At 45.4% G+C, this 68,729-nt stretch overlaps 1 long non-coding RNA gene and 1 pseudogene across 1 annotated transcript; both read right to left on the bottom strand.

The window, feature by feature from the left end:
- Positions 1 to 8,004: 8,004 nt before the first annotated feature.
- On the bottom strand, positions 8,005 to 10,606 carry LOC124012969. The gene is made up of 3 exons (XR_006834799.1): positions 10,491 to 10,606; positions 8,236 to 8,383; positions 8,005 to 8,019 (listed from the first exon to the last, which is right to left on the bottom strand). It is a non-coding gene; the product is annotated as an uncharacterized LOC124012969 (long non-coding RNA).
- A 14,944-nt stretch (positions 10,607 to 25,550) lies between these two features.
- LOC124012256 lies at positions 25,551 to 35,881 on the bottom strand (annotated as a pseudogene).
- Positions 35,882 to 68,729: the final 32,848 nt, after the last annotated feature.

The raw sequence follows: 68,729 nt of genomic DNA, 5'->3' as shown, positions 1-68,729 counted from the left end.
ACTGAAAGATTAGTGGAATCTGTGTGGGTTGCTGGACAGGTAGGATGACTGACAGTGAAGGTGAACAGGTGGTCACGTGTCAGGTGACAGAGGAATGTATGAGACTGAGGCAGGAATTCCTTTAACCATAAAGTGGTATATTTACTGGTAGTCTGTGCTGCATCACAAAGGAAACAAATAACATGTATACAATCTAATTCATAATCAAAGATCAAATCATAGCAGTCATTATTAACAATTCACATTACACAATATGTTTGAAGCGTGCGCTCCAAGCCGCGCTCCGCGGTGATAACTATAAACAATAACTGAATGGCCCACTCTCCCGATCACCACAGATCATTCAGATGAAAGGTAAGAGTCGGTGGACTTACGTGGATTCATGGACGCACAGAACTTCTGGATCAGATGGATTTAGGGAAGAGAAAGCAGCGAGATCAGGCGATGGCAATTTCCTCCTTTTATAGAGTTGAGATCTGTAGGACATTTCCACCTGACCTAATTAAAGCGCCCCTGGCCCAGCTGAGTAAATGGCAATTAATTAAAGGAGTATTCCACCAACTCCATGGGCCTTTTCTACAGCCACCCCGGAAATTTGTTAATTTCCACATTCCTCAAAAAGGCTCATTGCTCCCCATCCTCTGTCATCTCAGGGAGAGGAATCAGTCGGGCAACTGGCCGGATATATGTCCGGTTCTTCACCTGGATTTCCACTGATCTAACACGACCATCGGTCCCAGGCATGGTCTTAGTTATACGGCCTACCGGCCAGGAGGCTCGAGGCAGCTGAGGGTCCACCATCATTACTACTTGGCCAGTTTCCAGGCTGGCCATTTCTCTCCGCCATTTCCCTCTGTGCTGTAGACTTGGTAGGTAATCCCGAATGAATCGGGCCCAAAAATGGTCAGCTAAGATTTGGCTGTGTCGCCACCAGCGTCTGCCTACGAGGTTGGTATCAGCATACATGGCTTGAGGAAGTGACGCATCTCGGCGTCCCATCAAGAGCATATTCGGTGTAACCGGATCGGGGTCAGCGATGTCTGCAGAGAGATATCCCAAGGGTTTGGAGTTCAGAATCCCTTCCACCTCTATCAGGACAGTCCTCAAGACCGTTTCAGTGACAGTTTGGTCCCCTAGTACGACTCGTAAGGCCGTCTTTACAGATTTGATCTCTCGCTCCCATGTTCCTCCAAAATGAGGAGCGCCTGGAGGGTTAAATTTGAATGAGATTTGTTGGTCCATCAGCTGATCCTGGAGGCTGGGTTCCATGGCTTGGAAGGCTTCCTCCAACCTGGCTTCTCCTGCCTTGAAGTTCGTACCTCGGTCAGCCAGGATCTCGTAGGGTTTCCCCCGTCGGGAGATAAACCGCCGTATGGCCATGAGGAAGGCTTCCGTATCCAAACTCTCCAGTAGGTCCAGGTAGACACATCTGGTTGTCAAAAATATAATAATAATATATGCCATTTAGCAGACGCTTTTATCCAAAGCGACTTACAGTCATGTGTGCATACATTCTACGTATGGGTGGTCCCGGGGATCGAACCCACTACCCTGGCGTTACAAGCGCCATGCTCTACCAACTGAGCTACAGAAGGACCACCACTTGAATAGAACACTTGAATAGAATGCCCCATCGCTTTTCCACACGACGACCTAACTTGATCATCAAGGGGCCAAAGCAATCTACTCCTGTTGACCAGAAGGGTGGTTTAAGGAGGCGCAAGCGAGCAGGGGGTAAATCTGCCATTTTGGGCACCGTAGCTCCGGCCCGCCATCTCTGACATTCTACGCAGGCATATTGGTGCTTACGAATGGCTCCTCGTCCTCCAATTATCCAGTACTTCCGCCTCATCTCCCCATAGACCCTCTCTGGCCCTGGGTGGAGAAGCCGCTCATCATAACTCTTGATGAGGAGCCTGGTAAGAGGGTGTCTGGAGTCAAGGATAATTGGGTGGATAGCATCTGGGTCCAAAACCTCCGCTTGGCGCAGCCTCCCTCAGACTCTGATCACTCCAAGGATTGGATCATATTCTGGGGCAAGAGAGAGAAGACTGCTGCCCTTAGCTTCCCTGAGCAGTTAAAAGCTCTGAAAGCCGGTAGGGAAGTGGCTAACTGCTTGTGCTTGCTGGAGGAGTAGTGTCTCTGCCGCGAGGGAGGTAGGTATAGAAGCCACCCCATCCGAGGTCTGGTTTGTGGCGGTGATCAGATCCGGCAGTGTTTGGGATTGTGTTAGGCCAGGGAGAGCCGTTGTTGGTTCCGTAGAAATGCTGTAGCATTGGGCGGACTTCCTTAACTCATGAGCTTCAGTTGGTTGCGGAGGGGCCGCATGCCTGGGGGCTGTCGGCCACTCTTTCTCTGGTTGGGACAAGAATGGTGGTCCCAAGCTCCAGCGATGGGGTTTAGCCAATTCCTTAAGGGTTTTACCTCTAGTAATGTCATCAGCAGGATTGTTTATGCTATCAACATACCTCCAGTCCTGGACTTCTGTTAGGTCTTGGATTTCCGCAATGAGAGTCCCGACAAACACCTTATACCTGCAGGACTCCGACTTGAGCCATGTCAATACAGTGGTCGAATCACTCCAGTAGATGACCCGTTGGATTGACAAGGTGAGCTCGGCTCGCAAGGTAGAGGCCAACTGGGCTCCGGAAAGGGCAGCACTGAGTTCCAGCCTAGACATTGACAACTGCTTCTTGGGTGTGACCCTGGACCTGGCCATGACAAAGGAGACATGGGTGTGGCCTGCCTCCATAAGGTTATGAATCTCTCGGTTATGAACTTCTGCAAGCTCAGGATTCTTCACCAGGCGTCGCTCTGTTCCACGCAGTAGTGGGAGTACAGCCCGTGTCGTGGTTGCCAGAGGAGGATGGTTGGGCACCTGTAGCAGTGGGGTTGCATACCTGCGAACGCCATCCATTTCAGTGGTGGTGGTCCTCTTCTCCAGGAGGTCTAATGCATAGGAGTCATGTTTCGAGCGAGTGACCTCCTGTAGCTTCTGGTTGGAGAAGGTGTCCATCTTCCATAGCATCTCAACATTCCGAAGGTCAGTGGCTTCATCTGGACTACTTCTGGTGAAGAGGACTTGATGTGACTGTACAGCTTGGGTGGAGAGAAGTAGATGGGATGGACCTTGCACAGCCCAACCCAAGGATGTATGGACAGCAATGGGTCCTCCTTCTGGTCCAGCTCGTATAGGCTCAGTCGGGGTGACGAGATGTGGGTGGTCTGACCCAATCAGGATAAGTGGTGCTACTCTGGCCAGGTTAGGAAGAGGCAATCCTCGTAGATGAGGATATGGTTTCTGTAGAACACTTACCGGGCAGGAGTGCTCTGCGAGATTCAAGCCATCTGCCGTGAAGGCATTGGTGATGTTATAGGCCACGCCCCTGTTTCCTGAAGGTGAAATGCTGAAGGTTACAGCAGAGCCTTTCATTTGGATAACATCATGTCGCACCGTTCTGAGATTAAGGGTCTCGGGGGTCCCTTCCAGGTTAAGCTGACGGGTGGCCGCTGCGAGAATGATTGTTCTTTCTGACCCATCTAGAACGGCGAATGTATCAATGCTTCTCCCTTCACTTTGCAGAGTGACCTTGACCACCTTCAACATGACCCTTGGAGATCGGTTCTGCTGGTCGAGATACAGCTCCTTTGCAGCTCCTACCATGAGCATACTCTGCTCCTTCTTTGCTTGGGGAAATAGATCATGCAACACGGTGAGATGGATTTCTTTACAGCGGTTGCAGGGTTTCCTCAATGTGCAGGTCTCCACCTTATGGCTACGGGCACACTTGTAGCATCGCTCGCCTGAAGTGATCCAGGCCTTCAATTGAGTTTGAGTGAGCTTTTTTACTCTGGGGCATGAGCCAAGGAAGTGCCCCTTACTATTGCAATATGGGCAGTAAGGCTGGAATTTGATGTTCTTGCTCTTGAGAGGGGTCTTCTTCCCGGGTTCCTCCCCGGCCTCATTATTTAAGTACATGGTAGTGGGATTTGGTCTTTTCTGTCCCTGCTGGCGTTCAAACTCCTTCCTTCCCCCTATGGCGGAGATTGTGGCCTGGTGAGCGATGCTCTTCGCCTTTGCCTTCACCTCCAACCATGTGGCCAGGTCTCTGAGAGCATAGGTGCTTCTCGAGCCCTCTTTCAGGATGCCCTTATTCAAACAATGTTCAATGAAACTGTCTCTGAGGTACACTGGAAGTTTGCTGAGAAGCCTGTCCACGTGGGAGCCACATTTAAGCTCGTTCCCGTCTTCTCCTTCAACGGATTGGAGCATCGAGGTCAGGGATTGGACAGCCAGGGAGAATTCTTGGAAGGCAGCATGGTCTCCCATTTTAATTGGAGACGTGTTCAGGATGTTGTTTAGTTCATTCTGGACTAGCTGACGTGGCTCACCATATCTCGCCTTCAGGGCCTGGAGAGCTGTCGTGTATGGTGTTGCGGAGTGCATAAAGGATTGGGCCAGCCTGTATGCACTTGGAAACCGCAAATGATCCATTAGTACTTGGTATGTGTAGCGTTCTGACAGATGACCGTGAATACCCAGTAGACTCTCCAATGCCATTTCCAAAAGGACAAATTCACTCTCCTTTCCGTTTTCAAAGTATGGCAGTTTGGGTCTGGGAATTCCATAGGCTGAGGCTACTAGAAGTTTCATAATGTTGGCTCCCTCTTCTGGTTGCGTGAAGGATAAACCCGGGGCTTCTGATGAGCCCACTGGCCTCATTGGGCCTGTCCCCTACTGTCCCAGACCCTCCATTTGTGGCAGCCGGAATAGGGCGAGAGCCCTCCGACCTGTTTGAGGACTGGCCTGGCCCTGGATGAAAGGAACGATTTGCCTTGGTTGGTAATTGGCGGAAAGGCGAAGGAGTGATGCTTTGTCCAGATGGGGGAATGCTAACTTGTGTCACTGCCATAGAGGGCGTTGGAAGAGCGGCCCGTCTCCCGTGCTCCGTGTTGGCTGTTGACCCCGGAGCCTCCGAAGACTGTGTGCCATGCTGTACTAGAGGGGCAGATTGGGAAAGAAAGGCAGACAGTTCAGGTCCATGTGGAAGGGTGGTCTGGTCAACTCCCTGTTCGTTCTTCTCCAGGATGGATGAGACCATCCGTGCCTCCTCTAATTCCCTTCTGGCTTGACGGTGCCGTCGCTGCTGTGCCAGGTCCTTGGCAATGAATTCCCTTTCCTGTAGAGCTCTACGGGCCTGCACATCCAATTGGTGACATCGTTCGTCAGCCTGTCGTTCCTCCTCAATCTGACGCTCAATTTCCTCCAAAGCTAATAGTTTCATCCTCTCTTGTAGGACAGCGGTCTGTGAATTGCTGAGGGCTAGTGAATGGCGGCTGCCATGGCCACTTCCAAAGGGGTATCCACTGGTCGAACTCCCACTCCGTCTAGAGTGCTTCGACGATTTCCCATTAGTTAAGGGGTGAGCGGAGCCTGCCTCTGGAAGCTGGTTGACCTGTGCAGTGGGAGTTACCTCATCCATAGGTTCCTCACGTAGACCACTTTCCTGCTCCAAAGCAGTTTCCGGTCCTTGGCTCAGAGGGGATGGTTGAAACATATAGTTGATCCATCAACTCTTTGAGCTCTGGTGGGCTTGCCCTTTGATGTCGGAACCTCGACCACATAGTCCTTAAGATAACCAGGTGCTTGCCTGGTTCTTCTGGTGCTCCTGGTAGTTGAGGATGAAGCCTTTGTTGCTTTAGGCTTAGCTCCTGGATATTTCCTTTGTTCCAAGACCTTTCCCTCAGCTGCTCTCTCCTCCTCTCTTCTTCCTTCCAGTGGAGACAATTCTTCCCTCTCCGCCTCCATTTCCTTTTCACCTGTCTTTGGTTCAGTCATCATCCGGCTCAAAGGACCATTGAAAGATTAGTGGAATCTGTGTGGGTTGCTGGACAGGTAGGATGACTGACAGTGAAGGTGAACAGGTGGTCACATGTCAGGTGACAGAGGAATGTATGAGACTGAGGCAGGAATTCCTTTAACCATAAAGTGGTATATTTACTGGTAGTCTGTGCTGCATCACAAAGGAAACAAATAACATGTATACAATCTAAGTCATAATCAAAGATCAAATCATAGCAGTCATTATTAACAATTCACATTACACAATATGTTTGAAGCGTGTGCTCCAAGCCGCGCTCCGCAGTGATAACTATAAACAATAACTGAATGGCCCACTCTCCCGATCACCACAGATCATTCAGATGAAAGGTAAGAGTCGGTGGACTTACGTGGATTCATGGACGCACAGAACTTCTGGATCAGATGGATTTAGGGAAGAGAAAGCAGCGAGATCAGGCGATGGCAATTTCCTCCTTTTATAGAGTTGAGATCTGTAGGACATTTCCACCTGACCTAATTAAAGCGCCCCTGGCCCAGCTGAGTAAATGGCAATTAATTAAAGGAGTATTCCACCAACTCCATGGGCCTTTTCTACACTAACAGTAAACACGTGATCACAATTTTCAAAATCAGCTTCCCTAGTATCAATGACTGACTGCAGTCAACTACTGGGTATAGTTTCACCGTGCACATGTCGAGTCAGTAGGTCAAACAATGAATCTGGCAGAGTCTATGGTTACAATTGGTTGAAGTCAGGGTGCATAAGTTACAACCAGTGTTGTCAGCGCTATGTAACAAACCTCAGCACAGGCAGAGGGGGTGGTAAAATGAAGCATATAAACCTTTATTGAACAGCTTTTTGAAAAAATATTTACAAAGTGAATATACAGCAAAAGACATGCTGTTCAAGGGATTCAAGTATGCAACATGGGGGAGATGGAAAAAAGAAACTAGCTGAATGTGAGGGAGAAGATGTCAAACTACATGGATTATACAAGATGTACATTTCCAACAGTAACTACATATCAGTTGAGGAACCAGTCCCTACCAGTACTGGATGAGGAATAGGTTCATTAAAAAGCGACAAATCACCCATCCATTTCTCCTCACCGGTCTTATTCCCAGTAAATATCATCCTATCACTAAAAACGCGTACAAAAGCACAGACTTTCACCTGACTGCTCTGCACTAATACTATGGCTAAACATGCTGTAAATGACAACAAAAAAGTGGAGACATGAACAGTCCTGAGAGGCAGGAACAGGGACGGGGTCGAAGGTCTGGGGGGGCACAAGGGACATCAGTTGGTTGAGGAACGGGTGCTATTGGGCCTCGTCCTCAGGACAGGAGTGCCAGGTCAGCCTCTCCTCGTAGAAGGAGATGACCACCTGAGGGCAACGGGTGTTGGCCTCGCGGGCCGGGACCAGGTCCGCCTCATCGGAGTCTTTCCTGTAGAGTGGCGGGACAGTGGTTGGTGGTTATTAGTAGCTATTGAATAGAATAATAAGACTCAACTATTTAGGAAGTAGCACTGTTCAGGATAATAAAGTTCAGGTGCACATCTAGAAAACTAAAATGTGGCGGTTACGAAGGCACACGTACAGTAATTTTAGGAGGTGAACAAAATACCAGGGGAGATAAATTATGAGGAATGGCTCTTGGGCTGTGCAACTCTGAAAAGGGGTGATATGAGAGCAACAGCACAGGTGATGTGTTAATTTCTAATTTGAGACTCACCACTTCATCAAGAACATAAGTTCTCCACTGCTGTCTGTAGCACCAATTATCCTCTCTGGATCCAGGCTCCTGGCAAAGCCCCGGCTTGTCACTCTGAAACACACGGTACAGTCAACACAGCTCCCATGCAATCAGTCTGGAAACCACAGCAAACTGATCAAATAACTATTGCACTTGCATACTAGCCTATAGAGAAAAAAGGACTACAAAAACAAAATCCTACAACACCGATTTGAAACAAAAATCCAGGTTAATTCGTACACTCACCACATCCTTCTTCTTCTTGGCTTTTTGTTTCCCTCTGTCTCTGGCTCATCTGTTGAAGACTTCCTCTTGTTGGAGTCAGGATTCTCCACCACGGTCTTCTGTGCTTCCAAGAAAAAGCCGAGATCAGCTCTGGACAATCCAGGTTATCCTCTGGCTCCCAAGTGTTATCCGCCCTGAAAGGAAAGATACAGAAGTCAGTGGCTATTTCTTCTCCTGCGTATTTCTAAAGACTATCAGCATACTGTTGAGTAAAACATGGCTCTAGAAATGCAGCAAATTAAAGACATTTCATTTCACAAGAGGTATATCTAACTAAATGTCAGTCTTCAAAATTAAATTCAAATGCAGACTTCAACTAGCTAGGTTCTCCAGAATAAGTGTGCACTCACTCTGTAAATCCCTTCCACTTGAGGAAGAATTCCACCTTCCGTTGACAATGCGTTGGTCCATCACCTTCTCCACAACATACTCCTCTGGCGGCTCTGCCTCCAATACTTCCTTCTTCCCTTTGCCATTCTGCTTTTTACCCATGTTTGGCTGCGAAACAAGAGGGGAGAGGTTTTCATCTTTTTAAAGAGACGAATTTGGGTTTTAATAACATGACAATGCTTACACAGACTAGCAATACAATATTAATATCAGATTGTTTTTCAAGTGATACTTTGACACCCAATGTGCCATTCCCTTAGGGGTTGACATCCTCCTGAGGAGGATGAGCTGGTCAATCAGCAGTCTACTTGCATACATATTTTTTGGCCCAGTATACAACCACACCATAGAGATCACAAGCTTGTAGTCCTAAAAAAAAACAGCAGTAAGTTAGCATTTCCTACCCCTAGTTCATTGGTCATTCCTATGGGGAAATGGATGAGTTTTTGGTCTATACCCCCAAATATGTTTTTATTTAACCAGGCATGTCAGTTAAGAACAAATTATTACTTACAATGACTGCCTACATGTGGACTGAGCGTCGGAAAAGACGTGAAAATGTGTACAGTCTTAATAAAATCATTTCAGCCACCATATAGGGCAGATCCAGCGCCCACTATAGGCTGCCTAGGCTGTATGGAGCTTGCGTTTTGCTCTTCATCAATCATGCCTATCCTCACACAGACAATGCTAACAAAATAACTTTTATAGCTAAATAAAACGGGAGCATAGGTTGTAATTTTAATTTCTGTAACAACGCTGGGCCAATTGTGCGCCCTATGGGACTCCCGATCACAGCTGGTTGTGATACAGCCGGGATCGAACCCAGGTCTGTAGTGACGCCTATCGAAGTAGTATATTGTATATTGTTTTGCTCCAGGCTGCAAACACCTCTTCAGTGGGAAGGTGCTTGTTTTATTGGTAACCAAACGATGTCTTGGAAACTTTGGTCCGTCTTATAATGTAAGCTAAGCCTGTTAGGTCGAAGCCAAAAGGTTTACACCCCAGGGTGGTTTTATTTTCCATATCAGGTAATATGATATGTATAGTGTTACCATCCTTCTGTAATTATGCTTAACTCTGCTAGCTAGCTGTCTATGATGAACATGTTTATTTGCTGATAGGTGTTTGTTGCCAAGCAACAGATTATGCTCACATGCTAAAAGTGGAGGGGAATCGCTTATGGAAATCGACTAGGCAGATCTAGCGCCCTCTATAGTCTAGGATTGATGTGCATTACCGGTAATACACTCGCATCCCCGGTGAACTGGCTCGTGCATAAAGAACCATCCATTCAAGCTGCAAGGCATTATTTCCCTCCTTAACCATTAAAAAGGCGAGCCGTCGGGGGGAAAAAAAGACCTGAAAATGTGTACAGTCTGAAATTATTTTCAGCCACCATATAGGCAGATCCAGCGCCCACTATAGGCTGCACGGAACTCGTGCGTTTTGCTCTTCATCAATCATGCCTATCCTCACACAGACAATGCTAACAAAATAACTTTTTAGCTAAATAAAACGGGCGCATAGGTTGTCATTTTATTTTCTGTATCGTTACTGTTAGCTATATTGGCTTCTAAACTTAACGTTAGATTCTGTAGATGTAACTAAATGTTTTAGTTACTGATTTCGCTAGGCCCTCGTTTCCCCATCTGTGAACCTATTTTTTCCAGGCCTAGGGGCTGGTCCAATGCTTGCATTTATTGTACATACAAGCGAAGTAGTTCCTCAAAACTAACTACTCAATTGAACACAACTAAACTGTGTGTTACCGTTAGTTAACTATACATTGTGTTAGTTTGCGAGCAAACTAGAATTTGCCATCTTAGTTAGCAAACTTCACGGCTTAGCTAGCTACCAGATATTAAAGGTTGGCACAATGGCCGGCTAAATTGTGATTGCAAGGCCCAAAAGCTGCAAATTGAAAGTATCCCATTAGCACTTGTTATTTGATTAGGCAGTGAGAAGCAGATATTCCTTTGATTAAAAGGGCAGCGAGCTGACTATCAAGCGAAGTTATAGTTAGGCGTGCTAGTTAACTAGCTAGCGCAATGATATCCCTTTGTCAGCGTAGCTTTGGTAACATTAGCTAGTAAAGCTGTAACGTTAGTAAATAAATTGGCTACCGTGGCTAGACACAAATATGCATAACATCAATTATCAGTCTACACTACACCTTGCATAATAATTCGAAGTTGGATCTTGAGGGACTCACCTTGCAAATCAATAAAAAGCTGATGTAGAATGAACGACGGAGAAAGCGAGCAAGCAACTTCGTTCTCTTCTCACCCGCGTGTGGTGCAGAATGTTGCTGCTGCGCGAGCGCCAAAACCTCTGCCTTTTTCTACGGGTGCCGCTAGGTAACTGTTAACTTACTTCGTACTCTGGATGTTTCCAAAGAAATCGTTGAATCCAGACCCAAACAAGGGACTTTAAATACACATTCTGTAAGATTTCCAGTAATGAGAATTAATGGCATAGGCTTAGCTACTACCCACTTAGCCGTTGAAGAAATATACGAAGTGGTGAAATGATCAGAATTCAGAATAAACTTTATTCGCCAAGTAGGCTACATTTGCACATACTCAGAATTTTCCTTTGTGGTAATATGGTGCTGCTAGTGATAGACAACATTTAGATACAGAAGACAGACAAAATAGTTTGCATACATTATGCAAAAATTGGTAGAGTGAGCATAGAACTATAATAGAATGAGCAGTTGATATACAAATATACAGTTGATATAGGGTGCATTTTGAAAAAGTGGGCCATTATATCAACTGGGGACAGTTTAATCCTGAAACGTTTATTTCATTGTCTGACAAGCACATATCGAAACTATTGTTACTAATGCCGCATTCAAATACAACTGGGAACTCGGAAATACGAGGTCAAATCATGACCTCTGTGATCTTCAGGTCTGATAATCAAAGCTCTAAAAAATAGTCCCATTTTCCGCGTTGAAATTTCGAGTTGGATGACTGTTCAAATCGATTTTTTTCCCAATAGGAGCTCGTTTCCCCCCCACGAGTACCCAGTTGTTTTGAACGCAGCATAAGCCCTTGCAGAGAAACCACATGATCAAAATAATTTAATTGGTGTGACATCATAGAGGGGGGAAGAGCAAGCTTCAAACAGGGAGCTCACACCGCCAGGCACTGTGCAAAATTGTGATGTAAAATGTGTGCTTCTATGTTCTGGTTCATCAAAATGCCAATATTATGTTACAATTTTGTAATTCAGTCAGTTGTTCCGCTTTACCAACCATAGCTAGCTAAAGTAGGACAGCATGGAGTAACAAGTGGGACAATCTTATAGGCTTTTCCAATGGAGGAAAGATATCCAGTTTACATTAGGGACCCTGTACTTAGGGAGGGCTCGGGTTCTTGTAATGCTGTTATTTTGCTCATTTTTGGCACCAAGTAGAACTACAGCAGGTTGAATTCAGGAAAAGTGAGAAACGTTTTGCATTTCCGTCTTCTGTAACCACTTATGTAAAGTTTGTCGGTCCTGTTGTTTTTTTATAAAGAGCACCTATCAACGCATGTGAAGCTTGGTTATGTACAATATGCTGTAAGAGCTTTCGTCTCCAAACCACTGCAGTGTAAACATTTTTAGGGATCTGGCCATGTTTCAAGTGTGTGCAAACAGAGTATACTGAAGAATGGTGTATAGTAAAAGGATGATGTGTTGCAATTGTGGTGGGGATCATGATCCCGAATTCCGGGAGTGCCCTGTGAGGGTGAAGGGGATGGAGGTGTCAAAAGTTAGAGGCCAATCGATACTCCTATGCAGAGGTAATTAAAATAGTTGAGAAACAGTGGAGGCTCCTCAGTGGAGGAAGGGGAGGACCATCCTACCCTGTGATAATAAAAAATAAAATTGTGAAACTTACATTTTCTTTTAGCCTTTTAGATAAAACTATACTAAATATATTAACATCACCAAATAATTGAATGTTTTGAAATGTTTTTGAAATGTGTTTTGAAATTAACGTCTACAGAAGCCTCAACAGCACTCTGTAGGGTAGCACAATGTTGTAGCCGGAGGACAGCTAGTTTCATCCTCCTCTGGGCACATTGACTTCAATACAAAACCTAGAAGGCTCATGGTTCTCACCCCCTTCCATAGACATTACTGCATGATTGTAGCAGGTTTACTAACGCGTTTGTTCTAGTACCTACACTACCGTTCAAAAGTTTGGGGTCACTAGGAAATGTCCTTGTTTTTGAAAGAAAAACCATTTTTTTGTCCATTGAAATAACAACAAACTGATCAGAAAGACAGTGTAGACATTGTTAATGTTGTAAATTACTATTGTAGCTGGAAACACATGTTTTGTTAGCTATTCCAAGTTTATCAATTTTAAAAGGCTAATTGATCATTAGAAAACCCTTTCGCAATTATGTTAGCACAGCTGAAAACAGTTGTTCTAATTAAAGAAGCAATACAACTGGCCTTCTTTAGACTAGTTGAGTATCTGGAGCATTAGCATTGGTGGGGTTGATTGGGGCGGCAGGGTAGCCTAGTGGTTAGCGTTGGACTAGTAACCGGAAGGTTGCAAGTTCAAACCCCCGAGCTGACAAGGTACAAATCTGTTGTTCTGCCCATGAACAGGCAGTTAACCCTCATTGAAAATAAGAATTTGTTCTTAACTGACTTTCCTTGTTAAATAAAGGTAAAATTCAAATTAAATAAAATTACAGCCTCAAAATGGCCAGAAACAAAGAACTTTCTTCTGAAACTCGTCAGTCTATTCTTGTTCTGAGAAATGAAGACTATTCCATGCGAGAAATTGCCAAGAAACAGAAGATCTCATATAACGCTGTGTACTACTCCTTCACAGAGCAGCGCAAACTGTCCCTAACCAGAATATAAAGAGGAGTGGGAGGCCTCGGTGCACAACTGAGCAAGAGGACAAGTACATTAGAGTGTCTAATTTGAGAAACAGACACCTCACAAGTCCTCTACTGGCAGCTTAATCCGCAAAACACCAGTCTCAACATCAACAGTGAAGATGCTGGCCTTCTAGGCAGAGTTGGAAAAAAGACATAAGACAAAGATTAAGATGGGCAAAAGAACACAGACACTGAACAAGTGTTATGGACAGACGAGTCTCAGTTTAAGGTGTTTGGATCACAAAGAATAACATTCGGGGTGAAATGTCTTCAGATTACCTCAACAAATTGACAACTAGAATGAAAGGTCTGCAAAGCTGTAATTGCTGCAAATGGAGGATTATTTGACGAGAGCAAAGATTGAAGGACACAATTATTATTTCAATTAAAAATCATTATTTATAACCTTGTCAAGGTCTTGACTATATTTTCTATTCATTTTGCAACTAATTTCATGTATGTTTTCATGGAAAACAAGGACATTTCTAAGTGACCCCACACTTTTGAACAGTAGTGTATGTTGACTATGATGTTACTAATGTCAATGGCTAATATGGTGACAACAATGTCAGCTGTGTGTAGAGGTTAGCAGTACTGATATGAAGGTTTGGCTGGGAAAGGTTTTTTTGCTTGGCCACAGAGAACTCATGTGTTGTGCACTGAAGTCCATAAGCGAAGGAAAAAGGTGAGAAAAGGACAGCGCATAGATGCGACAAGTAATAATACAACAAGCAAAATGTTCATGCTGTTGTTTGTATGTGGCTGCTATGAAAGTGAACCGTGTTTGCATGCGATCAGGGGTATATTAATTCCACGGATTCTGTTGAAAAACATTTCTTAAACAAAAGCAAGCTGATCGAAACGGGGATAAACATACCTGAATTTGTCCAAAAGAAACTCTCGTTTGCAACTGTTGGACTAATGAATACACCCTAGATCAGCTAGATGCAGGCAAGTGTGTTCATGGCGGTATTGAATGTGTCAAATTCTCTCGACCTGTGCACCTACGCGGTACATTTTCATTCATAGGCTAGGTTGTAGCAACCCCAGCTGAGTGAATGGAATATAAATGACAGTCATCCAATATGCTGTAAAAAATAAGGCCATGTTCATAATTGTTGTTATCTTAAACGTCACCGACTGCCTCTGGTATCAAGAATGGTCCACCACCTAAAGGACATCCAGCCAACTTGACACACCTTGTAGAGTCCATGCCCCGACGAATTGAGGCTGTTCTGAGGGCAAAAGGACGGGGTGCAATTCAATATTAGGGAAGGTGTTCCTAATGTTTGGTTTACTCAGTATAACTAAATGCTGAGAGATGATCAGAGAGCAAATGCAGGATAGTGCAATGATTTTTTTGTACAGTTCAAATGTCTTGATGTGGTGTGCAGCAGAGAGTGCATGGTCCTTTTGTCTCTATTGGCTAGATGGCTGCTAGGTGAGGGCCACAGCACAGGGAAAGAAACTGTTCAGTTGGTGGATGGTTTTGGCTATGATTTACCTGAACCGCATGCCACAGGAGAGTTTTTGTATAAGGGAGTGATTGGGGTAGGGTTTGGCGATAACTTTTCTGCACACTTCCTTGCTCTGGAGTCATGCAGGACCTCTGTGGATGGCAGATGGCAGCCGATGTCCCTCCCTGCAGACGGGACATGTAACGCTCAAAGAGAGAATGGGTGTGGAGTCAGGCGCAGAGAGCAGAGGATTCTGGAAAAACACGCTTTAATGTTCAACTGAAAATGTACAATGGGTAACGCCGAACACAGGCGCAATACACTCCACCCAAGTACACACTGGTATCTCACCGGACAGCGGAAAACCCACAATAATAAAGAACACCTCTTTACATAACAGTAACAAGCCCTCACAAACACAGGCGGGCTAACCGAACTTAAATAACCCCAACCCAAAACCCCAACAAGGAACAGGTGAAACTAATTAGACAAAACCAAACGAAAAGGGGAAAAAAAGGGATCGGTGGCAGCTAGTAGATCGGCAACGACGACCGCTGAGCGCCACCCGAACGGGAAGGTGATCCACCTTCGGTGATATTCGTATGTAGGCGATGGAACTCCCTCAGCATAGATGGATCCAATATGTCCCCACTGGGACCCAGCACCTCTCCTCCAGCCCGTACCGCTCCCAGTCAACAAGGTATTGCAGGCCCCTCACACGGCGTCACGAGTCCAGAATGGCCCGTAATCGTGTACGCCGGGGACCCCGAAGTCCAGAGGGGGGCGGAGGTACCTCCGGAACCTCACCTTCCAGCAGGGGACCAGCTACCACCGGCCTGAGGAGAGACACATGAAACGAGGGGTTAATATGATAATACGAAGGAAGTAGTAATCGATAATACACCTAGTTTATTCTCCTCATGACTTTGAATGGCCCCACACACCGCGGGCCCAGCGTCCGGCAGGGCAGGCAAAGGGGCAGGTTTCGGGTCGAGAGCCAGACCCTCACTGCGGTGACGGTCAGCGCTCCTCTTCTGCTGTCCACTCGCCTGACGTAGTGATTCCTGGACGGCCCTCCAGGTCTCCTTAGGGCGCTGCACCCACTCCTCCACCGCAGGAGCCTCGGTCTGGCTCTGATGCCATGGTGCCAGGACCGGCTGGTACCCCAACACGCACTGAAATGGTGACATGTTGGTAGAAGAGTGGCGTAGTGAGTTCTGGGCCATTTCAGCCCAGGGGACGTATCTCGCCCACTCCCCCGGCCGTTCCTGGCAATACGACTGCAGAAACCTACCCACCTCCTGGTTCACTCTCTCCACCTGCCCATTACTCTCCGGGTGATACCCCGAGGTCAGGCTGACCGAGACCCCCAGATGTTCCATAAACGCCTTCCACACTCGGGATGTGAACTGGGGACCCCGATCAGAAACGATGTCCTCGGGCACCCCGTAGTGCCAGGAGACGTGGGTGAACAGAGCCTCCGCAGTCTGTAGGGCCGTAGGGAGACCGGGAAATGGGATAAGACGGCAGGACTTAGAGAACCGATCCACAATGGCCAGGATCGTCGTGTTTCCCTGAGACGGGGGAAGATCAGTGAGAAAGTCCACCGATAGATGGGACCACAGACATTGTGGAACGGGGAGGGGTTGTAACTTCGTGGCAAGAGCCTTGCTTTGGGTGCACACCGAACAGGAGGAGACATAGAATCCCACATCCTTGACTAAGGTGGACCACCAGTACTTTCCCAGACCCCGCACTGTCCTCGAAATCCCTGGGTGACCCGACGAGGGTAGACTATGAGCCCACCAAAGAATGATGGGAGTAGGATCGATGGACCGCTCCTCGGTGTTGTAGAGACGGGACAGCGTGTCGGCCTTAGTGTTTAAGGAACCTGGTCTCTACGAGATCATGAATCTAAATCTGGTGAAATACATGGCCCACCTTGCCTGACGAGGATTCAGTCTCCTAGCTGCTCGGATATACTCCAGTTTATGGTGGTCAGTCCAGATGAGGAAAGGGTGCTTAGCCCCTCGAGCCAGTGTCTCCACACGTTCAGGGCCTTAACCACAGCCAACAACTCCCTGTCCCCCACATCATAGTTTTGCTCCGCCGGCCCGGAGCTTCTTCGAAAAAAAAGCACAGGGGCGGAGCTTCGGTGGTGTACCCGAGTGTTGTGAGAGCACGGCTCCAACCCAAGCCTCGGATGCGTCCACCTCCACTATGAACGCCAAAGAGGGGTCCGGATGCACCAACACTGGCGCGTCGGTGAACAGAGCCTTCAAACGACGGAAAGCTCCGTCCGCCTCTGCCGACCACTGCAAACACACAATCCCCCCCTTCAGCAGTGAGGTAATGGGATCCGCCACCTGACCAAAACCATGGATAAACCTCTGGTAGTAATTGGCAAACCTTAAGGACCGCTGCACCTTCTTTACCGTGGTCGTAGTCGGCCAATTACGCACGGCCTCACATTTCTCCACCTTCACGTACAGGTCATGCTCCAGCAGTCGCCCAAGAACCTTGCGCACCAGAGACACATGCGTGTGTGGTGGAGTAGATCAAGATATCGTCAATATACACCACCACACCCAGTCCGTGCAGGTCCCTGAGAATCTCGTCAACGAAGGATTGAAAGATGGCTGGAGCATTGTTTAACCGGTACGGCATGACAAGGTACTCATAATGGCCAGATGTGGTACTAAACGCGGTTTTCCACTCATCTCCCTCCCAAATACGCACCAGATTATACGCGCTCCAGAGGTCCAGTTTAGTGAAGAACCGCACCTTGTGAAATGATTCCACCACCGTAGCGATGAGAGGTAGTGGGTAACTAAAACCCACCATGATGGAATTGAGACTCGATAATCAATGCACGGATGCAAACCACCCTCCTTTATCTTCACAAAAAAGAAACTTGAGGAGACGGGTGACATGGAGGGCCGAATGTACCACTGTCCCAGAGCTTCCGTTGACATATGTCTCCATATGTCACTCCTGGGCAGTGCAGCGTTTACCTGGAGGTTTATCACACAATCCCCCTGTTGATGGGGTGGTAATTGGGTCGCCTTCTTTTTACTGAAGGCGATAGCCAAATTGGCATACTCAGCGGGAATGCACACGGTGGAAACCTGGTCTGGACTCTCCACCGTCCTTGCACCGATGGAAACTCCTACACACCTGCCTGAACACTCATCAGACCACCCCTGGAGAGCTCCCCGTCTCCACGGAATCCTAAGACTGTGAATAGCCAGCCAGGGCATCTCTAGCACCCAGGAAACGCAGGTGAATCGATAAGGAACAGACTAATCCGCTCCTTATGATCCCCCCGCGTAATCATCTCCAGAGGAACCGTGGCCTCCTGACCAGCCTTGACCCTAACGGTCAACTATCTAAGGAGTGCACGGGGAAGGGGGGATGTCTACCTGTACTAACGGAATCGTCTACCTCTGGGCGAGTCCGTGATTTATAAAGTTCCCAGCTGCGCCTGAATCGACAAGCGCCTTATGCTGGAGAGAAGGAGAAAACTTAAGGAAACAAATTAATAAAAACATGTGACCAACAGGAAGCTCTGGGTGAGTGTGGTGCTGACTCACCTGGGGTGACCCGAGGAGTGTTCTGCCTGCCCTCTCGACTCCCAGATGGACTTCTTCAGCAACGACCGGAAGTGTGCCCTCTCCGGCCACAGCTGGTACAGTAGGAGCTTCCTCCTCCGGTCTCCCTAGATGCAGCCCCCCCTGGCTCCATTGGTATGGGAGCGGGAGGGCCAGGAGTTGGGACAGGACCCTTTCAGAACGTCCGCGAGCAGCCAGATCGACATGTCTATGAGCTCGTCCAGGCTGAGCGTAGTGTCCCGACAATCCAGCTCCCTGCGGACGTCCCTCTCAGGCTACACCTGTAAGGGTCTACAGGGCCCTGTCGTTCCACCCTGCTCCAGCGGCCAAGGTCCGGAACTCCAGCGCGAAGTCCTGCGCGCTCCTCGTCCCATGCCTAAAATGGAACACTCTCACCCGCCGCTAGGCCCTCCGGAGGGTGATCGAACACGGCCCGAAAACGGCGGGTGAACTCCGGGTAGTGGCCCCTCGCCGAGTCGAAGGGCTCTACCCGTCAAGCAAGAGACGAGGACACTCACGCTCTCCTCGTCCGGCCGAACCGTGACCAGGTAAAGCTCTAGTTGGAGCAGGAATTCGTGGCACCCCGCCGCCACTCCCTCGTACTCCCTCGGAGGCGCAATACACAGAGCACTGGTACTGGATCCCGCTGGAGGAGATGGTAGCGTTGCCGGTGGGAGGGTTGAAGGGGAATTAGGGAGACCACTCCTTTCCCAGTGGTCCATCCTCTCCATCATCTGATCCATCGCTGATCCGATGGAGGATGGACGTGTGATGAACGAAAAGGGGAAAAAGGGATCGGTGGCAGCTAGTAGACCGGCGACGATGACCGCAGAGCGCCACCTGAACTGGAAGGGGAGCCACTTTCAGTGATATTCGTGACAGGACAATGCAATGGAGCATGCTCTTGGAGTGTGGGCAGACCCAAACCAGACAGTGATTTGTTTTGGAAACCCTGATGGGGGTCTGGGGGCATGCATCCCCAGAAAAATAATGAGATTTGAACAATGTAACTGTCTTACCTTATCGTAAATCAAATAATCTATGAATTACTACATTGTTTGTTTTTATCCTATAAATCACAGCCGCACCAAAGGATGCTAAAACAAATGTTCCCTTATGGCGTATATTTCATTGCAAGGTTGTGGTTCTCCTGATCATGTTTTATACCTAAATAGTGATGTGTTGGCTAAGGTTTCAGAAAGTATCTCAATTACTAAGAAAACCCTTGAAGTCATAGTTCTTCTAACAGAGATGTAGAAAATGTCATTTGATTTGTCATTCTGATTTTACAACAAACTTCGATCACTCAGTTTCTCTTTTATCAAGCAATTTCATTCTACCGATTTAATATGGACCTGCTCCAATAGAGAAGCCGGTGTGGATATTCAGTGTGGATTCCAGGTTGTTCTTGAGAGGTGGGATAAGTCTTGAGAGGTGGGATAAACATACAGTAGATAGGAGTCCACATAGAAGTGTTCAACCTAAAGACCTACCAGAGACCAAACACAGGCAACTTAATAATTTTTTTCATTTAATTTTTTTTCTTAGGAAAGAATCATGTCACCAAGAACAACATTAGTGCTCTTAGAAAAATGAAATTTAAGTCGCATCAGTTTCATATCCTTCCCAATACAGCTTTTAACATAATCAATCCCAGTTGAGCAACAACTAAGCTCAACAAAAAAAAGAAACGTCCCATTTTCAGGATCGTCATTCAAAGAAAGATAATTTGTAAAAATACAAACAACTTCACATAGCGTAATTGTAAAGGGTTTAAACACGGTTTCCCGTGCTTGTTCAATGAACTCTAAACAATTAATGAACATGCACCTGTGGAAAGGGTCGTTAAGACACTAACAGTTTACAGATGGTAGGCAACTAAGGTCACAGTTATGAAAACTTAGGACACCAAAGAGGCCTTTCTACTGACTCTGAAAAACACCAAAAGAAAGATGCCCAGGGTCCCTGCTCATCTGTGTGACCGTGCCTTAGGCATGCTGCAACGAGGCATGAGAACTGCAGATGTGGCCAGGGACATAAATTGGAATGTCCGTACTGTGAGATGCCTAAGACAGCGCTACAGGGAGACAGAGCGGACAGCTGATCGTCCTCGCAGTGGCAGACCATGTGTAACAACACCTGCACAGGGTCGGTATATCCGAACATCACACCTGCGTGACAGGTACAGGATGGCAACAACAACTGCCCGAGATACACCAGGAAACCACAATCCCTCCATCAGTGCTCAGACTGTCCGCAATAAGCTGAGAGAGGTTGGACTGAGGGCTTGTAGGCCTGTTGTCAGGTCCTCAGCAGACATCACTGGCAACAACGTCGCCTATGGACACAAACCCACAGTTGCTGGACCAGACAGGACTGGCAAAAGTGTTCTTCACTGGCGAGTTGCGGTTTTATCTCACCAGGGATGATGGTCGGATTCACGTTTATCGTCGAAGGAATGAGCATTACACCGAGGCCTGTACTCGGGAGCGGGATTGATTTGGAGGTGGAGGGTCCATCATGGTCTGGGGCGGTGTGTCACAGCATCATCGGACTGAGCTTGTTGTCAATCTTAACGCTGTGCGTTAAAGGGAAGACATCCTCCTCCCTCATGTGGTATCCTTCCTGCAGGCTCATCCTGACATGACCCTCTAGCATGACAATGCCACCAGCCATACTGCTCATTCTGTGCGTAATTTCCTGCAAGACAGGAATGTCAGTGTTCTGCAATGGCCAGCGAAGAACTGGGATCTAAATCCCATTGAGCACGTCTGGGACCTGTTGGATTAGAGTGAGGGCTAGGGCCATTCCCCCCAGAAATGTCCGGGAACCTGCAGGCGTCTTGGTGGAAGAGGGAGGTAACACCTCCCAGCAAGAACTGGCAAATCTTTAATGCAACTGGTGGCCACACCAGATACTGACTGTTACTTTTGATTTTGACCCCCCTTTGATCAGGGACACATTATTCAATTCTGTTAGTCACATGTCTGTGGAACTTGTTCAGTTTATGTCTGTTGTTTAATCTTGTTATGCTCATACAAATATTTACATGTTATGTTGCTGAAAATAAACGCAGTTGACAGTGAGGACATTTCTTTTTTTGCAGATTTTTTTTATATAGACACACACACAGTCAAAAATTTCACATCTACTCATTCAAGGGTTTTTCTTTGTTACTATTTTCTACATTGTAGAATAATAGTGAAGACATAAACTATGAAATAACACCTATGAAATCATGTAGTAACCAAAAGTGTTATGCAATTCAAAATATATTTTATATTTGAGATACTTCAAAGAGCCACCCTTTGCCTTAATGACAGCTCTGCACACTCTTGGCATTTTCTCAACCAGCTTCACCTAGAATGTTTTTCCAAAAGTCTTGGATTACCCACATATATACTGAGCACTTGTTGGCTGCTCTTCCTTCACTCTGCGGTCTGACTCATTACAAATTATCTCAATTTGGTTGAGGTCGGGGGATTTTGGAGGCCAGGTCATCTGATGCAGCTCTCCATCACTCTCCTTCTTGGTAAAATAGCCCATACAAAACCTGGTGGTGTGTTGGGTCATTGTCCTGTTGAAAAACAAATGATAGTCTTACTATGCCCAAACCAGATAGGATGGCGTATCGCTGAAGAATGCTGTGGTAGCCATGTTGGTTAAGTGTGCCTTGAATTCTAAATGAAACACTGACTGTGTCAACATCAAAGCACCTCTCCTCCATGCTTCACGGTGGCAAATAAACATGCACACCGCATCTCACAAAGACAACGTTTGGAACCAAAAATCTCCCAAGGACAAATTTCCACGGGTCTAATGTCAATTGCTGGCGTTTCAATTGCTGGTGGTCCAAGCAAGTCTCTTCTTATTGGTGCCATTTAGTAGGGGGTTCTTTGCATCAATTTGACCATGAAGGCCTGATTCACAATCTCTGAAGAGTTGATGTTGAGATGTGTCTGTTACTTGAACTCTGTGAAGAATTTATTTGGGCTGCAATTTCTGAGGTTGGTATCTCTAATGAACTTATCCTCTGCAGCAGAGTTAACTCTGGGTCTTCCATTCCTGTAGCGGTCCTCATGAGAGCCAATTTAACTATAGTGCTTGATGGTTCTTGAAATGTTATGTATTGACTGACCTTCATGTAATGATGAACTGTCGTTTCTCTTTGCTTATTTGAGCTGTTCTTGCCATAACATGGACTTGGTCTTTTCCCAAATAGGGCTATCTTCTGTATACCCGTCCTACCTTGTCACAATACAATTGATTGGCTCAAACGCATTAAGGAAAGAAATTCCACAAATTAACTTTTAACTATGCCATTTAGCAGACGCTTTTATCCAAAGCGACTTACAGTCATGTGTGCATACATTCTACGTATGGGTGGTCCCGGGGATCGAACCCACTACCCTGGCGTTACAAGCGCCATGCTCTACCAACTGAGCTACAGAAGGACCTTTTAACAAGGTATACCTCATGAAGCTGGTTGAGAGAATACCAAGAGTGTACACAACTGTCATCAAGTCAAAGGTTGGCAATTTGAAGAATCTCTAATATAAAATATATTTAGATTTTTTTTACACTTTTGGTTACTACATGATTCCATATGTTTTATTTCATAGTTTGTCTTCACTATTATTCTACAATGTAGAAAATACTAAAAATAATTTAAAACCCTTGAATGAGTAGGTGTTCTAAAACTTTTGACCGGTAGTGTGTGTGTGTGTGTGTGTGTGTGTGTGTGTGTGTGTGTGTGTGTGTGTGTGTGTGTGTGTGTGTACACATATACACATATACACATACACACACACACACACACACACACACACACACACACACACACACACACACACACACACACACACACACACACACACACACACACACATATATATGCACCTGCTCGTTGAACATCTCATTCCAACACCATGGGCATTAATATGGCTTTGGTCCCCCCTTGGCTGCTATAACAGCCTCTACTCTTCTGGGAAGGCTTTCCACTAGATGTTGGAACATTGCTGCAGGGACTTGCTTCCATTCAGCCACAAGAGCATTAGTGAGGTTGGGTACTGATGTTGGACGATAAGGCCTGGCTCCCAGTTGGCATTCCAATTCATCCCAAAGGGGTTGCGATAAGAGCTCTGCGCAGGCCAGTCAAGTTCTTCCACACCAATCTCAACAAACCATTTCTGCATGGAACTCACTTTGTGCACGAGGGCATTGTCATGCTGAAACAGGAAAGGACTCTTCCCCAAACTGTTGCCACAAAGTTGGAAGCACAGAATCGTCTATAATTATTACTCCTCTTCCACCAAACTTCACAGTTGGCACTATGCATTTGGGAAGGTAGCGTTTGACTGGCATCCACCAAAACCAGATTTGTCCGTTACACTGCCAGATGGTGAAGCATGATTCATCACTCCAGAGAACGTGTTCCCATTGCTCCAATGGCAGCAAGCTTTACACCACTCCAGCCAACTCTTGGCATTGCGCATGGTGATTTTAGGCTTGGGTGCAGGTTTACACGATTCACCGGTCCTGTTCTGTGAGCTTGTGTGGCCTACCACTTCCCGGCTGAGCCGTTGTTACTCCTAGACGTTTACACTTCACAGTAACAGCACTTACAGTTGACCGGGGTAGTTCTAGCAGGGCAGAAAGGTGACATCCTATGACAGTGCCATGTTGAAATTCATTCTTTAGTATGGCCATTCTACTGTAAATGTTTGACTATGGAGATTGCATGGCTGTGTGCTCGATTTTATCCACCTGTCAGCAACGGGTACAGCTGAAATAGCCGAATCAATTCATTTGAAGGGGTGTCCACATACTGTTGTATATATAGTGTATATTTTATGGTCAAACAAATTAAGGATTTGTAAAAATTCATTCAGCCTCATTTACTCCCACACAGCAAAAAAAACAACAACATAGAAGTGACTAAGAAAAATAAATAGAAAATGAAAAATATAAAACTGTTCAGTGTATCTTAGAATCTGATTGGTTTTGTCTAAGGCAAAACTAATTTCTGAAGTGTAAAGAACATTTTCAATATTCATCTAAATAAAAGGACAACTGAATAGGTGCTTTCAATTGCTTGAAGTAGGTACTATAGCCTACCCTGGTCTGTTTCTTGTAGAACTCTGTACAGTGTTTTTTCCTGTTTGATCTTCCACTACACTTTTCTTCAATCTCTCAAAGTAATTCTCAAATAATATAAAAATACATACAAGCATACTATACTTCTGAACACAAAAGCAGGTGAATGCATTTCTTCACTAAGTGGATGAGGTTTACATCAGTTATCATCATCAACCTACTACAGTGAAGCATTTGCAGTGACTTGGGTGCACTTTTGTTCCTCCACCAACCCTCTCCCCATTCAATAAAAAAAATGTTCTCTCCTACAATCTGCCCAAACCATCCATATAAATCTGCTGTAGTTGAGGTAGAATGAAAACCATCAGAGTCAAAGCCCTGCTTCATAATATCAGAGGAGAAAAGCAAACAGCGCTTCAAAAAGAATTGTTATTTAGATTAGTTTTTTTAAACATACAAAAATTCATCACACATAAAGCAATAGCCATGTACATCTGTGTTTCACCAATACACAACTATCAAAACATGATTCCAAATTAAAATAAGGCCTTTCAAATGACATGTCTAACATATCGCCAGTTAGATTGAGTTTAGAAACATTTCAACTTAAACTCCAGAACTAAGGTCTATGAGGGAACATAGGTCAGAATCTTTGAAATCTTTATCAATAGATACCGAGTTGAAGTTAAAGGGGTACTTCAGGATTTTGGCAATGAAGCCTTTTATCTACTTCCCCAGTCGGATGAACTTGTGGATAGCATCCATGTCTTTGCGTGCAGTTTGAAGTTAGTTGCTAACTAGCTCTAGAGTAATTGCTAACTAGTCTATGGGTATCTGTTAGTATAGACTTCCAGTCATTGAGCTAACACTAGTAAGCAATGGCTTGTTAGACTACCTCTAACGTCCTTCATACAGGACAGAGACATACACACGGTATCCACGAGCTGGTCTGACTATGGGGAAGTAGATTCATTGCCAAAATCCCAAAGGGTCCCTTTAAGATATAGAATTGGCGTTCTGTTTTTCATTTTAACTGGCCTACAATTGATTTTTGTAGGAATTATACAAACGATACTGCAGCCTGACATCCTCAGGACAACAATATATCCTCCTTGTAAGAAATGCTTTAAAGATAATACAAACCTTTCCTTTACATAGTGAGGAAAACGTTAATAGTCCAGTGTTTGAGGTACGATTCTTTTTCTAGAAAAAAAGAGAAAAAAACTCCATTCACACGTTCTGTAATATTTGTATTTAAATGTATGTTTTTGGGTGTATTTATTTAACATAAGTTTCTGCCCTGTTAGGCTCCCAAGGTCAAAGAGTCCAGACAAGGAGGAAGAGAATGATCCGGAAACAGTCACAAGACCAGAATCTGGTCTGTAAGTTCAGAAAAAAACAATAACACCCCTTAAAAAGTATCAAGTACCAGCAGCCCTTGCTGCATCAAGGCTTCTTCTCCTTCTTCCTTTTGTCCGGTTTACCTCCAGCTGTTGTCGTGGCAACACTAGGCCGCCTGATATGCTGTACCACGACCCTCCCGTTGGCCTCGCATTGCAAGGTGTATCTCTCTGGGGTCAGGGGTCGTCCTGAGCCATCCCTCAGCCTGGATAATATGTCCCTGGAGAGGTGCTCCATGCGCTGGCCTGCGGCACCAAGAGCCTTGGCCGTGTGCTGCCTCTCCCTGAGCAGCCTGCTCCTCTGGGCCTGCAGCCTCTCCACCTCCTCCTGGAGCCCCGTGATAGCATCCAGCTTGCGCTTGCGACAGTTCTGAGCCGCCAGCTTGTTCTTCCCTCGCCGCCTGATGTCCCTAAGGAAGGCAACCTGGGTGGGCGAGAGGCCATGAACCTCCAGGAGCTCCAGAAACTCCTCTACGGGCATGCTGACGATCTCCGCCGCCGAGAACGGGACATGCAGGGCCCGGGTGCGGAGTTCGTCACGGCTAAGCTCCGGGCTTCGTCATCTTCCCCGTCTTCATCGCTGAAAGGCTCCTCTTTGATGGCTTTGTGGGGGAAAGTGGTGGCTGACGGTTGGGAGAAGGCTGTGGAGGAGTAGCTGTGGTCGTGCCACACGCTCTCGCTGAAATCCACAGGTGACCATGTGTGGTAGTTGGCAATGCTCTTGGAGGGGAGGGAGTCCACCTCACTGCTGTAGCCCGTAGCCCCACCCTCGTCCTCAAAAATGAACTGGAAGACGATGACGACACCTCAGATGCACCTGGGGAGTCAAGTGTACATATGAATATGTAAACTAATTTACAATGTTTAGAACGTTGCAGATATGTGATATAGTGCCTTTGGAAAGTATTCTGACCTCCACATTGTTACGTAACAGCTTTCTTTTAGAAATGGAAATCCGCAGTAATCTACACACAATACCCCATAATGTCAAAACAAAAACAGGTTTAGAAATGTGTGCAAATGTATAAACAAATAAGTTTTAAATGTACATAAGTATTCAGACCTCGGGTTGCAAAGTGTTGGAAATTTTTCCCTGGGAAGTTAAGTCAGAGAATTTTGCTTAAATTAATTTAAAAAAAAGTTAGCTTACAACAGTGAAACTTTGTGGGATACACATAAAGGCAATTCTAGGTCTTGTGGCATAGTTTGGTTAAACTATCCCCAATTCAATGGATTTGCAACCCTCTGCATGCACAGTGCACTCTTCCATCACACGTGCAGCTGATTCTCAAGATCTTGCACACCAATGAGATGCTATTGAGCCCACACTACTATACTGTCTGAGCCAAGCACTACATGCTTTCTGGTAAGTTTTGATTACAATACTGGGTGGGGTGAATATATTTTGTATGACATATAAGATTTTTGTTAACTAATAAATGGTAGCCTGCATCAAAGTGTTTAAATAATTTCTAACTTGTTAACCATTTCTGCTAGTTAGTTTTTTGCTACCATGTGGTTATTAGCTTGCTTGAGCCTGCTAACTGAGGAGTGTTAATTCACCTGTTTCCATACATGTTTAAAACATTTATCTCACAAAGGAGTTGTTTAATCTAACTGCTTAACTATTTATCTGTACATTTTTTTTTACTCATTTGTTTCTAATCTTTACAGGAAAAAGCCACGGGCACTATCTGCTGTGTGGAGACATTTCACTGCAGCTAATGAAGGAAAAGCTGTGTACATTTGCAAATACTGTGCCAAATCATATGTGAAGAATGCAACGAATATGCAGAATCATCTGGCCAAGTGCATACAGTTCCCTCAGCCTCTGACAACAAGCAACCTCTTGACAAAAGTCCCTCTACTTCTATTCGAGGTGAAAATGATGAATCAGACACCTTTTCGATAGTAACAGCTCATGGTTCTCCTGGAATCAGTGGTTGTTTTTTTTACTCAATGGAGGAACGTAGTCAGAGAAATGCAGAGGAATGTCTTGCTCGAGCTGTGTATGCAAATAATTCACTTCTGATGCTCACAGGAAATGTGTATTGGAAGAGATTTCTGAATGTTCTTTGCCCAGGATACACCCCTCCAACCAGACATGCTTTGTCTACTCATTTGCTGGATGCAGAGTTCAGCAGAGTTCAAGTGAAGGTGAAGCAAATCAAAGAAAGCAGACTGTATTGCAATCATCTCTGATGGGAGGTCGAATGTTTGTGGGCAAGGAATAATTAACTACATCATCTCCACCCCTCAACCAGGATTCTACAAGAGCACAGACACAAGGGACAACAGACACACCATTCTCTACATTGCAGATGAGCTGAAGGCAGTCATGCACTGGTGACAGAAAATGCTACGAACATGAAGGCTGCTTGGTCTAAAGTGGAGGAGTCCTACCTTCACATCATACCAATTGGCTGTTCTGCTCATGCATTGAATCTGCTCCTCAAGGACATCATGGCACTGAAAACAATGGATACACTCTACAAGAGAGCCAAAGAAATGGTTAGGTATGTGAAGTGTCATCAAGTTATAGCAGCAATCTACCTCACCAGCAAAGTGAGAAGAATAAGAGCACCACATTGAATGCCATCCTGACTGATGTTCAGACACTGCTTGCAGATGTAAGGAAAGAAATCCGTACTGCCCTGCCCACTTCACTGTTGCTCCAAGCAGAGCAAACTGCAGTTCAGAATTACACCAAAAAGCGTGAAGACTTCTGCCTGAAGCACATACACGCAGCAACGTACATGTTGGAGCCCAAGTACGCTGGCAAGAGCATCCTGTCTGGTGCAGAGATCAACAAGGCCTATGGTGTCATCACTACCGTGTCTCGCCACCTTGGCCTGGATGAGGGCAAGGTTCTCGGCAGTCTGGCGAAGTACACTTCCAAGCAAGGGCTTTGGGTTGGAGATGCAATATGGCAGTCGTGCCAATATATAGCCACCTGATGGAAGGGACTTAGTAGATCTGAGGCTCTTTCCCCTGTTTCTTCCATCATCCTCCTAATCCCACCAACATCAGCTGCCTCAGAGCGCAACTGATCCTTGTTTGGGAACACACACCAAAGCAAGCAACAGGCTGACCAATACAAGGGTTGAGAAATTTGAGGCTTTTTGAGCCGGACAACGAGCCATCCTCAACAAGGTTGGAAAGTGACAGTGAAGATGAGGCCTCAGAGTCTGATGTTCAAGAAGTGGACACTGAGTAGGTCCAGGGAGAAGACATGGAAGCCTGAGAGGAAGACAACCAAAGCTTTAGTTTCTAGACTATCATTGAAAACATTTTTGGGAGATGCGATGGATCATTGGGGATCATTCAATATTCCCTTTCTTTTGTTGTTCAGTGAAATCATCCCATTTGAAGAGTCAACTCATTTAATTTAAGTTCAAGTTGTAAGAAAATTGTTTTTTAAAATTTATATTGGAAGGATTTAATAATTTGCAATAATGTCTACTTATGATAAGGTAAAATGGTTGTTTCTGTCTCCATAGGATATGATAAATATCCAATGCAAAAAAACATCTACATTTAAATGGTATTACATATAAATTTGCATATATTCCCATTAATTACCACAGAAAGTTTCCACCTCTGAAAATTCCCCAAAATGTGCAACCCTATTCAGACCATTTGCTATGAGACTGGAAATTGAGCTCAGAATAATCCTGTTTACATTAATCATCTTTGAGATGTTTCTACAACTTGATTGGAGTCCACCTGTGGTAAATTGATTGGACATGATTTGGAAAGGCACACACTTGTCAAAATAAAGGTCCCTCAGTTGACAGTGCATGTCAGAGCAAAAACCAAGCCATGAGGTCGAAGGAATTGTCCGTAGAGTGCTGAGACAGGATTGTGCCAAGGCACAGATCTGGGGAAGGGTACCAAAAATGTATTCAGCATTGAAGGTCCAAGAACACAGTGGCCTCCATCAACCTTAAAAGGAAGAAGTTTGGAACCACCAAGACTCTTCCTAGAACTGAGAAATCAAGGGAGAAGGGCCTTGGTCAGGGAGGTGACCAAGAACCTGATGGTCACGCTGACAGAGCACCAGAGTTCCTCTGTGGAGATGTGTTGAAGAGATGGTTATCCCTCCACCAATCAGGCCTTTATGGTAGAGTGGCCAGACGGAAGCCACTCTTCATTGAAAAAGGCACATGACAGCCAGATTAGAGTTTGCCAATAGGCACCTAAACACACTCAGACCATGAGAAACAAGATTCTGAGGCAAAGGTTCACCTTACAACAGGACAACGACCCTAAGCACACAGCCAAGACAACACAGGAGTGGGTTTGGGACAAGTCTCAATGTCCTTGAGTGGCCCAGCCAGAGCCCGGACTTGAACCCGATCGAACATCTCTGAAAATAGCTGTGCAGTGACGCTCCCATCCAACCTGAAAAGAGCTTGAGAGGATCTGCAGAGAAGAATGGAAGAAACTCCCCAAATACAGGTGTGCCAAGCTTGTAGTGTCATACCCAAGAAGACTCAAGGCTGTAATTGCTGCCAAAGGCACTTCCAAAAATACTGCGTGTAGAGGGTCTGAATACTTATGTAAATGTATTAACAACAAAAAAACAGATGACGTTTGCAAAAATGACAAACTGTTTTTGCTTTGTCATTATGGGGTATTGTGTGTAGATTGATGAGGAAAATATTGAATTGTATACATTTTAGAATAAGGCTGTAACATAACAAAATGTGGAAAAATGTAAGGGGTCAAACATTTCCTTAGGCACTATATATAGCACAACAGAGGATCATCATGTCCCCTCTCCGCAATGCATTACTATCTCCACCAGTGTGTACCCTATTATTTTTAAGCAGTGGCTGCAACGGTCGTGGAAGGGAGGGTTTGTGGGTGTGGCTTAAATAAGTCCAGAATTGGCGGAAGACAGAAGTGTGCTGTTTTTCAGCTAATTTCCTGCAATTCTATCATCTATTTCCAAGGAACTTTGAGAATTTTGCTGTTGAATGCTAATTTCCAACAATTCTACCCCACTTTCCATGGCTATTTTTGTGATCTTATGCTCAAAAATTATAACAAAACCAATGGGGACCCCAATCAGGGCCCCTGAGATGTACCCTGTGTGGCCAGTCAGTAATCCATTGATTTTTTAATTTTCAATTCTCCCCTACAGTATAGTTTTAATTTAGGTGATTTCTAGTTCAATGATTATATTACTTAGAAATATGTAGGTCAATTATCTTTCCTACATACTTTGTCTGGGTTTAGTCATTTAAGTATTTTTTTTTTTTTGGTGTGGCGGCAACAGTTTAGCAGCAGCGGTACAGGGGAAACACTGAACATTGCACCTCCCTAAAGCAGCCCCACAAGTCTTCCAACTCACTTGGGGAGTCTGGGCCTCGAGAGCTGCTCTCCAGGGAAAGACCGGAGTCTGAGTCGAGGTCCTCCAGGACACGAGGGTCGATGCCCTGTAGAATCCCCAGCAGCTGGGCGTCCATGGTTTCCAAGCAGCCATCCAGCCCCAGGAGGTTGATCTGGTCAAACACTGCCTCATCCAAACAGCCTTCCAGTGCACCATGGGACGATGACCCATTTCGTGTTCCGTTGACCTCCGCAGCGTTCGGTAGTGCAGCCAGCCCTGTGGTCGTACCAGGCGACGAGTTTGAGGAGTTTGCGGACACGAGTCGGAAGAGGGGCCTCTTGGTTGCCGTGCCACCAGGGTCCTGACTCCACCCCTCGGGGGATCATGTCGTAGACGGAGCCTGTTACCATGGCATCGCGGAGACTGACATCCTGGCTGATGGCGCTGGAGATGTCGGCGTCGAGGTCAGACAGCTGCTGAGGAACCAGTGGGTCTAAATCCTGAAGAACACACACACACACGCTATAAAAGGCACGGACATAGACACACCCTGACATACACAGTAGCGCACAGGTAAATCACAGTAGCTCACAGGTAAATCCTAAAACCCTTGGGAGTTTGAAACCAATATTCGATAACTGACATTTTCAAATCACCTTCTCTTTTCACAAATATTACCAAGACATCATAATCATTATCAAGGGATACTACTTACGTCAAATTCATAGATCGGTAGGGACAGGAATTGGCTCCAGTGCTGGTCGATGTCAGGGGGGTGGGGGTCCTCAGAGCTGGAGAGGGGGGCTCCGCTACTTAACAGTCCCTGGAATCAACAACACATAGTCAAATCGTCACACTGTGGAAAATCTGTGATGAAAAACATGACAAGGCAAGCACAGCGCCTATTACAAACACACAAAACATAAGGGCCATCAAACACTGAGCAAATAGTATGTTAAACAAAGGCAAGCCTACAGAGCTAAACGCTTAATCTAGTTTATTCCAAGACAGATTTTTTTTTAATGACTTGTTCTATGTCGTCGCTGTATGTACCTCATGTTCTAGTGTGGAACTGAGAGCCAGCTGGGTCAGGAAAACAGGTTCCTCTCTGCCTTCATCACCATACTCTTGGATCTGCCCCTTCAGTTCCTCAACCTCCTGATAACAGGAAAGACCGATAGAAAGAAGGGTGGAACAGAATACATTTAGGTACGGACCACGTTTCCATACAGTTTTTATAGCGTATACAAAAATAATTACGACAGCTGTGATGGAAACAGGGAGTTTTGGTACAGAGATATTTGTGTGGCTAAAATTGGGGAAGAAATGGAGGTGGAAATGTCTTTATGCAGAGAAATATTTTAATAAAATATAAAATGCAACATGTAAAGCATTGGTCCCATGTTTCTGGAGTGAAAATAAAATGTCCCAGAAATGTTCCATATATATGCACAAAAAAAACATTTCTCTCAAATTTTTGGCACACATTTGTTTACATCCCTGTTAGTGAGCATTTCTCCTTTACCAAGATAATCCACCTGATAGGTGTGGCATATCAAGAAGCTGATTAAACAGCACTCAGTACACAGGTACACCTTGTGCTGGGGAAAAAAGGCCACCTGTGCAGTTGTCACACAATGTCACAAATGTCTAAAGTTAAGGGAGCGTGCAATTGGCATGCTGACCGAAGGAATGTCTAACAGAGCGGTTGCCAGAGAACGTAATGTTTATTTCTCTACCATAAGCTGCCTCCAGTGTCGTTTTAGAGAATTTGGCAGTATATCCAACCGGCCTCAAAACCGAAGACTACGTGTAACCACGCCAACCGAGAACCTCCACATCCGGCATCTTCATCTGCGGGATTGTCTGAGACCAGCCATCCAGACCGCTGATGCAACTGAGGAGTATTTCTGCCTGTAATAAAGCCCTTTTGTGATTGGCTGGGCCTGTCTCCCAAGTGACTATGCCCCTGCAGACCCACCCATGGCTGCTCCCCTGCCCAGTCTTGTGAAATCCACAGATTAGTGCCGAATACATGTATTCCAAGTGAAAGAATGATATCAATGAACTGTAACCCAGTAAAATTTTAGAAATTGTTGCATGTTGCATTTATATTTTTGATCAGTATAATAACCATCATATTGAAGTAAACTTGGAGTCATGCGATGATACGTTGTGTGTTCCTCCCACTATGACTCGGGTAAACATGCAGTTTATTAATAAGCTTGATGGGTGGTGAAAGTGCACAGTGAGCTTGATGTTCCTATCCAAAACATATCAGGGGTCTTATTCTGGTGACATGATCAATGTTTGACTGCCTTATCAATTATAATCTCATCATGTATGACTAGCCTACCCACACTATCTCTGAGCTGTTGGCTAGAACGCACGTGCTAAGATAGTATTTAACGTAACAGTTTGTGACAAAACTACTGCTGGAGTTGAAAATGCGATGGAAACTTAAGCAAAAAGTACATTTTGTGCACTACGTCATCACCCACTGATTTTTATCCACAAGTCAATTTGGTGGCAACACACCACTGGTGGGAAAATTAGCATATTTTATTTATGTGGATTCTAGAATTTGAGTGAATATATGTCACCAATTGAATGCAAAACCAGCTATTGAGAGGTAGAGAGAAAGAAAAATATGTGAAGATAATGAGGGAGTCCAGAGAAAAGGGGTAAAAGATGGAGAGAAAGAGAGAATGGGACAAAGACAGTTTTGTAAGCAGTGTCAGTCATTGTGATTAAACCAACTGTTACAGGCCTATTCAAGGCTGAGTGAGTCCAGCAGCCTAGCAATCTTCTCCTAAGAAGAATGTCTGAAACATTGCAACAATGCCCCTTATATTGTAGCTTTATAAGAGGAATGGCTTAGGCATCTGCTTTCTGCTACAATGAACCAATTGTGGCCGTTAAATGACTGAGGTTCCGCTTACCTGTTACTGCACTGCTGTTAACCACCACGGTTATCAATCTGTTGACAACTGTGGTTGCGTTTGTTCAACAGGTTGATGCATGAACTTGTGTTTCAACTGTCTAGAGCCACAAGATGATTTAGACCCAGGAACATGTATGAGCAGGTGTGTGAGTGTTGCCTATATACAATGGGGTGTTACACAATACAAATCTCCCAATAGCAGCAAGTGAATTCGTGGGAGATAAGATAACACAGCCTTCGCCATTAGACACTCCTGCACTATAAGGAGCCTTTGCCCCACAAAAACTCACCCAAGGATCAAAAGAGAAAAATATTAAATCCCCCAACTTTACAGAGTTTCCAAAATGCCATCATGGTCACAGCCCTACAAACACACAGCTGAAACCTACAACATTAGACGAATAGTAAGTAGTAAATTAAGCTTCTGGGATTGACACACCTACAAAGTCCCAGACAAGTGCAATTTCGAAATTGGGCAGCACATTATCAGCTCCTCTTGTCATGTAGTCATTGCATACCTTAGAGAGCTATTTATAAAAGTTGTCAGAAATGTCCAGATCAACTAGCCCCATGTAAATTAACGATTTTTTCCGGGTTTTTCAGACCAAAAAAGACAGTTTTGTAATTCTTTAGTCACTCAAATATCACGACTAACAGACATAGCAAAACGTATAGAACTGAAAAAAATGATCTCCACCAAGAAGAGGGTAGTGAACAGCTTGTCATGAAGTGCTTGTGCCCCTAGACGTGCGCACCCGTGGGGCGCTGGATGTTCCCCAATGCTTGAAGGGGGACCCGATTGAAACCGTTTGGGAACCCCGAGTTAGCCAAATAGTATAGGCCTATCAGAATACACTTACAGTTTGCTACACTTGTTGAGTAGCTAAAGGCCTGGGGTTAGCATTTCGTCACAATAATTTCACATTAGGTAGCTTTTAGCTAAATTAGCTAATGCCATCTCGCTGCAGCACTCGCCTCATTGGGTATCTCGCAGGCTCCAGTGCTGGGATAAGGCCCCGGCTCACTTAGCTGGGCGGCAGTAAAGCTTTCGTCGACGGCGAGAAGTTCAGTGTCGTTGGCCTCTTCCCCGGTACTCTCTGACAACAGCCCCGCGCTAACATTACTGTTACTCGTGCTGTTTGGTGGCTCTCGGAAGTCAGAGCTGTCAGGCACTTGGTGTACGAGCCACGCGCTCAGCTGCGTAGGGAACCGGAAGGGCGACCCAAGCGCCCTCACCTCATCCAGGAGCCGACGGCAGGCGAAGAAATAATCCAACTCGGGACATTTGGGGTGCACGCTGTACCCGTCCCAGTTGTCCCTCAAACTGTGAAACGGTGTCTGGATGTAGGCTGAGCTAGGACCGTCGCTAATCTCTAGCGGTGAGTAGGAGCCGTTCAAGTAACTGTCGACATCCACGCGAACTCCGATCAAACTGAGTAAGATCGTAAATTGGATCAGTCCTTCTGTGAAGTATTTCTTCACGTTTTGCATCTTTTTCACACTTTAGGATGGACGTCTGTGGAGAAACGCTGGTCCCAGAGTTCACTTTAGACTACCAAACAAAGAAAATGCCAAACAAAAGAACACGCTCCTCCAGTCAGACAAAGAGGTCCGCCTGACTGTACGCCGCCGGCGAAAGCTTTAGATAGCTAGCTACTGCACTGCCGGTTTCTGATAACTTCCTGACAGAGACATGTCCTCAAACGAAGAACTGTACCACAATCGAATACAATAAATAATTTAAACTTAGATAAAACTATGATCTACGGGAATCTCCCGTTTATGTATGGTGTTACAAATGATTTATAATACAAGGTAAATATCCCGAACCTGTTCTTTCACTCCCTATCAGCTGCAAGGAGACTTGGGGAGGGATTTGCATAATTCACATAAAATCGGCCCAAAGCTTCCATCGCAACAGGGTCCGATTGGTTGAAAATGTATTATGTTATGGAGGGGAGCCAATCGTAGCGTCCCACCGGCTGTTAGTTGGATGCAAAATGTCACCCCATTCATTTGATTTCCGCCACAAACAAGACATACATTTATACTTAGAAATTATGCGTAAAACACATTTTATTCAATATTACACTGTTTCAAATAATGCATCACAAGAACACTACCGTTATTTTAAAACGGAACCTTGTTGTCAGGGGCGGGACCGAGATGGTACTTCCGGTGACTTAAAAAAGAAGAAGTTTGGCCCACTGACCTACTTTGAGTCCAGTAGGCCCGACCTACCATATCAATGAATAAACCATTTTTGAATGAATGGAGAAGTTAAAATCTACCCATCTACAATATATCAAAATACCTTTAGGCCTTTTAAACTCAACATTACACAATATGTACAGGACAGTGTGTTCCCATCCATGTACCTGCACCAATCTCCAGTATATTTCCTTCATAGCTTGTTCTCCATTTAAAAAATAAAATGGGGAGCCAATTTGTTTTAAGCACTTTTAGTTCCAATACTGATCAAAACTCGTTTTCTCATGGCTCTCTCTTGTCCCTCTGCAGTAGACATATGGTGAGTAATATGTTGTGAACATCGAATCGCAAAAAATCACAGTATCGAATCGCAATACATATAGAATCACAATACTAATCGTATTGGAACCAAAGTATCATGATAACATTCTATTGTGAGGTCACTGGCAATTCCCAGCCCTAACCAACAGGTCCTGTTGATCTTAGGAACTCATCTTATGCAAATCATTCAAACATACTTCAATAAAGTCTTAGTTTTGAATGATAATTACTTAATCCTCATCATACCTATGTGGAACATAAGGCTTCCATGAGAGAGTGCCCCTGTTGACAATCTTTTGTCTGTCTAAAATATTGATTTTGAGAAAAGGAAAAGAACAAAGACAAAATTCGCTAGGCCTGTATAAAATGTTGAATAAGTGCATGACACGTTCTTCTTTAAAGGTAGAGACAGGGAAATAGTAGGCCTAACTACTGCAAGTAGAATAGTCAAAAGTTTGGTTTGAAAGTGCCACACTGCCTAGTGCCATCCTCTCTTGCTTGGTCAGCCCAGCCCTGACAACAGGGTCATCCAGAGTAACCACCAATGATTTATATATACACTATATAGATGACTGATAGGGGGCGTCGTGTTGAAACCACAGTGCCTCCATCTTGCTCCCCCACCCCCCTCCCCCACAATGTCTACATTCGTTGTTGCTACATTTATTCTATTAGACACATTAACGCATACTTGTATATTAAATTATATTATGTGAGCTAAACATAGGGACTGAATGGCAGAGAGTTCTTAGGCACTGCATCGCAGTGCTAGAGGCGTCACTACAGACCCGGGTTCGACCCCGATCTGTATCACAACCGGCTATGGTCTTGAATTTCCCATATGACAGCGCACAATTGGCCCAGCGTTATCTGGGTTTGGGGAGGGTTTGCCCGTCCATGTAAATAAGAATGTGTTCTTAACTGATTTTCCTAGTTAAATGAAATAAAAAATAAAATTAACATAATACATTTTTTAAAATCCTTAAAGTATAATTTTCAGAGATTACTGATGTTACTGTTCTCACTACAACAACAAAAATATATGTAATTTTGTCCATTAAAATGTATTAAAATACTGTAGAATTCCATTAATTCCAATGGAGGACTGCATGAGAGTGTCAATATGGCCAGTGGCTTCCAGGCCTCGTAATGGCCAATACATAGCATCAGCAATTAAGGTTTTATATGGTGAGCTGATGGTGTTGAATGTTGATATGTAGCTTCATCGAGGACCAGGCTTACTTGATTTGGAGGCATGGCTACACAAGACTTAGTTGATTAAACTCAACTCCATGATCTACGATGGAGTTGAGCAGCAACTAGTGTTTGCAAACCGGAGCACCGACATCACCAAAAACAACATTGTTATGTGTAATTGTGGGCTATTCTTTGATGCTGAAATCAGTAGTTTTTGATGAACTTACTTGTATGTAACATTGGATCTCCGGTCTGCCCACAGTAGTCACCGCTCAACTCCACCGATAAATCATGGAGTTGAGTTTAGCCGGCTATGCTAGACTACTTGTTCTGTAGTCTTTTGGGAAACCATAAACGTAGGATGTTTTCCCTTATTATTTTACCAGGTAAGTTGACATTCGGTTTTGCTGCACAGACCTGGGGAATAGATACAGGGGGGTGAATGAGCCAATTAGAAGCTGGGGATGGTTGCCATGATGGCATGAGGGCCAGATTGGGAATTTAGCCAGGCCCCCGGGGTTAACGCCAATAATCATACAATAAGTGCCTTCGGCTCTTTAGTGACCACAGAGAGACAGCACATCCGTTTAACATCGCATCCAAAAGAAGGCACTCTATCCTGGGCAATGTCCCCATTCACTGCTCTGGGGCATTGAGGTCTCCTTAGACCAGAGGGAAGAGTGCCCCCTACTGGCCCTACAACACCACTTTCAGCAGCATCTGGTCTCCAATCCAGGGACAGACCAGGGCCAACCCTGCTTAGCTTCATGAAAGTGATATAGACCAAAACAAACATTACTTTTGGTCATATGGCTCATACACACCCCTGCTGGTCGTTAACGGAATACTGCGAGATTCGGGCATTTACAATTTTTATGTTTCTGCTTGCAGTATGGAAGAAGTTAGTGGTAGTTTCGCTAGCCAATTCTAACTAGCGTTAGCGAAATTGCTGGAAGTCTACTTGTACGTTAACATTGCTTTAAATGCCAGAATCTTCTATCCCTGGAACTTAATATTCTATGGAACACAAGGGGTTTTGCATGAGGGTTTGCCATCACCTTCAGGGAGGACCATCCATGACCTAGGTATAGACCTAGGGTGAAAAACAAAACACTTCGGTATAGATGAACAATATTTTACTTAATACAGCATATTATGATATTTCCTCAACAAAAGATCCCATCTTTACATTCCATATTCCATAGCCTATACAGCAAGTGTGTCTACAGGACCACTCTGTTAATCACCTCTTTTGATCCCATTGATTTAATTGTGTGCCATTGATAAATCTTTCTGTTTTCTAATTGCTCCAATGTATTAAAATTCCGCCCCCCAAAAGCCTGTAGTTGTATTAATTTCCTAAATGTGAACAACTGTCTATTTCTCCCTTCAGTCATTAGGAAGAGCTCGCCCGTTTTTACCTTTATTTAACTTGGCAAGTCAGTTAATTAAGAGCAAATTCTTATTTACAATGACGGCCAAGCGGGAACAGGGGTAGAACGACAGTTGTTTACTTTGTCAGCTCGGGGAATCGAGCCAGCAACCTTTCTGTTACTGGCACAAAGCTCTAACCACTAGGCTACCTGTCGCCCCATTTAAGGGCTCAATAATACTAGTTTTTTTTCAAGCATTTCATAATCATTTTAAGCATGTAGGGAAATTTGAATGGCTATTGATTTGGACTATTTTACTTATGAAACAGCCACTTTGTTGAAGTCATTTTAACATTTATTTCTGAAGCATAGAATAATCAGTATTTATATTAAGTAATTGGTCAATATAAATATATACAATATTATTTGTCAATAATTGCCAGTATATGTTGTTTGCTTAAAACTATAGGATCATAAAGTTTCCCTGAAATTCCTTCACATCACTGACATTCTTTTCTGTAGAAAAAATGTGGTATTTGAAGCAGAGATTACAAAATAGGGCAGGAAAACATCTCAATCGCGCCCACTGACTGCTTCTTCGATTTTTCATTGGTTAAATTGAGTTCTGACCTCACCCAGGGGTTGGGAAATATTATTAAGACCACTCCCACATCACCCTCTGATTGGTTTAATTGTATACTAGGAATGCACAGCTGTTGAATTTTATGTGACCTACTTAACCACTTCGATGCTGGTGTCATCCTGTCCAGGAATTCATAAAGCATATAAATTCACATATTTCCGTTAGTTTTGCTCAATAATAAATTCGTGTATTTGCATGTTAAATTGCAATTGTCTTTCCTGAAAATGTCTCCAATACATTCCTCACGTTTCTGTGAACTAAATAGGTTTACTAAACAGGCCAATATTGTTATAGCTTTTGTGGTGCAGAACTATTTACCCAAAAATGTTTAGGCAAAAAATGAATGCATAAAAATACCTGCAAACTCAGCTAGGCATTAATGTGGTCCTTCTGTAGCTCAGTTGGTAGAGCATGGCGCTTGAAACGCCAGGGTAGTGGGTTCGATTCCCGGGACCACCCATACGTAGAATGTATGCACACATGACTGTAAGTCGCATTGGATAAAAGCGTCTGCTAAATGGCATGTATTATTATTATTATTATTATTATATATTATATTATTATTATTATATTATTATTATTATTACAAAACATTCTAAAAAGTATTACAAATGAATTACAACACAATAGACTACAAGTGTGTAAAATGACATATTTTAGTCCATGACTTCTGCTAAAACATTTTCATAATGTAAAATTGATGACTGACAAAATAATATAAGCCTACAATTTTAATAGGAACGCAGCACATAATACATAGGCCTAATTTACCTTATTTTACATGAATGACCTGGAATTAAATTACACTTTGGCCTAAGGTTATTAATCACATCGAAAAAAAAAACAATAACAATAATACTTTTTATTAACACTTTAATTTGATTAGTCTATTAGATTTGACTTCAGGACCACTGCATGACCAACACACAGAAAACAAGTATGAATTAAGTATTTAAAGTAAAGAAGACTAATTGTTTAGACTCAAACAGCTTCAATGAGTTGCCCTGCTAGGCTATAACAACTCAAGCGCAACAGTTTGGCAAAGAAGAGTGACATTTAAGATAGCCTATGTCAATAGAGAACATGCCCGTTTTACAGATCGACCAGGTGCGACATGTCAGAAATGCGTAGAGGCGCGATCAAGTTGTGGAGCATAGCTTTGAAATCCACTGAAGAATGCTACGAGCTAGTTGATCTAACGCCAGCATCCAGGACTTGATTAATCCACAACTATTTTCATAACGACGCAAAATACATTTAAATCACTTCTGAGACATTCTGGACAGATTTATTGGGTACATCTTAAATCACAACCTGAGCTGCTCGTAGAGAGAAGGTGATTGGCCGACAAGCAAGTGACGTCTTGAAGACTGACATGAACCGTAGAGCATGCGCATAAGTTGGACATTGCCGCAAGGCATCGTGGGATCTCAAGAGTAACAAATTGTAGAGAGGAAGTAGAATTCAGTGCGCTTTAGGACTTCACTTCGGCTTCGGCCAACTCCCAAAATGTTTTCAAACCAAGTTGTGGGGCCACTGAGATGTGAAAAGACACATTTTGTAAAATTATGCCTGAAAGGCCTACATTGCAGAAAAATACACGGGGTCTGTCTTGATTTGCTCATATGCTATGTGTAATAGAGTAATAGGCCTATAATAAACAGTACGCCAGTTGGGGGGAAGAATGAATGCATACATGTCCGTAACTATTGACTGAGAGAAACAGAAACCATAGGCTATAATATAAACAATCGATGAAAGCATGTGAAAATAACAGCAAATGTTCAATATTTTATCATTTTCTATTGTTGATTATTTAGGCTAATTGCCCCAAAATAATAACCTATTATACTAAATTACTTATTTCCAATGCTGATTGTTATGACAATGTGGTGATTTTACGATAACATTTAAACAATGGATGTAATAAATTGCATATAGATTGTATTAATTAAATTAAATATGAATTCATATTCTGATGTATTTCATATGTTTTCGAACTGTATTTCAGAATGTATTTGATCTCAATATGTACAAACATTGCATTTTAGCCTATAGCCTAAGCATGATTATACTTATTGTGACAATTTTAGTTCAAATAGATCTGTGGCCAATATTTGTGTTGTTATCTGAATACGCTTTTTATTTTCAAATTAATCAATCTATTAATCAAGATTAGATTAATTTTAAAACAATAATAAATAGCAACCCTCTCATTCTCATCTGTTATTTGTGTATGCATTGTTTATGCATGCAGATTCAAATTTGGCTCATAAACAACAATGAAAAAAACAAGCTATTTATAGCTAATGTAGGCTATTCTTGACATAATGTTTTATCGCACACAATATAAGTTTTCCCATATCTTTCCAGTCCTCGGAGCTCCGTCGCCCAAAGCTCCAAACATCGAACTGGCGGCTCTCCCCCTAGACAACCACAGCTGCAACTTGATTGACAGCAAGCGCCATCCAATAAAACAAATGTGATTCAGATAAAAACATTTCATTGGAAAAGTATTACTTTCGTCAGAGGTGACCTAAACCAATCACAGATGGTATATTACCATAGTTTCAAGGCCACATTTCTGGCAAGCTCTGTGGCGCCCCGCCGTGGACACATGGAGACAATTTTGAAGCGGTGTTCTTTTCCCCGAAATGAGTAATAACAGTGAAAAATGTTGAGCAGTTTTCATTCCTTTATTTATTTCCCTTTCAATACTGGTCTTTGTTTTATGTTGATGGAAGAAGCAGCCCTCTTAACTTAGTGTTTCCCAACGGTCTCTAGGAAATTGATTGAACATGCTTTAGATTTTTTTCAATAGGATAAAATGTATAGAACTACAGCGCTTTTGCTATAATATATTTTCCCCCAACAGTTTATCCCAGGGTAATTTAATAATTGACACAAACAGACGTTTGTCACCATCAGCCTATCTGTCATTCTGTTTGATAAATGCTTGCGATGTACTGACTAATTCAAATATCTAATATGGTTTTATGCTTGTAGGCTACTGTGAAACATCATCCTTTTTTTCTGACAACTGCATTATTTTTGTTACCACAAGAGAGCGGTAGCCTATTAACCAAAACCAAAAACCAACCAAGGCCCCCAAACTAAGAATGATCACACTTTTGCAAATCCCATTCAAATAATTCATTGATTAAACTCTGCACCAATGCACTATATTTGTAGTGTTTCTATGGAGTTAAAATACAAAGAATGACAACCACTACACAATTAATGATAGTCCTATGAGAGTGTTAGAGCCGATTTGGACATATTTGTATAAAAGACTGAACATATGGAGCTCCATGTATATTTGTGTAAATATATTAAATATTAATGTAAATGATGAAATATTAGGTACGTACCTTTATGATTTATATTTACCTGATTTGAGATATATTCATTTGTTGTTAGTGTAACTCAGTTTTGCCCCCCTCTTGCCTATTCATTGTATTGTGGTAAGTGTTTTAGGATAAAGGCAGGAAGTTGGGCCTTCGGGAGAGGAGTCCTTGCTAGATGCGGGAGAGGTATAGTTTTTTGAACACACAGACATACAGACAGGTCATAATATTTATTTTCCATATAAAGTATTCTATGCTTTAAGTTGATTGGATAATCATTTATTTGTTAGATATAAGAAGAATAAACATTTTTGTTGCACCGTTTGGAAACCGTGAGTGTGGACTGTATGCGTACCAAACAACCCCGCTTCAGGCTTGGACAGTGGCTATGGTAAAGGCGAAAGGAAGCCACTACATTCAAGTCAATAAACTGAATGAATGAAAAAGCTAAACCGGTTGAGTCCAGCATTAAGCCTCTGTGTGGGTTATTCTCTCTCTCTCTCTCTCTCTCTCTCTCTCTCTCTCTCTCTCTCTCTCTCTCTCTCTCTCTCTCTCTCTCTCTCTCTCTCTCTCTCTCTCTCTCTCTCTCCTTTTCCTTCATCCCTCCCTCCCTCCTGTGGGCCTCTAGAGGTCATGGACGCCAGCACTCGCACCAGGCGTTGAAAGAAGTTTTTTCAGCCTGGGCAGCGGCTGTGGATTTGATGTGGGACCGTGAGATGGCTGCCTTGATAAAGCTTGTCTGGCTCACAGAGATTGGCAGCTTTCTCCCTGGAAAATAAAATAAAAACCTCTTATGTAAATAGCAGAAAATGTCCCGACCCCGCAGGAAAACAGCCCTATGTGCCGTGATCTGTGGTGCTGTGGAGTTATATCAACTATATATACACATCACGCACACACACACACACACACACACACACACACACACACACACACACACACACACACACACACACACACACACACACACACACACACACACACACACACACACACACACACACACACACACACACACACACACACACACACACACACACACACACACACAGTTCATGAAGGGTAATGTCATTTCAGTGCTGACCAGGGCCAGAGAAGCAGATGCCAGCTGTATCACTATCATACGCTTCTAGAATACAGGACATCAGACATCTCAGTGTGTTCTAGAATGCAGAACATCAGGCATCTCAGTGTGTTCTAGAATACAGAACATCAGACATCTCAGTGTGTTCTAGAATGCAGAACATCAGGCATCTCAGTGTGTTCTAGAATACAGAACATCAGACATCTCTGTTCTAGAATACAGAACATCAGACACCTCAGTGTGTTCTAGGTTACAGAACATCAGACATCTCAGTGTGTTCTAGGATACAGAACATCAGACATCTCAGTGTGTTCTAGAATACAGAACTAGAATACAGAACATCAGACATCTCTGTTCTAGAATACAGAACATCAGACACCTCAGTGTGTTCTAGGATACAGAACATCAGACATCTCAGTGTGTTCTAGGATACAGAACATCAGACATCTCAGTGTGTTCTAGGATACAGAACATCAGACATCTCAGTGTGTTCTAGGATACAGAACATCAGACATCTCAGTGTGTTCTAGGATACAGAACATCAGACATCTCAGAGTGTTCTAGGATACAGAACATCAGACATCTCAGAATGTTCTAGAAGCACAAGGAGCCTTTCTTCCCAGGACCTGAATGGTGTGTAAATGCATGTCTGTTATAAAATGTGTGTTTATTGATGTAATGGTGCTTATATGGAATCGCTGTGTATGTCTGTGGCTACCGTGTCTGTTCCACTAATGGACCCTCCTAACCCCCCCCTCCCTCCCCCTCACCCCATATCATATGCATGTACTCCCATGGGATCTGATTAAAAGGGTTTCCAGTCAGAGAGAGGAGGGGAGGAAGGGGTATGGGACAGTGTGAGAGTGGTCCTCATGACCCCCTGTCTGTGTCCTAAATGGCAACCTATTCCTTATATAGTGCCCTACTTTTTTACCAGAACCCTACAGAAGGGAATAGGTTGCCATTTGGGATGCACACCTATGTCGGATTGAGGGTAGAAGGGGTGGGGTGGGTACTCTCCTTCTTGCTAATCAATACAGATACCCCACCCCCAGGTCTGCTCTCTTTCCCTTCCAAACTAGACTAATGTGTCTGGTACTGAGGCTACAGTATTACACAGGAAATCTATATCAGTGCAAACAGAATGGGAAACATTCCCAGATACAGATGACTCCTAGTCCTAAACTAAAAACACCATCTCTGGTCTAAAGGAGTGCACTATAAAGATTACAGGGGGCCTTGTAAACATTGCTATGGTGCTTTCCACTGCATTCTAGCCTCAGGCAGTATTATTCCATTGTTGACCTGGAGGAAGGGGTTACCACCATCTCCCTGCCCGAGGGTTGCCTGGGTGTTAGCCTACAGGACCCAAAGGGCCCAAGACCAAGAGCCGGAAACTTCTGAGGGATGCCTAGTGTGTCTTTGTGGGATGACCTTTAATCTCTGTGACCTCCTGACCCGGGGTCAGAGAGGGTGTGGTGTTGGGGGAGGTGGGGTGGGAGTAGAGGAGAGGGAGTAATTGATGGGGTGATGGAGGGAGGCCTGGGGGTATGGGGAGGAGGGGAGAGCTAGGACACAGACACAGGGGATGGGAGTTGTGTGCGTGTGTGTGTGTGTGTGTGTGTGTGTGTGTGTGTGTGTGTGTGTGTGTGTGTGTGTGTGTGTGTGTGTGTGTGTGTGTGTGTGTGTGTGTGTGTGATTCAATCTGAGGAAGATCCAGTTTTATGGCCGGTGTCTGGTGTGTGTGTACATATGCACGTATCTCCCAGGATAAAATATATATTCTGTACGAATCAATGAATATTCCTATTGTTCTTGAGCTATCTGTTAGAATCATATAAGCCACTCAGTATAACTCAGAGTTGCATTCTTTTTGGTGAGGTCAAAGGGCAGACTGAATTGCTGGAGTCATGGAGGGGGAGAGAGAAAGTGGGGGAGAGAAAAAGACATCGGGGGAGGGACAAGGGGGGAGAGTGTAATGGCTGACAGATGTTTACAGGGGCCCGACTGCACCTCTGATTAGGGGGAGGGGTGAGGTAGTGTGTGTGTCTGTGTGTGTGTGTATGCAAGTGTGTGTCTGGGAGTGAGGGGTAGTCACAACCCCCCAAAATTACATACCCACCCCTGTCAGCCATGGAGACACCATGAATGCCCCTCTTTTCTGCAGCTCAAACGCCCTAACACTAGCCTCCCCTGTCAGTCTCTTCAGCCCAACTTTGTCTAGATGGCTCAGGTCTAGCTAGCTCGAGGCCCAGGGCCCAGTGGTACTGGGTGGGCCTCCTATCCCCCACGCTCTGCTCAGAACCACCACTCTGACTGGACCCTTTCACACAGATGGGATTCCAGGATTCCTCTGCGCTCTGTATTCTACCCTGGCGTTCTTGGGTTACCAGCGGCCCAGTGTGGGTCGTGCCAAAGCTGTTTTTTTAGAGAGTTGGACCTGGAGTGGTGTGTGTGTGTGTGTGTGTGTGTGTGTGTGTGTGTGTGTGTGTGTGTGTGTGTGTGTGTGTGTGTGTGTGTGTGTGTGTGTGTGTGTGTGTGTGTGTGTGTGTGTGTGTGTGTGTGTGTGTGTGTGGTTGACCATAATAAGTGCCTTTCCATCTAGTCTGTCTACATCACAGTAATCCACAATGTTCTGGCAACCACATAGAGAATCGGTCACACTGTGAAACATCTACATGCTCTCCACAAATAATCAAAACAAGGCAGAAGAAAATGTTTTTCAATGTTCAAAATCGCTTATTCACTGTTCAGTGAAGTGTATGATTCTATCCATAATGCAATGCTTCCCTATGTGGTTCTTTTAAAGAAAACAAGCCTGGAATGGTAATACATGTATTTATAGTCAGCGTTAACAGTGAAATACTTGCTTGTGAATGGAGAACTTTCCCATCTGATTCCCCTCTACATCAACCATGCAACCAGGCTTAAGGGTCTCTGTTGGTCCATCTGCCAGCCCGGAAGAAGGCACTTTCCACAGAAACATTTTTAAAACTTCATTTAACTAGGAAAGTCAGTTAAGAACGACAGATTTTTACCTTGTCAGCTCAGGGATTCAATCTTGCAACCTTTCAGTTACTAGTCCAACACTCTAACCACTAGGCTCTAACCACTAGGCTCTAACCACTAGGCTCTAACCACTAGGCTCTAACCACTAGGCTCTAACCACTAGGCTCTAACCACTAGGCTACCTGCCACATTGGTGCTTTCTTCATGTTAACATTGGGAGCATGTACTGAGTGCGCAAAATGTTTTCATCTGTCAAACTGAAAATGAATACATTCATCCTCACCTCAATGTTTTCCCATGGTGGACTTTTTCAAATTCCCAGTCATCGCTGCGGCTGTTTCCTATTTACCCCAAACAGCCAGTGGATTGACATAATGACATACTGGAATTAAAATAAAAAATGTTTTAATAAAAAAAAATCCAAGTATTGCCATTTTACATAAACTCCTAATGCATAATTGAATAAATGTGTTTAGAAGGTTGTTATGAATGATAACATTCATTAAGGTGTCATAACTGCTTTCATCAAGGTGAATGCCGTACGTACACCCCCTTCAGGTAAAGTGTTCCGTAGAAAGAAATCATCACAATATCAAGTGGAGACTTCTGGGTATTTCCATGTCGTCGAGGGGGAATGGGATTTAGCAAACACACATACTAATGCTGATGACCCTTGATTTGCAACGCTTGGCTGAGAGAAAACAGACAGTGTTATGAGAGAAACGGTCTGGCGTGTAGATCTGTTCCTTCTCCAGGACCAACAGGAAGTCAACCCACAGAGAGAGAGAGAGAGAGAGAGAGAGAGAGAGAGAGAGAGAGAGAGAGAGAGAGAGAGAGAGAGAGAGAGAGAGGGGATTCAGTTTACACACATTTTAATCCATGTACTCCTGTCTGAATCATAAACACTTACAAACAAGCAAAAGCTAATTGAGGAACAGGGGTAGCATTCCAAATGGCAGCTTATTCCCTACATAGTGCACTATAGACCAGGGCCCCATAGTGATCTGGTCAAAAGTAGTGCACTATAAAAGGAATAGGGTGCCATTTGGGACATAAGCAGGGTTTCCTGACCAGCGTTCCCATTTACTGAAATATTAATGCAATGTAACTTCTCCCAACGATGTTTAAAACATTTTTTTCCCTAGAAGACTAAAGAGACACAAGCTACCCAAAACTCAAATACTAAGATGTATGGAACACTCATTATAATAATAGAGCAATTCATTGTTCCCTTATTTCAATGACCATTTTAAAGGTCATATATTTCTATATATACACTGTATATATATATATATATATATATATATATATATATATATATATATATATATATATATATATATATATATATATATATATATATATACACACACTACCTGTCAACAGTGTTAGTACACCTACTCATTCAAAGGTTTTAGAACACCTACTCATTCAAAGGTTTTAGAACACCAACTCATTCAAAGGTTTTAGAAAACCTACTCATTCAAAGGTTTTAGAACACCAACTCATTCAAAGGTTTTAGAAAACCTACTCATTCAAAGGTTTTAGAACACCTAGTCATTCAAAGGTTTTAGAACACCAACTCATTCAAAGGTTTTAGAAAACCTACTCATTCAAAGGTTTTAGAACACCAACTCATTCAAAGGTTTTAGAACACCAACTCATTCAAAGGTTTTAGAAAACCTACTCATTCAAAGGTTTTAGAACACCTCACAAAGGTTTTAGAACATTCAAAGGTTTTAGAACACCAACTCATTCAAAGGTTTTTCTTTACTTGGACTATTTTCTACATTGTAGAATAATAGTGAATGAATTAAAACTATGACATAACACAAAATATATTTAATATTTGAGATTCTTCAAACTAACACCCTTTGCCTTGATGACAGCTTTGCACACTCTTGGCATTCTCTCAACCAGCTTCACCTGGAATGCTTTTCCAACAGTCCTGAAGGGGTTCCCAAATATGCAGAGCACTTGTTGGCTGCTTTTCCTTCACTCTGCAGTCTGACTCATCTCAATTTGGTTGAGGTTTGGGGATTGTGGAGGCCAGGACATCTGATGCAACACTTCATCACTCTCATTCTTGGTCAAATATCCCTTACACAGCCTGGAGGTGTGTTGGGTCATTGTCCTGTTGAAAAACAAATGATAGTCCCATGTAGCCCAAACCAGATAGGACGGTGTATCACTGCAAAATGCTGTGGTAGCCATGCTGGTTAAGTGTGCCTTGAATTCTAAATCAATCACAGACAGTGTCACCAGCAAAGCACCCCCACACCATAACACCTCATCCTCCATGCTTTACTGTGGGAAATACACATGCGGAGATCATCCGTTCACCCACACCGCATCTCACCAAGACACTGCGGTTGGAACCAAAAATCTCCAATTTGGACTCCAGACCAAAGGACACATTTCCACTGGTCTAATGTCCATTGCTCGTGTTTCTTGGCCCAAGCAATTTTCTTCTTATTATTGATGTCCTTTAGTAGTGGTTTCTTTGCAGTAATTCGACCTTGAAGGTTTGATTCACACAGTCTCCTCTGAACAGTTGATGTTGAGATGTGTCTGTTACTTGAACTCTGTGAAGCATTTATTTGGGCTGCAATTTCTCAGGCTGGTAAGTCTAATGAACTTATCCTCTGCAGCAGAGGTAACTCTGGGTCTTCCATTCCTGTGGTGGTCCTCATGAGAGCCAGTTTCATCATAGCGCTTGATGGTTTTTACGACTGCACTTGAAGAGACTTTCAAGTTCTTGAAATTTTCCATATTAACCGACCTTCATGTCTTAAAGTAATGATGGACTGTTGTTTCTCTTTGATTATTGGAGCTGTTCTTGCAATAAAATGGACTTGGTCTTTTACCAAATAGGGCTATCTTCCCCTCTACCTTGTTACAAACACAACTGATTGGCTCAAACGCATTAAGAAGGAAAGAAATTCCACAAATGAACATTTAAGAAGGCACACCTGTTCATTGAAATGTGTTCCAGGTGACTACTTCATTAAGCTGGTTTAGAGAATGCCAGGAGTGTGCAAACCTGTCATCAAGACAAAGGGTGGCTATTTGAAGAATCTGAAATATAAAATATATTTTGAAATATATTTTTTGAAATATATTTTCTGGTTACTCTTTTTGGTTACTACATGATTCCATATGTGTTATTTCATAGTTTTGATTTCTTCACTATTTTTCTACAATGTAGAAAATAGTCAAAATGAAGAAAAACCTCTTGAATGAGTTGGTGTTTTAAAACTTTTGACCGGTAGTGTGTGTATATATATATATAAATATATATGTAGCAAATATCCATGTTGGACCAATCAATGTGTCCTGTCGTCTGAGTGAAGGATACCACTGTTGGGGGAGGAGTGGGGTCTGGCCATGGTGTTGTATTCACAGGGGTGTGACTGGTGGATTGCAACGCTGATGAAGACGTAACTCTCTCTCTCTCTCCTCTCTCTCTCTCTCTCTCTCTCTCTCTCTCTCTCTCTCTCTCTCTCTCTCTCTCGCTCTCCCTCTCTCTCTCTCCCCCTCTCTCTCGCTCTCTCTCTCTCTCTCTCCCCCTCTCGCTCTCTCTCTCTCTCTCTCTCTCTCTCTCTCTCTCTCTCTCTCTCTCTCTCTCTCTCTCTCTCTCTCTCTCTCTCTCTCTCTCTCTCTCTCTCTCTCTCTCTCTCTCTCTCTCTCTCTCTCTCTCTCTCTCTCTCTCTCTCTCTCTCTCTCTCTCTCTCTCTCTCTCTCTCTCTCTCTCTCTCTCTCTCTCTCTCTCTCTCTCTCTCTCTCTCTCTCTCTCTCTCTCTTCTCTCTCTCTCTCTCTCTCTCTCCCTCTCCCTCTCCCTCTCCCTCTCCCTCTCTCTCTCTCTCTCTCTCTCTCTCTCTCTCTCTCTCTCTCTCTCTCTCTCTCTCTCTCTCTCTCTCTCTCTCTCTCTCTCTCTCTCTCTCTCTCTCTCTCTCTCTCTCTCTCTCTCTCTCTCTCTCTCTCTCTCTCTCTCTCTCTCTCTCTCTCTCTCTCTCTCTCTCTTCTCTCATTGCCAAAGTAAGTGAAGTACATCTCTCTCTCTCTCTCTCTCTCTCTCACTCTCTCTCTCACGCACTCTCTCTCTCTCACACACACACACACACACACACACACGCACACACACACACACACACACACACACACACACACACACACACAACTATATAAAATGCCCTGTCTTTGTTTGTGAATGACGATGTAGTCCTTCTGAAAAAAAGCACAGAGGGAATAGAGTGGGAATAGAGAGCGGATTTTGGGGTTGTTAAACGGTGCATTAAAGTGCTTGTGACTGGCAGTTATAGCTATAAAAGCTACATGTTTTAGTGTATTGGCTCAGAAGCAGACAGCTCTGCTGTTTAAATGTCATTTAGGGTATAGTTTAGTGTGTGTGTGTGTTTACACTGTTCGTTCAGCTTTGGGCCATTTCAGGACAGTGCAGAAGGGTGATTTAGAGATAGCTGTACACTCTGAACCTTCTTACATGGTACTTCTTCACCCATTTCAATGATATCAAACAGTGGATACAAAACATCTGCTATTTTAATTTGGTGACTATTGTCGCAGGTCATTTTCTATGCAAATGGTGGTGTATTCAAGGTTTAAAAAGGCTTGGGGAGATTGTTATTTTCAGTTAACATTTCAGACTTGATTGTCCCTAATGAAAAATGTATCAACCCCTGCAAAAATGTCCATTATTTATAATCCACATTTCCTGTTGCTGCAGGATTATTTTCCTGCTGTTAGAAGCAGGGTCAAATTAAGACAGGGCATCTGTATCAGACTAGGTCCAGGCTGTCTGTTGTTCAGTTTGTGATTTGCTGTACTTTTGATTTACCAACTTATAGGTAAGATTTCTTATATTTAGGACAGAGGCACACACACACACACACACACACACACACACACACACACACACACACACACACACACACACACACACACACACACACACACACACACACACACACACACACACACACACACACACACACACACACACACACACACACACACACACACACACACACACACACACACACGGCTTGTAATGATCTGCGGGTTGTAATGATGTTCGCCTGCTGACATAGTTTCATATTTTAAACAAAGTATCCCATCCTCCTGCTTTCCTTGGATTAGAAGCACCCTGCAGGTAAACCTAACCATACACCTCTGTGGAAAGGTTTCTACATGGAACCCAAAAGGGTTTTCAAAGGGTTCTCCTATGGGGACAGCCCGAAGAACCCTTGTAGGTTCTAGATAGCACCTTTTTTTCAAGAGTGTGTTGGTTCAGTCCATTGGTCTTTGACTGATGCTGAACAGACTCCATGTTAATGATGCTGTGTATGTGTGTGTGTGTGTGTGTGTGTATGTGTATGCGTGCTTGTGTGTGGCACACGGAGAGCTCTGAGACACAGCCTGACCTGACCTGCCTGTAAACATAAGCAACCGTATCCTGGAAACCACCTACAACCTTCTAGGAGCCTGTCTTGCATTCTAAGAATGTCCTCTTGGCTGTTTCCGCCATTGGGAAAAGCTGTCAACATGAAAACATATTGAGAGCTATAGCAGATACTGTCAGACAGATGGACGGACGGACGGACGGACAGACAGACAGACGGACGGGCAGACAGACAGAGGTTGAGGAATAGCAGAAACAGATACAGACACACATATAACAGACAGTCCACTCCTTCCAAGCTCCAGACTGCAGTAGTGGTGGGTATTCTTACTTCCTTTGTCTGCCGATTTTTGATTGGTGGTTAGGGTTGCTAACTTCCTGAATGTACAGCAACTGCACATCGTGCAGCTATGAGTTGTATTCACCCCTTCTGTGTGTACCAGCCACGACTTTAACTCCATTGTCATGGAGTTGGGCTCCCGAGTGGTGCAGCACTCCACATCTCAGTGCAAGAGGCGTCACTACAGTCCCTGGTTCAAATCCAGGCGGAATCACATCTGACTGTGATTGGGAGTCCCATAGAAAGGCGCACAATTGGCCCAGCTTCGTCTGGGTTTGGCCGGGGTAGGCCGTCAGTGTTCTTAACTGACTTGCCAAGTTAAATAAAGGTTAAATGTATAAATATTTTTTAAATGGTATGTGTGTATGTGCACGTGCGGGTGTGTAGTCAAAGCTCTCTCTACCAAAAAAAAACTTTTAAACTTCCCTTATAACCCTAGCTAATGCAATTGAACACTGGTGAGGATATGGCCAGGAGGGGGGTGAGGGGTGAGGAGGGAGACAGGGCGGCACGGCTCAGGGAGAGGAGGTGAGGAAGGAGACAGGGCGGCACGGCTCAGGGAGAGGAGGTGAGGAAGGAGACAGGGCGGCACGGCTCAGGGAGAGGTGAGGAGGGAGACAGGGCGGCACGGCTCAGGGAGAGGAGGTGAGGAGGGAGACATGGCGGCTCGGGTCAGGGAGAGGAGGTGATGAGGGAGACAGGGCGGCACGGCTCAGGGAGAGGAGGTGAGGAGGGAGACAGGGCAGCACGGCTCAGGGAGAGGAGGTGAGGAGGGAGACAGGGCGGCACGGATCAGGGAGAGGAGGTGAGGAGGGAGACAGGGCAGCACGGCTCAGGGAGAGGAGGTGAGGAGGGAGACAGGGCGGCACGAATCAGGGAGAGGAGGTGAGGAGGGAGACAGGGCAGCACGGCTCAGGGAGAGGAGGTGAGGAGGGAGACAGGGCAGCACGGCTCAGGGAGAGGAGGTGAGGAGGGAGACAGGGCGGCACGGATCAGGGAGAGGAGGTGAGGAGGGAGACAGGGCGGCACGGCTCAGGGAGAGGAGGTGAGGAGGGAGATAGGGCGGCACGGATCAGGGAGAGGAGGTGAGGAGGGAGACAGGGCGGCATGGCTCAGGGAGAGGAAGTGAGGAGGGAGACAGGGCGGCACGGTTCAGGGAGAGGAGGTGAGGAGGAGACAGGGCGGCACAGCTCAGGGAGAGGAGGTGAGCAGGGAGACAGGGCGGCACGGCTCAGGGAGAGGACGTGAGGAGGGAGACAGGGCGGCTCGGGTCAGTGAGAGGAGGTGAGGGAGACAGGGTGGCTTGGCTCAGGGAGAGGAGGTGAGGAGGGAGACAGGGCGGCTCGGCTCAGGGAGAGGAGGTGAGGAGGGAGACAGGGCGGCTCGACTCAGGGAGAGGAGGTGAGGAGGGAGACGGGGTAACTCTGTTTAGGGAGGGGTGAGGAGAGAGACAGGGCGGCTCGGCTCAGGGAGAGGAGAGGACGACGAGAGGAGGGGAAGAGAGTGATCTGATGAAGTGAGGGGGCCCTCTCTCTCTCTCTCTCTCTAAGATGATACAGTCATTTGTCATCCCAGCTGTCAAAACGATTTGGATCAATGGCTCCCATTTCCCCACTTTGGTGTGTGTGACTATGTTTGTGTGCGTGTGACTGTGTGCATGCGTGCAACTGTGTATGCGTGTGTGCCAGAGGAGGTTGGTGGGAGGATCTATAGGAGGACGGGCTCATTGTAACGGCTGGAATGAAATATTGGAAAAGTATCAAATACATCAAATATGTGTAAACTACGTTTGATTCCATTCCATTTATTCCATTCTAGCCATTACAATGAGCCTATCTGCATATTGCTTCTCCCACCAGCCTCCCCTGGCGTTTGCATGTGTGTGTGTGTGTCATTTTATGTATGCATATGTGCACGTCTCTGAACCGAGACATTCACACCAACACTACTGTGGCACCAAGCTGTCTAACGATGATTATGATTGTTAATGGCTTTATGATGAGAAAACCAACAAACAAACTTGTTTCCTTTTTGCAGTTATTTCAATTGTCTAATCACAATTAAGCCACATAAACAGATGACTCAATCAACAGTCAGGAGATGTAAATGTCCTCCGGTTGACAGTGTCTTGCTCCATCATTACTATTCAACAAGAGTGCTCTCCTATTTGTTTCACAGAATGTGATAAATTAGCTCCGACCAGATGGAGCCTGTCTCCCTGCCAAGCATGTTAAAGAAGCCATGTGTGGGTTATTATCTCTCTCTCTCTCTCTCTCTCTCTCTCTCTCTCTCTCTCTCTCTCTCTCTCTCTCTCTCTCTCTCTCTCTCTCTCTCTCTCTCTCTCTCTCTCTCTCTGTGTGTGAGAGAGTGAGAGGGAGAGAGAGTGAGGGTGTTACATATACATACATATACATGTTACAACCAATGTGTTGTGATAATTGTGTTGTTTGCTCTATAACTTGTTAGTGCATTGACACTGTGATATACAGGGTTAAGGCCAAGGCAATAAGAAGACAACTATTGATTTAGAACACCGGAGAAAGTAACAAAGAAATCGGGAGCTGTTTCCGCTAGTCCAGCACCATTTCAACTTCAACATCATCAAATAACCTGAGTTTAGTCTAATACATTGACAACTAAAACATTCCAAAAACAATTTAGTCCAATTAATGTAAGCTAAATATCATGTGACTGTCCATGGTACTGATATATATTTGTGTGTGTGTGTGTGTGTGTGTGTGTGTGTGTGTGTGTGTGTGTGTGTGTGTGTGTGTGTGTGTGTGTGTGTGTGTGTGTGTGTGTGTGTGTGTGTGTGTGTGTGTGTGTGTGTGTGTGTGATTGTGTGTGTGTGTGTGTGTGAGTAAACTTCCATCCTCTCAGAAAAACACATGTTGACTCACCATACTAGTAGAGAAACACCAATGCCATCCTCCTCTCTTTCATGTTGCCGAAATGGTCTATGACTCATACAGTACACACTGTTAGTTTTTGTTGTCCTAGGCTACCTGGCTAAATTTCTTGTTCGTTAGCCTAACTTCCTTTCATGGGCAATGATTAGCCAGCTAGTTAACATTAGTCTACATCTAGCTACATATTGAACTTCCATCCTCTCAGAAAAGAGGCACAATGTATGAATTTATTATTGGATAAGTGGCCAGTAGAGAGAATTAAGTAAAACCACAAGTCAAAATCCCTATCTCCATTCAAGGCTAATTTAGGAAATGGTCAATTTTAGCACACTAGCTAACGACAGGAGAACAACACAACGAGATGCAACAATTCAAGTTTATTTTTCTGTCAGTGACCTTTGGCTTCTGATGTGATGTGATTGGTGTGAAGCCAAATCCAACTGGCTTCCCTTGACACTTTGTTTTGGTGCGCCAGGACCATTCACAGTTGAGATCACTCAGTTAAGCTCAACGCTGATTGGCTATTATTGTATCATTTTTTATCAAGGGAGGCCAACTTTTCACTGGCTTCTCTTACATCCAATGCTACAATATCATACTCTTTTTGTTCAGACAGCATCAGATAGATGGGCTACATATACTGAGACAAAGGGGCGCTATTTCGCTTGCTCAGATGCTTTCTTTCTTCGTCAATGTTTTGGGGAAGCTTGGCTTCCCTGGGCATCCATGAATACACGCCACTGATTTGTGCATGCAGGTGTGTGTGTGTGTGAGTTAGTGTGTGCGTGATTAAACATGCATTAGTGTACTATATACATTAGTGTACTATATATGAAACATACTGTACATTAGTCTACTATATACATTAGTGTACTATATATGAAACATACTGAACATGAGTCTACTATATATGAAACATACATTAGTCTACTATATATGAAACATACTGAACATGAGTCTACTATATATGAAACATACATTAGTCTACTATATATGAAACATACATTAGTCTACTATATATGAAACATACATTAGTCTACTATATATGAAACATACATTAGTTTACTATATACATTAGTCTACTATATATGAAATATACATTAGTCTACTATGCATGAAACATACATTAGTGTACTATATATGAAACATACATTAGTCTACTATATATGAAACATACATTAGTCTACTATATACATTAGTGTACTATATGTGAAACATACATTCGTGTACTATATATGAAACACATTAGTCTACTATATATGAAACATACATTTGTGTACTATATATAAAACATACATTTGTCTACTATATATGAAACATACATTAGTCTTCTATATATGAAGCTGACTTCACTCTTTGTCTTTCTATATTGTCCAGCTGCTGTGTTGCATTGTGGTTTGATCTCTCTGCTGCACACATGTCCTGTCTGACCTGCCAGCAAAAGGGTTTTTGGTGTGTTTGTCTGTGTGTGTGTGTCATGCCAGAGACGAGGGCTTTGGACAGGCTCAGAGAGCAATGTGGGGAGGGAGGACATTCAGGGGTAGGCAGGGACATGGGGTGCTGTCCACGGTGTGTGTGTGTGACTGTGTGAGCAGTACCAGACGATGTGTTGACAGGATCTATAGGGGAGCCATGGCGGTCCATGGGTTAGCCGGCTGAGTTCCAAACGCAATGTTCCCCTGTGTGTTCTCCTGTGTGTGTGTGTGTGTGTGTGTGTGAGTTTGTGTGTTCCAAACCCTATTACTGGGTGATGTCATCACAGCTGCCAGGAGGCTAACAGACAGTTTCCGTGCCGCAACATGGGGCCCAATGGTTCACCTGTCAGCCTGATTGACAGGTGAATGACACCAATGAGGGTCCGTCGTCCCTCCCCCTGGGAGACTGGGACTGAGTGACAACCAGAAAGAGCTTATCTGAACCTTAAAGTAATCTCTTCAACTCACTCGAACACTCATTCTGCTTTCCTCTCTCTTTTTTCAAGCATCTCTCACTTCTTTCTCTCCTTGAGTTTTCTGTCCCTTTCTATCATCTCTCTCTCTCTCTCTCTCTCTCTCTCTCTCTCTCTCTCTCTCTCTCTCTCTCTCTCTCTCTCTCTCTCTCTCTCTCTCTCTCTCTCTCTCTCTCTCTCTCTCTCTCTCTCTCTCTCTCTCTCTCTCTCTCTCTCTCTCTCTCCTCTGTGCTGTTGTGTTTCATTGTGTCATAGTGGGGCAGCTTGACTTTACCTCTTCTATGTCTCTTAGTTAAAAATTTACAAGAAGTGGGTATAATCAAGTAGTATTCATAAACATAAAAACAGTAGGGAGTTGGAAACCAACACAGACTCCACTGTGTGTTATTAGGCTGGGGTTGGCTAAGCTACAGGGGTAGCATCCCACACACAAACCCAACACAGACGTGTGTGTGTGTGTGTGTGTGTGTGTGTGTGTGTGTGTGTGTGTGTGTGTGTGTGTGTGTGTGTGTGTGTGTGTGTGTGTGTGTGTGTGTGTGTGTGTGTGTGTGTGTGTGTGTGTGTGTGTGTGTGTGTGTGTGTGTGTGTGTGTGTGTGAAAGAGAGTGTATGTGTTGATGTGTCTCCTTTTTACTCCACTCTGTCAGTCTCTTCCACTCTCTCTCTCACCCTTGAATATTGAATATCTGTCTCTCCTCTACACTGGTAAACTGACTATATGTTACACCGTCTCATTTCTTCATCACTCTCTTTCAATCTGTCTTTGTCTCACTCTCTAACTTACTCTCTCTCCTTAAATGTACGTCTCTGCATTTCTTTCTCCCTGTGTATCCCTCTTTCTCCTCTTTCTCCCTCTCTGTCCCTATCTATTGGGAATTCTTAATGGCCTTTGTCAGAACCACAGTCACTCCCATGCCAACTAGTTGTGATTGATGTCTCTTCATCTGGTGGCCGGGACAAGTGTGTGTGCATGCGTGTGTGCATAATATGCATGCATAAGCCTACTTGCATGTGTCTGTGTGTGTGTTCTCCAGTGGATTCATTTGTCTTGTGGAGGGGCACTGTGATGTTTATCTCAGTGACATATACAAATAAAGCAGAGCCAGCCCAAATCTAAACAGGGCAATCACTAACCAGCCTTCTACGGTCCTGTTGGTGTGTTTATACTGGGGTTTCCTTTTAATCTCTCCATGTGTAACCACAGAGAGAGAGACGGGGAAGGAGGGGAGATGGAGAGGGAGAGAGAGAAAGAGAGGGAGAGAGGTGGGGGGAAAGAGAGTTTGAGAGAGAGAGGTGGGGGGAAAGAGAGTTTGAGAGAGAGAGAGAGAGGTGGGGTGAAAAGAGAGTTTGAGAGAGAGAGAGAGAGAGGTGGGGAAAGAGAGTTTGAGAGAGAGAGAGAGAGAGAGAGAGAGGTGGGGGGAAAGAGAGTTTGAAAGAGTGAGAGATAGAGGTGGGGGGAAAGAGAGTTTGAGAGAGAGGTGGGGGAAAGAGAGTTTGAGAGAGAGAGAGAGGTGGGGGAAAGAGAGTTTGAGAGAGAGAGAGAGAGAGAGGTGGGGGGAAAGAGAGTTTGAAAGAGAGAGAAGTGGTGGAGGGGAAAGAGAGTTTGAAAGAGAGAGAAGTGGTGGAGGGGGAAGAGCGAGGTGGATGTCAGAAGAGAGAACAAGAGAGAGAGTTAAAAGGAAAGAGAGAGGTGGCGGTAGAAGGGAGGGGAGAGGTTGCTTTCATGATGTCAGGGTCCTCTCACTCCCTCCTACACTATGTGAAAACAATGGCCAAAATAAATAATCTCACTTTAGAAAAATATTGCATTCTAAAACTACTGTAACTCCAGATGACAAATGAGGTGGTTTTAGCACAGTTAGATAACCATTAGCTTTTACCTTTTGTGGCTGAGGATCCTGCTATTTTAGCAGTGGTCAGTCCCATCATCCTCCTGCCAAAATAGAAAATCGGCATGTGAGTGCTTGGAAATTTTTAAGTTCGAAGTGAAACAGAAGGAAGCTTTTATGCAAGTATTTTGTTGTAATTATTTCAATCTTATATCTCGACATACTCAAAAAGACTGCACTCTGCTCTTTGTTTTGGCTCGACTTCTTGAACATAGAGCTCATTTCTCTCTGTCAGCCATGAAAGAAGTGACTTTCTGAGGGCTGACTCCAATCAAAGCGATAACAAGCTTATATCTTACACTGCAATGGAAAATAGAATAGCTGTAATAAGAGGTTAAGCTAACAACCTATCATGGAAGGTTGAATGTTGACAGGGGTGGGACAGAAGGTGACCTTTTGATTGACAGGAGTCATGCTGTTTGACAGACAACCAGACAACCAGCCAGGCTCCGTGGAACTCGAGAATGTCGGTTTGAATTTAAACCGGTTTAGTTTAAAGCCCTCCCTCGGTGTGTCTGCGTATTGTCTCGACAATGGAAAATATGTGTTTGTAAACTCCAAATCAACCCAACACAAACATCCACTCACTGGCAGGCAGAAACACTAGCCCATACAATAACACTTGCCGGAGAGTCAATGTCACAGTACAAGAGGGCCTGAACTGCTGCATAAACATGAACCATACAGACAACGCATGGATAGGGCAATTGAAATTATAGAGTACATTTCAGTGTCAATGACTGATTCAAATTCAAAAAATGAAATGTAGGAAGTAAATGTGGGTAGTTTGTCTACCTCATATTTGACACTGCTGCTGTGGTCAATTCATGTTCTGAAGCTGAAAACAGCAGGGAGAAAGAAAATGAAAGAGAGAGAGAAAAACAGAACATTATGGGGTCAAAGTAATAACCCTTGACCTTCATTCCAGCTGCATTCTGGGCGAGTGTGTCAGACCACACTAAGGGAAAAGGTCACAGTTCATTGAGGCCATTATGCGCTACTATACCTCTATCCCTCTATACATACAGTGCTTTCGGAAAGTATACAGACCCCTTGACTTTCTCCACATTTTGTTACAGCCTTATTCTAAAATGTAATACATTGTCCTTCCCCCATATATCCACACAATACTCCACAATGACAAAGCAAAAACAGGTTTTTATTAAAAATATCAAATTGAAATATCACATTTACATAAGTATTCAGACACTTGACTCTGTACTTTGTTGAAGCAGAATCGGCAGCGAATTACAGCCTCAAGTCTTCTTGGGTAAGAAGGTACAAGCTTGACACACCTGTATATTTGGGGAGATTCTCATTCTTCTCTGCAGATCCTCTCAAGCTCTGTCAGGTTGTATGGGGAGAGAGAGAAAGATCTGGGGAAGGGTACCAAAAAATGTCTGCAGCATTGATAGTCCCCAAGAACAGATCTGTGCCTCAACACAATCCTGTCTCTGAGCTCTACGGCCAATACCTTCGACCTCATGGCCTGGTTTTTGCTCTGACATGCACTGTCAACTTTTGGGCTTTATATAGACAGGTGTGTGCCTTTCCATGTCAAATCAATTGAATTTACCACAGGTGGACTCCAATCAAGTTAAAGAAACATCTCAAGGATAATCAATGGAAATAGGATGCACCTGAGCTCAATTTCGAGTCCCATAGCAAAGGGACTGACTATTTATGTATTAATGTATTTATGTTTTTTTTTTTTTTATGCATTTGCAAACATTTCTAAAAACCTGTTTTTGCTTTGTCATGAGGGGGTATTGCGTTTAGATTGATGAAATGTTTTATTTATTTAATACATTTTAGAATAAGGCTGTAACTACTAAAATATGGAAAAGCGAAGGGGTCTGAATACTACAACTATCCCTCCATACCTCCATCCTTCTACCTCTATCCCAGACAGACAGACAGACAGACAGACAGACAGACAGACAGACAGACAGACAGACAGACAGACAGACAGACAGACAGACAGACAGACACAGTGTATTGTTATTGTTATATATCCAAGGCGGTTTGAAGTTGACCAGAATTTTTATCCGACATTAAGTAATTAACCTTATTTATCTACCACAGAACAACTCACGGCCAATCAGAGAGAGGTGAATGAAAAAAAGACGAGTGTCACTGTTTCTGGAGTGTGACGACTTACGCTGGTATCCCTCTGAGCTCGCAATTATCTGAATGTTCTAATTGACTTTAATTGGTCATAATTGGCTTAAATTATGTTTAATTGGCTGTAATTGGTACGATGTGATAATCTGATCCTAGATCAGAGGTCCGGGGTCCTGTGTGGGTTGTGAGTGAGTATTCCCTTGCCCTGTCACTGACCCAAGACAGATGGATCAAACACACAATTCTGATCCACTGTTGATTGCTACAGTTGTTGCATTTGTTTGTGTATGTGCGTGTGTTGTAGTGAGTTTTCTGGCATACTCTTGCCTTTACATTCATTACAGCATCTGAAAGCATAAAAAATTGAGTCTGTTCTGCTTCAGTTGTTAAGGGAATTGTTGAACCCATGTCCAGAAAATTACAATGGCACTGTTATACTTGTACTCCCATGCACATGCACGCGCACGTGCACAAACACACAAGCTCACTTTGAATCTGAGGAGGGTTAGAGATGGCAGGAGAGATTCAAAGTAAACAGTAATGTAATACAGTACTGATTTGAATCTCATTTTCTTGCTCAAAGCCGCTGAATTCCTAATTGTGCGTGAAGCTGTCCAGAAGTCATACAGAATTATAATATCCCTGACAGAAAGAGAAACGTGATGCTACACCACCTCTAATTTGATCTGACGAAAGGAGGGAGGAGGGGTGAGGAGGGGGAGAGGGGACTGATGTGTTTGTATTGGAGATGGAAACCACTCATGGCACACACACACACACACACACACACACACACACACACACACACACACACACACACACACACACACACACACACACACACACACACACACACACACACACACACACACACACACACACACACACACACACACACACACACACACCTCTCTCTTTCTCTCTTCTCCCTCTCCCCAATCACTTTCGTTCATTCTCACATTTCCCCTTTTTCTCGGTCCGTCGTTGGCTGGACATCCAGATGGGAGCGATTATCTCATAATAATAAACCGTGGGAGGAACAAGACGAGCGGGAGGAGAGGGAGAAGAAAGAAAGAGGGTCTCTGCGGAGTAGCTCATGGGCCAACACACGTGTCACTCTGGCCCGGCAAGGATCAACGCCAACGTTCATTCCCATCATCCTGATGTCTTGGACCTCCATCGGAACGCCGGGAATGATGTGTGGAACGCTGAGTCGTTTCCCAGGATATAGAGTTCTATTCCCCCAGTTCGATCCATCGTCTTTGATCAAATATCAAATATTTATCGATTTTGATTTGCCAATTCGATTTTGGGGTTTGCATTTTTACAGGTGCTGTTCAAAGAAGTGTCAACTGAATCTTACAATGTACAGCTGTTTTTTCTTCCTCCTTTCACTCTGTTTGCCCCTCTTTCAGCACGGAATCATGTCACACATTTAAACAAGGTCTGATTTCATTCAGACACTCTGGTAAGAGCAAAATACATGTCCTTCTCTCCTTCCTCCTCTCTCTCCTTCCTCCTCTCTCCTTCCTTCTCTCTCTGCCAGATGTGTTTCTGTCAGTGTGATTATGGTTTGGCAGTAACTATGTCTCTTACGCTGCCTCCTCTCACTCACACAGTGTGTTTAACATCTGCCCGTGGGCCTGAACCTCTCAGCACCCACTGCAGTCTGTCTGTCAGCCATTACGACACTACCACAGTCGCACAGAAAGCACACCACCAACCACTCACCCCCTGCAACTGCTCACCTATGACAGAGACAGGGCAGTAAACAGAGGTATAGTTAAACCATGACCACGACACAGCACTTTGACAGACATGTAGCCACTGAGAGAGAGAAAGAAGGGTTGGGGGACAGAGGAGGAGGAGGGGTCAGCAACAGTGGACGAGGAGGAGGAGGAGGAGGAGGAGGAGGGGTCAGGAACAGTGGAGGAGGAGGGGTCAGGAACAGTAGAGGATGAGGAGGGGTCAGGAAGAGTGGAGGAGGAGGATGAGGGGTCAGGAAGAGTAGAGGAGGGGTCAAGAACAGTAGAGGAGGAGGGGTTAGGAACAGAAGAGGAGGAGGCGGGGTCAGGAACAGTGGAGGAGGAGGAGGGGTCAGGAACAGTGGAGGAGGAGGGGTTAGGAACAGAAGAGGAGGAGGAGGGGTCAGGAACAGTGGAGGAGGAGGAGGGGTCAGGAACAGTAAAGGAGGAGGAGGGGTCATTGACAGTGGAGGAGGAGGAGGGGTTAGGAACAGTAAAGGAGGAGGAGGGGTCATTGACAGTGGAGGAGGAGGAGGGGTTAGGAACAGTAAAGGAGGAGGAGGGGTCATTGACAGTGGAGGAGGAGGAGGGGTCAGGAACAGTAGAGGAGGAGGAGGGGTCAGGAACAGTGGAGGAGCAGGAGGAGGGGTCAGGAACAGTAGAGGAGGAGGGGTCAGGAACAGTAGAGGAGGAGGGGTCAAGAACAGTAGAGGAGGAGGAGGGGTCAGGAACAGTGGAGGAGCAGGAGGAGGGGTCAGGAACAGTAGAGGAGGAGGGGTCAGGAACAGTGGAGGAGCAGGAGGAGGGGTCAGGAACAGTAGGGGAGGATGGGTCAGGAACAGTGGAGGAGCAGGAGGAGGGGTCAGGAACAGTAGAGGAGGAGGAGGGGTCATTGACAGTGGAGGAGGAGGAGGGGTCAGGAACAGTAGAGGAGGAGGAGGGGTCAGGAACAGTGGAGGAGCAGGAGGAGGGGTCAGGAACAGTAGAGGAGGAGGGGTCAGGAACAGTAGAGGAGGAGGGGTCAAGAACAGTAGAGGAGGAGGAGGGGTCAGGAACAGTGGAGGAGCAGGAGGAGGGGTCAGGAACAGTAGAGGAGGAGGGGTCAGGAACAGTGGAGGAGCAGGAGGAGGGGTCAGGAACAGTAGGGGAGGATGGGTCAGGAACAGTGGAGGAGCAGGAGGAGGGGTCAGGAACAGTAGAGGAGGAGGAGGGGTCAGGAACAGTGGAGGAGCAGGAGGAGGGGTCAGGAACAGTAGAGGAGGAGGGGTCAGGAACAGTGGAGGAGCAGGAGGAGGGGTCAGGAACAGTAGAGGAGGAGGGGTCAGGAACAGTGGAGGAGCAGGAGGAGGGGTCAGGAACAGTAGGGGAGGATGGGTCAGGAACAGTGGAGGAGGAGGAGGAGGGGTCAGGAACAGTAGAGGAGGAGGGGTCAGGAACAGTAGAGGAGGAGGGGTCAGGAACAGTGGAGGAGGAGGAGGGGTCAGGAACAGTAGAGGAGGAGGGGTCAGGAACAGTGGAGAAGGAGGAGGGGTCAGGAACAGTAGAGGAGGAGGGGTCAGGAACAGTGGAGGAGGAGGAGGGGTCAGGAACAGTAGAGGAGGAGGGGTCAGGAACAGTGGAGGAGGAGGAGGGGTCAGGAACAGTAGAGGAGGAGGGGTCAGGAACAGTAGAGGAGGAGGAGGGGTCAGGAACAGTAGAGGAGGAGGGGTCAGGAACAGTGGAGGAGGAGGAGGGGTCAGGAACAGTAGAGGAGGAGGGGTCAGGAACAGTGGAGAAGGAGGAGGAGGGGTCAGGAACAGTAGAGGAGGAGGAGGGGTCAGGAACAGTAGAGGAGGTGGGATCAGGAACAGTAGAGGAGGAGGATGGGTCAGGAACAGTAGAGGAGGAGGGGTCAGGAACAGTGGAGGAGGAGGAGGGGGAAAGAGGAGGAGGTGGGGTCAGGAACAGTGGAGGAGGAGGAGGGGGAAAGAGGAGGAGGAGGACGGGTCATTGACAGTGGAGGAGGAGGAGGGGTCAGGAACAGTAGAGGAGGAGGAGGGGGGAAAGAGGAGGAGGTGGGGTCAGGAACAGTGGAGGAGGAGGAGGGGGAAAGAGGAGGAGGAGGACGGGTCATTGACAGTGGAGGAGGAGGAGGGGTTAGGAACAGTAGAGGATAGAGGAGGAGGGGTCAGGAACAGTAGAGGAGGAGGAGGGGGAAAGAGGAGGAGGTGGGGTCAGGAACAGTAGAGGAGGAGGAGGGGGAAAGAGGAGGAGGAGGGGGAAAGAGGAGGAGGTGGGGTCAGGAACAGTGGAGGAGGAGGAGGGGGAAAGAGGAGGAGGAGGACGGGTCATTGACAGTGGAGGAGGAGGAGGTGGGGTCAGGAACAGTGGAGGAGGAGGAGGGGGAAAGAGGAGGAGGAGGACGGGTCATTGACAGTGGAGGAGGAGGAGGGGTTAGGAACAGTAGAGGATAGAGGAGGAGGGGTCAGGAACAGTAGAGGAGGAGGAGGGGGAAAGAGGAGGAGGTGGGGTCAGGAACAGTGGAGGAGGAGGAGGGGTCAGGAACAGTAGAGGAGGAGGAGGGGGAAAGAGGAGGAGGAGGACGGGTCATTGACAGTGGAGGAGGAGGTGGGGTCAGGAACAGTGGAGGAGGAGGAGGGGGAAAGAGGAGGAGGAGGACGGGTCATTGACAGTGGAGGAGGAGGAGGGGTTAGGAACAGTAGAGGATAGAGGAGGAGGGGTCAGGAACAGTAGAGGAGGAGGAGGGGGAAAGAGGAGGAGGTGGGGTCAGGAACAGTGGAGGAGGAGGAGGGGTCAGGAACAGTAGAGGAGGAGGAGGGGGAAAGAGGAGGAGGAGGACGGGTCATTGACAGTGGAGGAGGAGGAGGGGTTAGGAACAGTAGAGGAGGAGGAGGGGTCAGGAACAGTAGAGGAGGAGGGGTCAGGAACAGTGGAGGAGCAGGAGGAGAGGTCAGGAACAGTGGAGGAGGAGGAGGAGTCAGGAACAGTAGAGGATGAGGAGGGGTCAGGAACAGTAGAGGAGGAGGATGGGTCAGGAACAGTAGAGGAGGAGGAGGGGTCAGGAACAGTAGAGGAGGAGGGGTCAGGTACAGTGGAGGAGCAGGAGGGAGGTCAGGAACAGTGGAGGAGGAGGAGGAGTCAGGAACAGTAGAGGAGGAGGAGGGGTCAGGAACAGTAGAGGAGGAGGAGGGGTCAGGAACAGTAGAGGAGGAGGAGGAGAGGTCAGGAACAGTGGAGGAGCAGGAGGAGAGGTCAGGAACAGTGGAGGAGGAGGAGGGGGAAAGAGGAGGAGGAGGACGGGTCATTGACAGTGGAGGAGGAGGAGGGGTCAGGAACAGTAGAGGAGGAGGAGGGGGAAAGAGGAGGAGGTGGGGTCAGGAACAGTAGAGGAGGAGGGGTCAGGAACAGTGGAGGAGGAGGAGGGGTCAGGAACAGTAGAGGAGGAGGGGTCAGGAACAGTAGAGGAGGAGGAGGGGTCAGGAACAGTAGAGGAGGAGGGGTCAGGAACAGTGGAGGAGGAGGAGGGGTCAGGAACAGTAGAGGAGGAGGGGTCAGGAACAGTGGAGAAGGAGGAGGAGGGGTCAGGAACAGTAGAGAGGAGGAGGGGTCAGGAACAGTAGAGGAGGTGGGATCAGGAACAGTAGAGGAGGAGGATGGGTCAGGAACAGTAGAGGAGGAGGAGGGGTCAGGAACAGTGGAGGAGGAGGAGGGGGAAAGAGGAGGAGGTGGGGTCAGGAACAGTGGAGGAGGAGGAGGGGGAAAGAGGAGGAGGAGGACGGGTCATTGACAGTGGAGGAGGAGGAGGGGTCAGGAACAGTAGAGGAGGAGGAGGGGGAAAGAGGAGGAGGTGGGGTCAGGAACAGTGGAGGAGGAGGAGGGGGAAAGAGGAGGAGGAGGACGGGTCATTGACAGTGGAGGAGGAGGAGGGGTTAGGAACAGTAGAGGATAGAGGAGGAGGGGTCAGGAACAGTAGAGGAGGAGGAGGGGGAAAGAGGAGGAGGTGGGGTCAGGAACAGTAGAGGAGGAGGAGGGGGAAAGAGGGAGGAGGAGGGGAAAGAGGAGGAGGTGGGGTCAGGAACAGTGGAGGAGGAGGAGGGGGAAAGAGGAGGAGGAGGACGGGTCATTGACAGTGGAGGAGGAGGTGGGGTCAGGAACAGTGGAGGAGGAGGAGGGGGAAAGAGGAGGAGGAGGACGGGTCATTGACAGTGGAGGAGGAGGAGGGGTTAGGAACAGTAGAGGATAGAGGAGGAGGGGTCAGGAACAGTAGAGGAGGAGGAGGGGGAAAGAGGAGGAGGTGGGGTCAGGAACAGTGGAGGAGGAGGAGGGGTCAGGAACAGTAGAGGAGGAGGAGGGGGAAAGAGGAGGAGGAGGACGGGTCATTGACAGTGGAGGAGGAGGTGGGGTCAGGAACAGTGGAGGAGGAGGAGGGGGAAAGAGGAGGAGGAGGACGGGTCATTGACAGTGGAGGAGGAGGAGGGTTAGGAACAGTAGAGGATAGAGGAGGAGGGGTCAGGAACAGTAGAGGAGGAGGAGGGGGAAAGAGGAGGAGGTGGGGTCAGGAACAGTGGAGGAGGAGGAGGGGTCAGGAACAGTAGAGGAGGAGGAGGGGGAAAGAGGAGGAGGAGGACGGGTCATTGACAGTGGAGGAGGAGGAGGGGTTAGGAACAGTAGAGGAGGAGGAGGGGTCAGGAACAGTAGAGGAGGAGGGGTCAGGAACAGTGGAGGAGCAGGAGGAGAGGTCAGGAACAGTGGAGGAGGAGGAGGAGTCAGGAACAGTAGAGGATGAGGAGGGGTCAGGAACAGTAGAGGAGGAGGATGGGTCAGGAACAGTAGAGGAGGAGGAGGGGTCAGGAACAGTAGAGGAGGAGGGGTCAGGTACAGTGGAGGAGCAGGAGGAGAGGTCAGGAACAGTGGAGGAGGAGGAGGAGTCAGGAACAGTAGAGGAGGAGGAGGGGTCAGGAACAGTAGAGGAGGAGGAGGGGTCAGGAACAGTAGAGGAGGAGGAGGAGAGGTCAGGAACAGTGGAGGAGCAGGAGGAGAGGTCAGGAACAGTGGAGGAGGAGGAGGGGTCAGGAACAGTAGAGGAGGAGGGGTCAGGAACAGTGGAGGAGGAGGGGTCAGGAACAGTAGAGGAGGAGGGGTCAGGAACAG

Source organism: Oncorhynchus gorbuscha, linkage group LG24 (genome assembly GCF_021184085.1).
Source record: "Oncorhynchus gorbuscha isolate QuinsamMale2020 ecotype Even-year linkage group LG24, OgorEven_v1.0, whole genome shotgun sequence".
NCBI classification, from domain to species: domain Eukaryota; kingdom Metazoa; phylum Chordata; class Actinopteri; order Salmoniformes; family Salmonidae; genus Oncorhynchus; species Oncorhynchus gorbuscha.
Note: the sequence above shows the minus strand (reverse complement) of the source record. Positions and strands in the feature narration are given on the sequence as shown.